Below are 50,751 nucleotides of genomic sequence, written 5' to 3'. Positions count from 1 at the left end.
TCACAGAGGGTCAGTGCAACCCAACCTTGGAAAGACTTTAGAACGAACTACAAGATGAGGCCGTCAGACGATTTACAGATAGAGATGCACTAGTTTTATGCGAGAGTGGCGTGCAAATATCTTTGAACAAATTGTAGATGATATTAACCAACTTGGTTGTGATTTGGTGCAGCTTGATCTGAAACCCGATGAGCGAGTTTATCTGTATGGGTGATAAATACGAGTGAATGCTAATGAATTCAGCGGCTATTAGAGCTGAACTAATCACAATTGAATTATTAGAATTGCAATCAGCCGATCGTGTGCGATACATAATAAATCAAACAGAGTGTTCAGTTTTGTTTGTCGGTATCAGCCAGTATGATCAATTTAAGAAATTAAAACAAGTTACTCCAGATATACAATCTGGCACATCGACATTATCACATGTACCATTATTACGAAGCATCGTAATACTCGATGATGACTGCCTTCTACTTAGACGCAGCATCGTGATGTATGCATTGTATTTATGCCTCGTCCATTTTGCCTAGAAACTTTACGAGCTAAGGCTGAAATATGGGTTAATACTACCTTAGTTTTTGAACATGAAGGTAACATGTAAATCGCATTTGTGAGGCCGTTAATTCTATAACAATTCCTCCAGATGGCGCATCTTATACAATTAAATATTGTGTTTGCGTACCATTATTCGTATATTAACAAATTCATGACAAAGTCTGTGCAAAATCATCATTCCACAATCTAAATAACCCATGTTGATTCATATTTCGGTTGTTGGTTTTGAGTTGAACAAATCTTGCTCAGATCATTTCAGTCGTCAAATTCACTAGTTATTTTGTTTGCGGGAGAAACAGGGGAAAAAACGAGAACACAATTTATCTGTAATGACACATTTTCTAAAAGTTACTTAGCGTGATACAAATATACAAATACGATAGTGCCTATGCTGTATCAATGTATGTCCAAATGATTACAGTTAATTTCGCTATAATATGCTTTGAGTATTCCGAATATTGACTATTTTAAATGAGGGAATACTTATTGTAAACGTGTGAGATGGTTGACCTAAATGATCATAAAGAATCTAAAAATGAAATAGTGTCAGGTACAGTTTTTGAAAGTATAAATTACTTATTTCCTTTTTAAATTCGCAGATACCAATACAAAAATACAGAAAAGCTACTATCATAGAGCGTTAACCCAGCAGCTGCTTGGAAAGACTTTTCACGAATTGCAAAATTAAATATTAGACGTTTTCCAGAGAGAGATGTATTGTGTTCTGTGAGAGTAGTGTGCGAATATCTTTTAAGCAATTTGCAGATGTAACAAACCAGCTTGCTTGTGATTTGGTGAAGCTTGGTCTGAAAACTGGTGAGCGAGTTTGTCTCTGGATGGGTGATGGATACGTGTGGATGCTTCTGAATTTAACTGCTATTACAGCTGGACTCATTAAATTGAATTAGAAGAATTACAATCATCCGATCGTTTGAGGGTGTGACGGAGACGAAGAAAATCAGTTTATCCAAACTTTGAAAAACAAAGTAACTGCCGATGATCCTTATATAATAACCTTCACTTCTGGCAGAGCCAACATTGAAAATGTGTATGCTTCAAAATGCAATGTTGCAGCCAATGATCGAAGCATAATAACAGTTCTAAAGTTAGCAGGCCTTGGTTCATATTGTCTTATATACCAAACCATGCTTCTAATCTGGGGTGCTACTCTGGTTTGGCGAGATTTCGCTGGTTCATTAGAAGCCATCGAAGAAAAAAATTGTAATTGTGTGGTGTTGTTGTTGGTGTGGTCCTCAGTTTTTATCACAAGCTGCCAACCAGCAAAACATTTCTAGGTATGATCTTTCATCCTTGAAGGGATGTTGGTGAAAGGGAATGTATTTTCAGAAGGCAACATTCTGAAAGCTATTAAATTGCTATGCCCTAATACTGTTGTCTTGTATGGATCAAATAAAGCCCAGGATAAACCCATGTAATTCAGAAGTGTGAAGTGAGGATCATGAATACACATCGAACCATTGTGCCTGTCAATACAAAGGGTGAAATATGCGTACGTGGGCCGTATCTATTCCAGTGTTAATGTGTTAACAGAGAAAAATAAATATGCAAGTGGTTGGTATTATACTAGGGATATCGTTCAGATGGATGAAGACGGTCTGTTGATTATATTAGACAGGAAAGATGACATGATTATTATAGGAACACTCAATGTATATCCAGCAGAAATCACGAATCATCTAGGAGACCACCCAGAATTTAAAGACGCCCAAGTAGTCTCTGTCCCTGATGAGAAACTCGTGAACGAAATCTGTCTTTGTCTTGTGCTCAAAGAAAATTCCACTTGTACCGTGAATGAAATGCTGGAATTCCTAGCAAATTTTCTTACAATGGGTTTGAAAGTAAATCGGAAAGCTATTATAAAAGTAGTGGTCGCACGCCTTGTACTGTAACTGTTTGAAATGTATAATATACCAAATTTGCAGCCTTTGAATCTATGCTTTGTACTTTCGTTACCGTCCTGTGAGTCAAGCCTATGAATTATAGTCAATACACAGACCGTACTTGGGTCTGGCTATTCATATATTTTTCTTCCCTGACGAGTGTAACGCGAGTTTTTAACTGCATTGCAATACCAAGATCTGGGAGCTTTTTATCTTTATTTACTCTGGTTTTGGTCTGGTACATTTTGACAGATATAATGTTTAGCGTAAAATATGTAAAATATATATATTGTGTTAAATAATTGGTTTTACCTGGGAGAGCTGAACATTACACACGATTTTCAAGCCATGCATTCGTGCAGGCATGTACCTGTAATTACAATTTTCATTCAGATCGCATTATATAATAATGTGACAATATTTTTTGCATGAGTTCAATTATATATATATCATTTCTATATATATATATCTATCTATCTATATATATATATATCTATCTATATATATATATATCTATCTATCTATATATATATATATCTATATATATATAGATATATAGATATATATATAGATTCTTTGTAATTGTATACAGTGATTGCTTATTTCTGCTTACTCTTCTCAATGTCTAAGACAATTTTCCGTGTCTTAATTTAGTGATATGCATTAAACTGTTTTTTCTATTTTAATTTTATGAGCACTGCTGTGTCTATATATTTCTAAGTGGGATATTCTTTCCAACATTGAGTCTAGTCAAAATCAAGACATATAAAAAGTGTTCGTAATCGCTCACAAGTGCATGTAGATTATTGTGTAAGGGATGCTGAATCAAACTGCACAGGTTCGTACATGTACAAATAGACAAAATAAAGTGATGAGACATAATGTGCACTATTAGGAAAATTAGGCAGATAATCTTTCAAGTAAATGCTAATGTTGCATGGTACATGTGACACAATAGTGTTATAATTATTATCTCTTGTTGTTTGACATGCATGTGTCAAAGTGATATTGACTCTATCAGGTATTGTTTGGACACTCGTGTTTGTTTAACATCGTATATCCTATAATGTTGATTTGTACTTTGATTTGTAGATATTGCATGTATATTTGACATGGCGTAACTTTTTTATTGTTATTTATTGGTCTTATTATTACATTGTTATACAAAAATTACCATGTATATCGCCTTTGTGCTGCACATTGAGTAATTTGTCAAAATGGCGCACCCTATACAAACAAGTTTCGTGTTTGATTAATTGACAAAATTCTTTTATGTTAACTCATGAAAAACTCTGTGCAACGTCAGCATTCAGAATTCCATAATCTGCTTAGCCCATGCTGATTTATGTTTCAGTCGTGAAAATCAACACAAATCTTGCTCGGATAATTTATAGTGCTTTCTTATTCAAATTTACTAGATATTTTGTTTGAAGGGAGCAACAATGACAAAAACCGAGAGCAAAATTTATCTGTGATTCAGACATTTTCTAAAAGATACTAAGCGCGACACCTATTAGCAAATGCGATAGTGCATATATATGCAATATCAATGTATGTTAGAAGGTTGCCCAACGTACAATTACATATATACAATTAAAAAGTACGTTTGTCTTCAATTGAACAATTGACAAAAACGCCTCCAAAACATGATGTCCCGATAAGTTAAGGTACGTTGTCTTGAATTGAATGAAACACAAACAAACGAAGCTACTGACATGATTGTGTATGGCTGCTTATCCCTAACACCTATCATATATCTTTGCTTGCTTGTTTACAGGTTTTTCAAGTTATCACATTCTGTTTTATTATATGCTTTGTCTCAACTGGAGAAAAAACTCATACACTATTAGAAACTGGGTATAGAAATCGATATACATGTGTTGGTGTCACTTGGCTCAATCCCAACATTTTTAGATAGCTTGTTATTTCATAACCTATTTATATGACCTATTTAATTCGAGACAAACGTACTTTTTAAATTGTCCTTGCAATGATTTACTGCGATATGAAATCTGTTTTATTTCACTGTTATTAGATTGAGCTTTAACAATTACATTTTCCCGGCACTATATATAATATAAATTGCAAGATTACGTCAAGCCTTGCATGAAAACTGCCTTTGTGTGGCCCGTTGATTCTATAACAATTTGTCCAGATGTTGCATGCTATACAAATAATTTGTTGGTGTCACTTGGCGCAATCCCAACATTTTTAGACAGCTTGTCATTTCATAACCTATTTATATGACCTATTTAATTCGAGACAAACGTACTTTTTAAATTGTCCTTGCAATGATTTACTGCGATATGAAATCTGTTTTATTTCACTGTTATTAGATTGAGCTTTAACAATTACATTTTCCCGGCACTATATATATAATACAAGGTTTTTTTTATTTCAATTTCTCCTGAAGTCAAATAGAATATAATGGTGAAAGGATGTTTTGAGGGTGTAGTTTACATTGTGTATGGAGTGGTAGGGTTGGGTTTCGTATAATGTGTTCATTTCCAACTCTCATTTCATTTCATTTCAACTTTATTTTCGATGAAAAGTTTTCAAGCATTACGTGTGAATCCAATTTTCACTGTGCTGTTCCAAGTCTCGATAGAGTATGAGGGACATTTTCACTGGAATTTATTTTAGCGGAAAAATGTTTACATTAAAAATGTATTCCACATTATTACATAAGAAATAAACAATATTTAGAAGTACGATATTTTACCCTTGGGAACATGAATATACTTGCCGAGTGAAATGAAATTTGAACAACAGTAATGGAACTTCTAGGAGTCACGTATTTTGACTAAAACTAATTTGCATATCACCAATGCAATAATGTTTTTTGGTATTTTCACGGTCAATATGCAAATGAACATGCTATTGGCGATCCGCTCCACTACAATTGTTTTGACGTATAAATTCGTCTGTGTTTTTTTGGCTTGGCCGATATCGCTCAAACTTGGCAGGTAGGTCACACCTTCATCCTAGTTATCAGGAAAAATCAGAAAATAATTTCACCCACCGTTGCCACAGCAACAGCCCCAAAATCTGATTTTGGATAGCTTCGCGCTAAATGTATCTCCTGCTACAAATTTAGGATACAACACCTCAGACATAGCTACTTCTACTCAGCTTGAGTGTGGGCACAAAAGTTACTATTTGTAAAATCTGAAAACAAATTCTGACCACCGTTTCCATGGCAACAGCCAAAAACTGGTTTGTTGAATACCTTCACGCCAAATGTATCACACCCTACATTTATATGATTAAATAGCACGGGCGTAGCTCATTCTACTCAGTATGCAACAATTTACTGTTTTTTATGTCTATTTTTATTACCGAGAAAATGGACCTCAACCACAGGGAGCTCAGGAACTATGATCAACTGTACGCATATGATCGGGGGGGGGGGGTATCGGCTGGTATCTAGTTTCCTTGAATAGCAGAGAGAGAGTAGGCCCAGACCTACAGAAGATGTCTGCGGTGCATTAGAAGCCATCGAGCAAGAAAACGTAATTTGGTAATGTTGTTTCCTCAGTTTTTATCTAAAGCTGTCACCCAGCAAAATATGATTGGCTTTGATCTTTCATCCTGGAAGCGATGTTGGTTCACAGGAAACGTTTCTTAAGAAGGCAACATTCTGAATGCTATTAAATTGCTATGTCCTAATACTGTTGTCGTGTATGGATCAAATGAAGCCCAGAATATCAGCATAGGGGATATAATGGATACAGTGGGAGATAGAATTCGTGGGAAAACTCAAGTAATTCATAACTGTGAAGTGACGATTACGGACGAAGATTGAATAATTGTGTCTGTCAATACTATAGTTGAAATATGGGTTCGTAGACCGTATCTATTACAGTGTTACTATGGTGATAGGGAACGCACAGAGAAAGTTAAAGATGCATGTGGGTAGTATTATGCTGGGGATGTCGGTCAAATGGATGAAGATGGTCGGTTGGTTATTGTCGGAGATTCATAATATATATTTGTATTCGTTTTCATATTGCTAATATTATTATTACATGTCATTTCGCTATAGTTAATTCGTTTTACCTTTCGCATGAAGGATTCCTCTGAGTAATTCTCGACCAATTAGAATCATTTAATTTCAGCCAATCATTTTACTCTGTATTGTATCTTTTTCTTCCGCGTACTTCATTTTGTATTTCCCGCTTACGTGTTTTCTCTCACGTTCGATTCGCACCTATATAAAGGGCTAGTTTCGGAGTTTCGGGGCTCCTTATTCATGTGCTACATGTTTCTATGCCAGTTTATCCAGCAATAAACCATACCGTGTTTTGCATCCACATTGACTGTTTTATTCTGCCATCAAGTTCAACTGAAGCGTATTATTATACCCCACAGTTATATTGGCCAGGAAAGATGACATTATTATAAAAGGAGCACTCAATGTATATCCGGCAAAAATCACGAATTATCTAGGAGACCATCCAAAATTAAAAATGCCCAAGTAGTCCCTGTTCCTGGTCAGAAACTCGTGGACGAAATCTGCCTTTGTGTTGTGCTTAAAGAAAGATCCACTTGTACCATGGATGAAATGCTGGAATTCCTGGCTGGGAAGGTATCTCCATTGAGTATTCCACGTTACATTCTTTTTTGTTCAAAAATTTTCATACAATGGGTTTGAAAGTAAATCGAAAAGCTATTATAAAAGAAGCGGTCGTACGCCTCGGACTGTAACTATTTGAAAAATATATAATGGCAAATATTGCTGCCCTCAATGTTTCATCAGTATCTATGCTGTGTACTTTCGATTGCGTCCTGCGAGTCAATGAGATATAAAAAAAAATGCAGGGGTAGTAGCAGAGTTTGGCTATTCATATAGTTTTTGCCTCTGATAAGCTATAAATGTTTTGGGACTCGGCGGCTCGGTATATTTTGTCAGAGGTAGTGTATATCAAAATATTGAGATGTGTTTGTTGTTTCCAATTATTTGTTTTCACTGAGAGAACTAAAGCTTACACAAGATTTTTGAGCTATACATTCATCCAGGATAGTACATGTAATTAGAATGTTCAATCAGATCACATTGAATAATGATTTTAATAATTTTCTGACTTCACTTAGATAATTATGTTGTATTAAGTACTGATGTGTTACGTATTTCCAGTTAGAATGAGAAGAACGCTGTATATTCTATGTTTTCCAACATTGATCAAAATTAATACAACTGGCACATAGAAATATGAGTAAGTGCTCATAATCTCTCTCAAATTCATGTACATTATATTGTTTTGTCAGTGATTTACCGTCTTAGGGATGCTGAATCAAGCATAATAGGTCAGCTTATGTGCACATGGACAAGGTTACTATAATGAATTAGTGAGGCATAATGTGTTTTATTGGGGAAGATGAACAAATCATCGTTCTTTTAATGCTATATAAGATATAAGACATGTGTTTGTTGCCTTTAGTATTTGCAATTATAGATTAATACAATGAATGTCAAACATTAAAATATGTGTTTTGGAAAGTGTTTTGTGTTCAATCGCCAGTATTATTTACGTCTGTTTTTATTTTAGTTTGTATTTTTATTTTTCACAATTTCCTGCATGCAACTTTCTATGTTTCATATATGTCCTTGTGATTATAAAATTAACCCACTATCCATGCTAATAGGTCGGTCATTTCCTGTTCACTCCTTTTCACGTGGAATAAATTGCGTTGTTTAAAATATACTTACATAGTATGTACTTGTGTTTTATGTCACATATCCATTATACAATTGTTGGATGATTCGAAATGTCAAAGTACTCATTTTACAAGGGTGTTAATGGTGTTGTTTTTCTGGCTTAATTTAATTTTTTATACACCTAATAGCACTTTGTAAGAATCAATCAAATTAGATTTGAAAACTTAATCGTAATTCGGGAAATGGTTGATTTGTGGTAAAAGGTGATGGGACAACTTAATCTTAACGACGACGGTCAATTCCGACTCATTATACTTTGCGGAAAAGGAAAACGGGGAAATTAAAAACGGGAAGCGAAATACTAAAACGGGCAAAACGAGACGAAAAAATCCAAAGGACCAATAAATACCAGATCAACCCAAACGAACTCAAAACTGTCCATACATCATAAATGCTTAATATTAAACTATTATATAATCAAAATAATTCATAACAAATATGAATACTCGTAGATATTAAATAAATACATTTGTAATTGACTGTCACAGGCCTGCTTATTGATGTAGAGAGGGATACCAACAGGACTCGCCCTGGACAGGGGGTTCTTTCACTGCTAGAATAGGGTGGACAAGACAATAGTACTGTAAATGAAATACACATACACCAAAATATCAAGTTAAAGCTCCTGGCTCTAATATTTCTCAATGTAATTACAAGAAAAAGGGCACAGAATAATACAATTCATAAATTCACTAAAATAGGGAATTGCTTAGGGATGTGTGCGTTGGTGGTGACCCACAGTTCCAGGATGTAGAAAATGATGACAGTCAATGGCTTCTGCAACACAACAGGTACGGGAGTCTTGCTTGCAGATAAACGCTGTTATTCTGGAGGGCTGCGCTGATAGCTGAAGATCGCCGAGCAGTTCATACAAGACTCGCAGAATGATGATTGAAATCCAAATTTTAGACGGCTTAGTTATCTTTTCTCATGTCGGAAATATATGTGTTATTATTGATTCAATATAATCGTCTTCCATTCATTGTACAACTCAGAATTCACACTTGAACTCCATACTAAGTTTGCTGTCGGGTATAGGTTCTTATACAGAGTCAGACACCAAGCCCGTTACTTGGAGTTGAAAGGATTACTACTTTAAGACGAGGTCTAAACCATACTGACCCATGTCAGCCTTGACTCACACATATTCTGGCGGGAAATCTCAAATTACATTAACGTGAAGGCTATGAACTACAGTAACGAAATGCAAGAATATAATACGGTATCAACAAATATACAAAGCACGAAAATCTGTTCCTAACATTGTTGTTGACCATTACAGTGCAGTATTTTGTATCTAATTATTATAGTCGTTCTTAGGTATTCGTCCTATTAAATAAGCGTTAAAAGCAATTTTTGTTTTGTTTCACAAGTATTAATTGATTGTCAATTAAGTTATCAGCTTTTTTACCGAAATGAAAATATTTTCCTTGAGAAAAACGTGCAAGAATTGGTCTTTATGGTAAAAGACTATCTAGCGGTAAGATGGACAATAATAATCATATCTAATATTTTTCATATAAATAAAAACACAAACGGATTCCGTAGACTGGGTTCAAATGAAATATTGTGTGTTTCCTTCATTCATGTTCACAATAATTGTCCGTTTATCGCTATAAACTTGCCAGACAACTTGGCATTGTGTATTAGTGTTGTTTGTCCTGCAAGCAGGCGCCATTATACTGTAATGTCCGCGAGATTTGAAATTAAATAAAGGTATTTTGTGATAATGGGAGTGACCAGTTCCCATCCAATCAGCTCAGTGTTCTAGGCTATGAAAGATGAAATATAATGAAATGTCATATTCGAACTTATGTGTAGGCAGTAAACGATCTTCCCAAGACATGCAGTGTAATTTGTAAACTTGAAGTTATAAGTGACTACACAAGAGTACCGTGATACCATTTGTCAACTGGGGTCGCTATTGAATTGAGGAACAATATTTCGTTCGACTGCTAGTAGGCATAGAGAAACATCATGCAAGTTAAAGTAAACGTCCATGCACTCGCGTACTTGTACCACATCTTCCCATAATACATGGACTTTTACAATATGTCAAATAGAGGCATTGCTATTCTAAAAAGGCATTTTTTTTTAATTATTCGCCTGACTCCCTCAAAATACATCTACATCTATATATCGATTTTTTGTTTTTGTTTTTTTTTGCTGCTAAACGGTAAGTTGGATAAAACCCTCCCTTATACTTTGGAAATACAGAACACCACATCGTTTATTATCGCATGATGATGAGGGCAAGGTTTGGATGTTCCCAATAATGAACGAGTAGTGTTGAGCAAGCTTCTCTGTCTGAGCTCTTTTATACAATTGTTAAACATGTGAAAGTTAGCACGCATTTAAAGAAAACCGTGTGATACGCCTGAATCGAAGAGGTTCTGGCAGGTTAATTAGGTTTATATTTCTAGTGATTAAAAAAAGTGTAAACAATAAGCTAATAAGATTTAGACACCGAAGTTTGATTATGCAATGAATCATGATAATTTTGATAATTTTTAATTTTCAGTGATAATACAATTCAGTAGCCTAAGGATTAACATCTTATTCACTAGCGATTTCTTTCTCTAAAATCAGTGAATATTATTAATGTTATTTTGGAATTCGGTCTGATTGCTTTGACAATTAAACGCTAACAAATTTGTTAATTTTAAAATGACAAATGATCTATGTTTAGTAAATAATTTTCCTGAATTCAAAAAATATTTGTTTACCTTTTTCAAAGCAGATAATCCACTACCTTCAAGCAATATTTGGCTAATAGAGCTTATATTGTTGTCTGGTGAATCCGATTAATTGATTAATTTATTTTCTGATAATTTATCTATCTAGATATGTTTTAATATTTACTAAACTATGGGTCGGGTTGTTTTTGAGTATACGGTTTAGAGTAAGCTTTCTATCAACTCACAAATTCGGAAATGACCTCCGCTTTTAACAACAAATGTACAAAAACTGTCCACTAAATGATACGCACTACACATACATTTCAGAATATTGACAAAAAAATAATGTTAAAATTATGAAAAGTTTGAAATCGCATTTTAATTCAAAATACAAATGTAAGTTTTTCTGAAATGTCTGTACTTCCAGTATTATGAAACAGTTGCTATTCTAAAGTAGTACACAGAGATGTATCGCAACATAAAATGCTGGCAGCAAAAATAGAAAGTGATTTGTACATTTAATATATGGCACATATTGAAAGCATATTTGATATGGCTTATTTTGGTATTATTGATCTTTTTATTACGTTGGATTATTTCGGATTTTGTTCTAGCGGTTTATTTACAAAGCTTAGAGAAGAAACGTTACTGATCCTCTTACCGATGGGTCATTTCTATGAAGAGAACACCGGCTATTAATTAAGTCGCAACCTAGCAATTGCCAAAAATAAGGCATGGTTTTATATCTTAGAGAGTATTGTATTGCGTTAACAACTACGTCTAATGATCGTGACCCGAGGTTGTAACCAAGATGCGATAAAACCGGGTTCTCCACAGTGTAATTTTAATGACAATAGCTCACTCAATTCGAGTGGCAGGTAATTTTGTCGTTCATGAAACTCAATACAGTATCTCCCGAAAGTATCAATCTCCAAAGTTTGCTGCATGTTTCGATTCCCAACATCAAAGTAGACCTTTAATAAGATCTCGTTGCCCAAGATCTCGTTGAGAAAGAGAGAGCCTTTGAAATAGCGTTGCCTTTTCTCTCGTCAACGCGTACTCTGTTTTCGTGTAATATGTAGCCACGGTATTTTGAATTGTGGTCGTCATGGCAGGAGATAATGGAACGGACACTATTTGATAGCCGACAACAAGTTCTTCGGTCTCGGCGGCCACTTACGACAGAGGTATATTATATTTGTTTACACAGCTTTGATAAACATTGTCTATTAAAACATTATTATATTACAATTTCCGTGCAACATACATATTTGATTTGCAAATTGAAACTGTTAACTTTCATTTGAAAAACAGAAGCACATTGCATAATAGCCTGCGATGGCACCATTCCGATGTTGGATACTAGTTATGGAAGGCTGCCAAACACGTATATTGATATGGTAACCTTAGTAAGTATTTATGTTCAAGAGTCCATCGATCATAATTCATTTATAAACTTTCAAGACCTTGAAATGGAATGCACTAGTTTATTTATAATCGTTCATCAACAGGTGATAAAAACACTGGACGCGCTTTGTTTGATCCGCAAGAGGTCAGGGGTCACAAACTGTTGACATACCTTCATTGTTGTTGGTGGTGTGGGTACAAATATTGTTGGATCCGAAAGAATTAAATCGATCGACAAATGATCCCTCATGAAACAAATAATCGATCAGAACACTGCGACTCATCGTGACGTGCGCCAGTGGAAATTTTACTTTTTAATATCAGTGAATTAAAGCAATAAATTATAGTTAAGTTTTTTTTTTATTGTAGCAATTTACACACCAGCGAACAATGGCCTTAGAGTTAATATTGACATACTGTATTTGTACTGTATCAACCCAAAACAAATATATATGGCACATATAAACGGCACATATATGATATGGAACTATCGATTGGCGAATGATTCGTTAATTCCCGGTAATAAACACTGGATTCTAAAGTTTATCCAGTAATGTACTAAATGACCTACATAGTTATATACAGTAGTCGTCGCACAGCGCGTGCTCAAAGTTTATACAAATAAACAATGTATTTTACACGCGTTGTATACGTCGCTATGAGTCCCATATCGAACAGAACGCGGCACCACGACCACCGCCCTTTAATGTATTTGACTCGACGTATGTACATTTATATTAGTGCCCATGCTGCATTTCGGGGTGGAAGAATAAAATAATGCACGGGTTCAGCTGACATGGGTATATTTAAAAAAAAATGTTCCAGCTTGTCAAATTCACAATTTGATCACGTGTCAGCCAAATTATTAAAACAGCCAACATATTGAAAATTTAAAGATTAAGCATATATTTCATATGTGTTTGTGTGTCAATGTTTAATAAAGATTTTTGACGACTGTAGTGCAAACATACATTCCTCGCAAACCTGAAGACAATTTGACGGAGCGTCCAGTCGAATAATAACCAGCGAGAGGTACCACTATACAGGGCACAGCACTTTAAACATCGAGACGGGACGCAATTAAGAGAACGAGCACAAACTAATAATGGTCATACAAACAAAAACAGTACATCAAACTGGCGGGAAATTTGATGAGCGAGTATTTAACAACATTATAATTCATGGTGCTAAGCAAATGAACAAACTATTTTTACGGTGAATGTATGCGTTGGAATTCAATTGCTTCGCTGTATAAGAGCGAATTCAGTAAGCACGTTTACTAACAATGTACACATCGAACCCTGCAATTAAGTTCTCATTCGTCGATCTATGAGTTTACCAAACTATGGTAGAAAAGTAAATACATTGGTTGCAGTAGCACTTAACTCTGCATTGCCGACAACGTACGTTCTGCATGATTAATTGCATTCATTGCTACAGCATCTGACCTTATAAAGCTGAACTTCCCTACATCGCCACGTGATACTAATATAAATCAGTAAGTTAATTATCGAGCCCCTGATTCCGGTTCATGCCCGGCGTTAAGGCAGAAAATCTTAGCACGTAGCGAGTTTCGGAGTTTCGCTCCCGACTTTCTGTTTTGAGGACGAATTCTGTAGCGTGAACGCCACTAATATCACAAATTGTCATTGCCTCAAACTTTTTGTCTGAAATGTTCGCACATCCTTCTTATTTATAATCACCAATATATTGGAAGGGAATAAATAAATAATATATTTAAACATGTTTAAATTGATACTTCGAATAATTACTATTGAAAAACGACAAACAAATATATTTTATCCTGAAAAACTGTCTGTGTTGACTTCGATATGCATTACTAACTTCATATTTTGTTGAGTTGAATTTAAATTTTTTGAAGTGAAAAAAAACATGTTTTTACTGAAACAATTGTTTTTTTCCGAGGCGAGCGAAGTGAAGTAACTCGTACGCCGTGATATACCTTTTCCACAAGTAAAATGACGAATAACAATGGAAGAAATAAGTATTGACGATAAACACAGTCAGGACTACCAGACTACCCCCACAGTGCAATGATTAACTGTTTTAGTGCTGTTTGTTTTCCCTGTGATTTAGTTAGTTTGCTATTGAACCATAAATTGTACAAAATTATTGCCTTCATGGCTTCCAAATAAGTAACACCATTTTCCCTGCTCTAGAAAATGGCGTGAGTATTTCTTATTAATCACCAATACGTACAATGTTGAACTCTGTCTTTATGTATCAAACTAGTTCTCAGGGTGGAATTTATTCATTCCAACACTGTTGAACTTTGCAAATACGCACAAGTAGGTTTTTTTATGGCGTGTTTTTGATCTCGCCCACTTGATATGTTTGTTTTTTTTGTTTGTTTTTTTTTAGCTGATAAAAACGGCATAAATTAACTTTGTTATTTTCATGTGAAGTGTTTTCTCATTTTGTAAATTGAATCTGTGTCTCAAAACAGTTTTCTATAAATTGTGACAGCAACCTTCTATTCTCGCAAATGTAACAAAAAGAAAAAAACAATCAAAATGTCATTCGTAATCGTATGGAAACTAGTCTGAGAATGAGGATAAGTAAGAATGCGACTGAAATGTCATAGAGACGATGTAAAATTAGTACGTTTAGTCTGATGTAGTATAGAGTACGTCGTGAAACAGTACACGATGAACCGAACATAATGTACACATATACCGACAGGTCAAAATGCTGTAAAAAATATATTTTATTTTATAGCAATTCATTTTAATATAAAAATTACTGATTCTGAAGCAAAATCGTTACAATTGAAAGTTTTTCAAATTCAATATTATAATCATTTATCATATCATTACAAGGGCTGGTTCAATCTATTTACCGGACACTGGCGTCGAATAGTTTCTTAAAACATTTGTGTTAGTATTTCGTTATTTCCATATTAATTTAATATTCTGGAAAGCCGCAAAAAATAGAAATAGTCAATAGAACACATGGTAGTCGAGTAAACAGACCAAGCAAGATAACGTGTGTGGATATAACGGTATTTTTGTCTCAACTGTGTTAATTTGCCCTGACTTAGGGTGATTGGGAATTTATTTATTGCCCAACTAGGTGCATGAAAATGATTTCAACACCACATAATTTATCAGGTGTTGGTACGAGTAATGATCGTGATTAATGACTGCACTCGGTAGAATGTAGGCATACTTCCAAAATCAATCAAAATGTATTTGTCGGCTTGACCCCTACTTGTGATTTCTATCAGAAGAGCGCATTGGATTGTGGGAAATAAATGTTTATCAACACAAATGTCGAACCTGCGCGGCGCGACGACCACCGCCCTATAACGTTGTTTTAATGAACACCCAATCCGTTGAGATCCAGTAAAAAGTCGGTTGCTAGGTAAAAACCTCGTGGCTTTAATTAGATTAGCATGCGCTAATATGATTGAATACTATAACTAACAAAGACTTGTCTCGGGATGGGATGATAACTGTTTTATTTATTTACCGATATAATCAATTTTTAAGTTTAATAGTGTAATACAATTTCACATGTACTTATCTATTATATTCACTTGTGGTATTTATTTATTCACATAAATTGTAAAACAAAGGAAACAAACAAAACAAAGGAGGCAGAAAGATTCGGTTTTCACGTGATAAGCTTGCGTATCATGCTTACAAAACACTATAATAACAGACTACTGTTTGAGAGGTTAAAGGTCATATAATGATTACCTGACTGGTACGACACGCATCCTTTAGACTATTAATCGTCACAGACCACCTACATTTATTGATCGGCTCCATATTCATAGCAGCAAAGTAGCGATTATTCCCATTCGAAACGTTGAAATCCGCTGAAAATGAGTAAGTTTCATTTATTTATTTATAAAGTTTAGCCTTGAAGCTTACAAAAAAAATGTCGACAGTACAGCCTATTTACAACTAACAAAAATCTTTCCTTCCTTGGGCAATGGTTTGCGGCGTTTAAATAACATGTTGGTTATATTATACTAAAAAATCTGCACCAATAGATTGTCAACGTAAGTCAGTGTCATGCTTTACTCAGCCACATAAACTAGCTGAGACTATATGACGGGACAGCATGGCCATTATATCGTCAAATGAATATGTTGCCCCGTTGTCAAACAGGCACGATGTAAAACATCTTATTGTTCCCCCAAAGGAACATGACTCCCGGTCAGGGTCCTTGGACTACCTCGCTTCAATATCGAGTCTGTGGTACACTCCCCCGGGGTACATGGGTGCATTTTGATGTTCAACATAAACCTTGAAATTAGATTAGATTAGGAAATGGTCACGATGAAGATATGGACGATGGGTAACAACAAACGCTGATCACGGGTATTGATCACCTGATTATTTCAAGTGAGAGTTTCTTGGAAATTAGATTAATTATTTTAATTAATTAATCATCTTTTGTTGAGTAAGTAAGCATTTGTTGAGTAAGTAAGCAACCTATATACTACATCATTTCCCCATCTGGTATTTATGGAAACAATACAGGATATGTTGTCGTCGCAATAGTCAGGCTTGCTGGCAAACGTGGAAATACCCGCCCGTCTCCACTCAGGAAATATTATCGGTCAAACTATACGAGCCGGGAAGTCCCCTTATTCCCTCCCCCAGTGGGCGATGTTTTCGTTCGATATCGCCCAATGGTTGAAAAAAGGGGAAATCCCGGTTCGTACTTTTGAGTTCGCGGTATTTACCCTCGAATCACAATTCGTGTGATGTCCGTATAGACTAGTGGGTGTTACGAATAAATCCTGGTTTGCGTGCGATAAACGACCGCGTCATGTTCTCATTGAAGTGGAATGTTTTATAATACTTTTGCAATAACTTGATATTCAAAAACTCCGTAAGGGTATTTTGTTTCGAAATACTTTCAGAACAGGGTATTTTTGCAACTACTTAAGATTTTCGGCGTTTTTTCAGCTCCTCGTGGTGATACAAAGCGCCTAGTTGGAAATTAAAAGACCTACAAGCGATTTTCGAGTCACTAGTCGCAGATACGTTTTATTGACACCTGGAAATGTACGTGTGTGTTTAATTTACTAGTAAATCTAAAGAAAATACACTTGCTGGGTTAAAATGTCAATAAAACGGGGTCATATTAATAAATCAACAACATAATGTTGTGATGTGATTATACGCTGCGACCCGAGGGATTGATTTTCCTCCGCCATGGAAATGTTGGTGTGAATGGGGGCTGGTAATTTGTTATGACCGATTATCTAAAGCGGAATTCACGACGTGTGGCAACCTGTGTATTTGTAATCTGGTGATATTTGGCGTAGTGTCAAAAACTCGCGTTCACTGAATCGTGCAATATAGCGTGTAACCGTAGACCCTCTTTTAGAGGGTCTATGGTTTAATCAATGTTTGCGCTTGCAATTGAATTCCGGCGTTGAGCGGTATCGTCGAACTTTGGAACATTCAAAAGAAAGGTTTTTGACAAATACTACGACTGATTATACATTAACTGTAGTTTGATCAACGTTTTTGGAGACGTTTTCGCTTCATTTCGCCAAATAATGATTTTTTCCTGCGATTAGATATATAACTTTTCACACAAAAAAAGTATTTTTGTATGCGTGATTTTTGGGAAAGATTTTGACTGAGAAACACTATAGTCAGACATACAACAAGAAGACCGGCTGCTCCGAGACTAGAGGTAACGATAGTAGCAGAACAAGCTACGACTACGACTACCACGTACATAGAAATGCCCGCTTACTCGTTGTGATAGTTTATAAACACTGAAAACACATGGGCCCTACAGTGTCATTCCATTCCTTCTTTGATCGATCGATCAAATATGGGTTTCTAAATGGCAGAATGTACTTATTGAAGTACTAAATAGGCTGTAAACCCAGGAGTCGAACTCTCCATCCCACGGGGCTGGCCGGGTGTCACGCAGCCGTTCAAATATGTTACTGCCCGGACACCGTAGCTTTTATTGCCGTAATTAGGTAGCGCCCTCAATGTTCAGTATATGCAAAATGAATCACCTGCGTTCTGTCATATTGTGGAGCATAAACATAATTGTACAGTTTTTATTGAAATTTATGTCACTGTTTTTCAAATTTATACCTGCCACAAATAATGACTGTTCATAGCCAAAGGGAACACATACATGTATCCACCTAATCAACATCCAAGCACAAGTTATTCATTTACTATTTGCTCCAAAGCCAAATGTTTTCTAGTCAACTGTTATTATATGAAAGCAATTTAAATTTTTCAGTCTGATCATTGACAGCACACGTGCAGACTTTTGCCGTTGTATCACCTGTCCAATCGTTGGAAAGGAATTACACCTGTGCAAATGAAGCACATGTCACTATAGCAACCAGGCAAAACAAATTCTCAAAGTCATGCTGGTGTGGATTTTTCAACTTTTGATTTTCACTGTATTTTAAATGTTACTCTTATTTCCTTATTTCAGTTAACAAAATAATTTATCAAAATTAGATATATAAAATAATATCAAATTCTAATGTTTTGTGTTTGTGAATGATTGTGATCAAATACATTGCTGTACTATCAGGGGGAAAATCTTCTCTTCTAGGGTCTCCACACGTGTCAGGGGGGAATATCGTCTTGTTCCTCTATCGCGTCCCTTGAGGTATGGGATCGGGAAAGTCACTTAAGCTTTACAGTCAAATAGACGCACACAACAAAATACGTTTCAACTCTCGTCTTAGTCGGTCAGTCGAGCACTCTATAAGACACAGCACCCTGGGGAAAAGTCCCCAAGACTATCCCAAGGCTGACCCAAGACTCTCTCTAGACTACGTCAAGACTCGCCCCAAGACTCTCTAAGACTGGACTGCGTCTGTCGTGGTGTACTTGCCAAGACCAACTAAAACAACTTTATTCATATTCAAAACCTTGACCAATTACAAACTTGAAGAAGTAAAAAGACTCTAGGGCGTAACCTTCAATCATAAAGCCAATCACACTAAGTACTGAACACGTCATATCTTTTGATTAATCATTCACTACATTAATAACTGCGAATATCAAACTGTCAGAAATAGTAGTCCGGATGGTGACGGTTATCTCGTAATTAGTTCCAAATCACTGAGTCGAGTTCCGTCCAGAACCTCAAATGGGCCGAAACGATGACAGACATAACATAGCCATTTGCTAGTAATCAGCTAATTAAGTCGATTAACAGATACGTGCAAATAATTCCATCATAGTACTATATTTGTTTACGCGAAGATATGAAATACAGAATAAAGTAACCTTAGATGCGAAATACAGTGACACTCAAAAGTTGAAAAATATGCGCCACAAGAGCATGACTTGGGAAAGCTCAGGATATATTTGGTTACATGGTTGCCTTGGTAACATAAGAGATTAAATTAGTTAAGCGGCAATTACACAACCACTGACGAGTTTTTGGCTTTGGAGCAAATACTAAAAAATAACATGTTTTTATTTAACAACTTTTCCCTAATTAGATTTCGATACATTTAGTGGTAAGTTCAGCACGAATTGTAAATAAAATAACTTTTGTGATACCAGATGAACAGAGATATAATATGCTAATGAATTTTATCAATATCTGGACATCTACAAAAAAAGAAGATACAGTTTGCATGCAAAAATCATAACTACACGTCGCGTGACTTGACATATCACCATGTGTCACTCGGTCGCATCAACATCCGGGTGTATTGGGCTCAGTATTACCTCAGGCGGAAATTGAATGGCCGTCGATGTCTCCCGTCATAACGTCGATTATTCCTCGGATCTGTGTAACTAAACCATGACATTGGAACTGTGAATTTGATAACGGGGGGGGGGGAGAATGAATCCACAGAGACCTGACGATCTAATTGTGTGGAACCACTGTGTCCCAGTACCGTATCCTTATCCTAGAATTATAGAATTAAAACCATGTAATGTGAAGCAAGCATATGTCATTAAACCCCAAACCCCCCAAATTAATAATACTTGCTTCCGGTCGGTCTGCCTGCACGATACTACACCCAAGGGAGGAAACAAAACATCAGGCTGCACAAATGTTTTTAGCTGCCGAAAATCATACCTCAAAATAGAAAATTTGTTGTCCAACCCAGTTACGAATGCTGATAAAACACTGGGCTATTGGAAATTGTCGACCGAGAAAATATAAATCATATATTTTCCCAAGTTTCCACGCATTTTTTAGGAAACTTGACCATTTCTATTCTTCGTTATACCAGACTTCAAGTTACTAGTATGTAAAGCCCTCAAACGACAGGAATGCAAATGTTTTCGGTGTGAGGGCGCTCTACGCGTGCGCAGTTTGGTATATGCAGGAAGAAAAGAAATGATCATATTTCGTCATAAATGCGTCTAAGGTATATTGTCATGTATTGCAGTCCCTTTAAATTACATTTTTTTTATTATCTGCAGGTGTAACGCAGCAGCAGACGTCCGACGGTATGGCCCACAGTAAGGTAAAAGCTGTATTCAATCAATTCGACTTAGACGGTGATGGCGTTATCACAATTAAGGAACTAACTGAAGGATTGAAAAGGATGAACATCGCGTCAACGCCTGAAGAGGTTTATATGTTTATGAGGGAGGTGGATCTTGACGGCGATGGAAAGATAGATTTCAACGAGTTCACTATATATTACGTTGGTAAGCAACAGCAGAAACTGAAACAACAGACAGCGACCGAGTGTTTGTTTGGGAAGGAAGGGGGAAAATGTAAGTATTCCGTCTTCAAACTTGAGTCACGTAGTCGCAGTGCCTGTAATCGTATGCGTCTGTAACCAGAAAAAAATAATGGATCTACAAGTACACGCAACGAAACGTATTAATATGCAAATATAATATGTGCCGGCTTGTGGTGACCTGGAAATAGTATGAGGTTATTACGAGAATACCGCAAAGTATGCACGGAGGCAATACGGTGACCGTATTGATTGACGCGTGGCGGAGGTTGATGCGTCCCCGTACTGCCTCAGTGCATACTTTGCAATAACTCGTGATAACCTTATTATTATACATCTTGCGTTGTACGAACGTTTGAGTTCAGTTACAGGATTCTATTTATATTCGATTTGTGTCGAGAGCCACGATGAGTTAATGTTTGAGTTAACCGTTGAGAACGCTTTCCACTCAACGAATTGCATTTACTTAGTTATGCCATTGTTCTAGGTCCGTCCGTTACTGAGCTCCGTACTCGATTTGCTGAGCTAGACGCAGACGGAAACGGATTCATTACCCTAGATGAACTCAAAGCGGCGCTAATCAATAAGAAGGGGAGCTGCACTGACGAGGAAGTGTACAAGTTGATGAGGGAGGCGGACGAGGACGGCGATGGCAAAATCAGCTTTGACGAGTATGTCGTGACAATGGCCAAAACACACTGGAACTGATTGTTACCACTAATTCTTGAACTGATTTTGATTGCATAGTTTAGTTTAGTTTAGTTTAGTCTAGTCTAGTCTAATCTAGTTTAGTCTAGTCTAGTCTAGTCTAGTCTAGTCTAGTCTAGTCTAGTCTAGTCTAGTCTAGTCTAGTCTAGTCTAGTCTAGTCTAGTCTAGTCTAGTTTAGTTTACTTTAGTTTACTTTAGTTTACTTTAGTTTACTTTAGTTTACTTTAGTTTACTTTAGTTTACTTTAGTTTACTTTAGTTTGGATAAGAAATGAATTTCAAAATTAAAAAATAATAATGTGCATTGGCATGTCCTATTCAGCTTCAAACTTATCGGTTTTAACACTTCACAATATTGTTTTGTTTTATCGCACGCGACTTAGCTTATTATGATTCGCGCCCTCTAGCGACATGGTGTTTCGGTGAGGTAAAATGACGCAGATGATGACGTCTACGTAATGCGATTCAAATAGACATCTCTGGGTATGAAGTCGTTTTATGTTCTTTATTGATGAACGACATCATACAAACTAAACAATATCGACTCCGTCCGTGAACGGCGTTCAGTACACTCAATTAGGTCACAGCTTTGCGTCCCTTTAAGGGTACGACTTATACAAATAGTGCTTACCGTAGTGCATACAATATTGCTTCATGTAATATTTTATAACGTCGTCAAGCTCTAGTAAGACCACGCCGTATTACAGTTCATTAATCATACCCTTTTACGACATATTAAACCTTTTTACAAAACAAAATACTGAATACTGTTGTCACTACATATACTTGTATAATTTCTTTTTTCTGTATTACTTTTGTTAAGTTTTTGAAGCAAAAACACATTCTATTTTAAATTACTAAAAATATGTATTCATTCACACGCCAGATAGATATAAATCGTTTTCCATGAATAGATCTGCGTGTTTATGTTCAGTGTTAGAACGCTCCCGCAGGTGTCGCCCGGATACAATGACGCCAGCCATGTCTGGGAGAATGTACCTTGATGTACCTTGTAAATACATGTCTACAGTTCAACGTAAAACAAAGGAAACAAACAAAACAAAGGAGGCAGAAAGATTCGGTTTTCACGTGATAAGCTTGCGTATCATGCTTACAAAACACTATAATAACAGACTACTGTTTGAGAGGTTAAAGGTCATATAATGATTACCTGACTGGTACGACACGCATCCTTTAGACTATTAATCGTCACCGACCACCTACATTTATTGATCGGCTCAATATTCATAGCAGCAAAGTAGCGATTATTCCCATTCGAAACGTTGAAATCCGCTGAAAATGAGTAAGTTTCATTTATTTATTTATATATTCATATTTTAACATCGGTGTTTATAATAATGTCTCAGTCGGGAACCTATTGTAGACGTGTTATAGATGCGTCAGAAGAGAACAAAAGGGTAGTCAAAGCGACTGTCACGCGTACGGTGGCACGTTGTTCTGGATTTGTGTTTCACCGAACGCCGCTAGTATCGATGATTTAGGGTGCACCACCACTAACAAGTCAGGGACAGTCCACTATATATATATATATATATATATATATATATATATATATATATATATATATATATATATATATATATATATATATATATATATATAATATTTCTGTGCTTCTGTTTAATGTGCGGGTCACCTGCAATGTATTTGACACTAGTTGTATACGTCGCTATGGCACACGGCATATCGAACATATTAAATCAAAGTTCCCCGCAGTGATGAGGTATTCGTTAGCTCACCAAAGATAAGGATGATCCTGTTAGAGTCTATAGAGCAGGTTTTGAACTTTGGTCTACCAGTCATGATAAGACCGTTGCTACAACGACTACACTGCCAGTGACTGATACATAATAATCTATAGCTTTTCCGTAAAACCAAACGCCTGTAAAGTTTAGCCTTGAAGCTTACAAAAAAAAAATGTCGACAGTACAGCTTATTTACAACTAACAAAAATCTTTCCTTATTTGGGCAATGGTTTGCGGCATTTAAATAACATGTTGGTTATATTATACTAAAAAATCTGCACCAATAGATTGTCAACGTAAGTCAGTGCCATGCTTTACTCAGCCACATAAACTAGCTGAGACTATATGACGGGACAGCATGGCCATTATATCGTCAAATGAATATGTTGCCCCGTTGTCAAACAGGCACGATGTAAAACATCTGATTGTTCCCCCAAAGGAACATGACTCCCGGTCAGGGTCCTTGGACTACCTCGCTTCAATATCGAGTCTGTGGTACACTCCCCCGGGGTACATGGGTGCATTTTGATGTAAAACATAAACCTTGAAATTAGATTAGGAAATGGTCACGATGAAGATATGGACGATGGGTAACAACAAACGGTGATCACGGGTATTGATCACCTGATTATTTCAAGTGGGAGTTTCTTGGATATTAGATTAATTATTTTAATTAATTAATTAATTAATTAATCATCTTTTGTTGAGTAAGTAAGCATTTGTTGAGTAAGTAAGCAACCTATATACTACATCATTTCCCCATCTGGTATTTATGGAAACAATACAGGATATGTTGTCGTCGCAATAGTCGGGCTTGCTGGCAAACGTGGAAATACCCGCCCGTCTCCACTCAGGAAATATTATCGGTCAAACTATACGAGCCGGGAAGTCCCCTTATTCCCTCCCCCAGTGGGCGATGTATTCGTTCGATATCGCCCAATGGTTGAAAAAAGGGGAAATCCCGGTTCGCACTTTTGAGTTCGCGGTATTTACCCTCGAATCACAATTCGTGTGATGTCCGTATAGACTAGTGGGTGTTACGAATAAATCCTGGTTTGCGTGCGATAAACGACCGCGTCATGTTCTCATTGAAGTGGAATGTTTTATAATACTTTTGCAATAACTTGATATTCAAAAACTCCGTAAGGGTATTTTGTTTCGAAATACTTTCAGAACAGGGTATTTTTGCAACTACTTAAGATTTTCGGCGTTTTTTCAGCTCCTCGTGGTGATACAAAGCGCCTAGTTGGAAATTAAAAGACCTACAAGCGATGTTCGAGTCACTAGTCGCAGATACGTTTTATTGACACCTGGAAATGTACGTGTGTGTTTAATTTACTAGTAAATCTAAAAAAATACACTTGCTGGGTTAAAATGTCAATAAAACGGGGTCATATTAATAAATCAACAACATAATGTTGTAATGTGATTATACGCTGCGACCCGAGGGATTGATTTTCCTCCGCCATGGAAATGTTGGTGTGAATGGGGGCTGGTAATTTGTTATGACCGATTATCTAAAGCGGAATTCACGACGTGTGGCAACCTGTGTATTTGTAATCTGGTGATATTTGGCGTAGTGCCGAAAGCTCGCGTTCACTGAATCGTGCAATATAGCGTGTAACCGTAGACCCTATTTTAGAGGGTCTATGGTTTAATCAATGTTTGCGCTTGCAATTGAATTCCGGCGTTGAGCGGTATCGTCGAACTTTGGAACATTCAAAAGAAAGGTTTTTGACAAAGACTACGACTGATTATACATTAACTGTAGTGTGATCAAGTTTTTTGGAGACGTTTTCGCTTCATTTCGCCAAATAATGATTTTTTCCTGCGATTAGATATATAACTTTTCACACAAAAAAAAATATTTTTGTATGCGTGATTTTTGGGAAAGATTTTGACTGAGAAACACTATAGTCAGACATACAACAAGAAGACCGGCTGCTCCGAGACTAGAGGTAACGATAGTAGCAGAACAAGCTACGACTACGACTACCACGTACATAGAAATGCCCGCTTACTCGTTGTGATAGTTTATAAACACTGAAAACACATGGGCCCTACAGTGTCATTCCATTCCTTCTTTGATCGATCGATCAAATATGGGTTTCTAAATGGCAGAATGTACTTATTGAAGTACTAAATAGGCTGTAAACCCAGGAGTCGAACTCTCCATCCCACGGGGCTGGCCGGGTGTCACGCAGCCGTTCAAATATGTTACTGCCCGGACACCGTAGCTTTTATTGCCGTAATTAGGTAGCGCCCTCAATGTTCAGTATATGCAAAATGAATCACCTGCGTTCTGTCATATTGTGGAGCATAAACATAATTGTACAGTTTTTATTGAAATTTATGTCACTGTTTTTCAAATTTATACCTGCCACAAATAATGACTGTTCATAGCCAAAGGGAACACATACATGTATCCACCTAATCAACATCCAAGCACAAGTTATTCATTCACTATTTGCTCCAAAGCCAAATGTTTTCTAGTCAACTGTTATTATATGAAAGCAATTTAAATTTTTCAGTCTGATCAATGACAGCACACGTGCAGACTTTTGCCGTTGTATCACCTGTCCAATCGTTGGAAAGGAATTACACCTGTGCAAATGAAGCACATGTCACTATAGCAACCAGGCAAAACAAATTCTCAAAGTCATGCTGGTGTGGATTTTTCAACTTTTGATTTTCACTGTATTTTAAACGTTACTCTTATTTCCTTATTTCAGTTAACAATATAATTTATCAAAATTAGATATATAAAAAAATATCAAATTCTAATGTTTTGTGTTTGTGAATGATTGTGATCAAATACATTGCTGTACTATCAGGGGGGAAATCTTCTCCTCCAGGGTCTCCACACGTGTCAGGGGGGAATATCGTCTTGTTTATCTATCGCGTCCCTTGAGGTATGGGATCGGGAAAGTCACTTAAGCTTTACAGTCAAATAGACGCACACAACAAAATACGTTTCAACTCTCGTCTTAGTCGGTCAGTCGAGCACTCTATAAGACACAGCGCCCTGGGGAAAAGTCCCCAAGACTATCCCAAGGCTGACCCAAGACTCTCTCTAGACTACGTCAAGACTCGCCCCAAGACTCTCTAAGACTGGACTGCGTCTGTCGGGGTGTACTTGCCAAGACCAACTAAAACAACTTTATTCATATTCAAAACCTTGACCAATTACAAACTTGAAAAAGTAAAAAGACTCTAGGGCGTAACCTTCAATCATAAAGCCAATAACACTGAGTACTGAACACGTCATATTTTTTGATTAATCGTTCACTACATTAATAACTGCGAATATCAAACTGTCAGAAATAGTAGTCCGGATGGCGACGGTTATCTCGTAATTAGTTCCAAATCACTGAGTCGAGTTCCGTCCAGAACCTCAAATGGGCCGAAACGATGACAGACATAACATAGCCATTTGCTAGTAATCAGCTAATTAAGTCGATTAACAGATACGTGCAAATAATTCCATCATAGTACTATCAGGGGGAAAATCTTCTCTCTCGGGGTCTCCACACTTGCCAGGGGGGAATCTCGTCTCGTCTCGTCTCTCTATCTCGTCCCCTTGAGGTACGGGATCGGGAAAGTCACTTTAACTTTACAGTCAAATAAGACACACACAACGAAATACGTTTCAGCTCTCGTTTTAGTCGATCTTTTGGAGCACTCTATAAGACACAGCGCCCTGGGGAAAAGTCCCCAAGACTCTCATAAGGCTGAACCAAGACTCGCCCAAGACTGGACTGCCTCAAGGCTCGCCCCTGGACTGGACTCTCGACTGCACTGTCTCTCTACTGCGTCTATCGTGCTGTGTTTGTCAAGACCAACTCAAACTCTCTTTATTCATTTTCAAAACTCTAACCAATTACAAAACAGTAAAAAGACTCTAGGGCGTAACCTTCAATCATAAAGCCAATCATACTAAGTACTGAATACGTCATATCTTTTGATTAATCGTTCACTACATTAATAACTATGGATGTAAACTGTCAGAATGAGTAGTCTAAAAAGCGGTGGTTATCTGATAATTAGTTCCAAATCACTGAGCCAAGTTCCGTCCAAAACTTCAAATAGACCTAAACGATGACAGACATAACACAGCAATTCGCTCGTAATCAACTAATTAAGTCGGTCAAGAGATACGCGAAAACAAATTCATGACAGTACTATATTTGTTTACGCGAAGATATGAAATACAGAATAAAGTAACCTTTAGATGCGAAATACAGTGACACTCAAAAGTTGAAAAATATGCGCCACAAGAGCATGACTTGGGAAAGCTCAGGATATATTTGGTTACATGGTTGCCTTGGTAACATAAGAGATTAAATTAGTTAAGCGGCAATTACACAACCACTGACGAGTTTTTGGCTTTGGAGCAAATACTAAAAAATAACATGTTTTTATTTAACAACTTTTCCCTAATTAGATTTCGATACATTTAGTGGTAAGTTCAGCACGAATTGTAAATAAAATAACTTTTGTGATACCAGATGAACAGAGATATAATATGCTAATGAATTTTATCAACATCTGGACATCTACAAAAAAAGAAGATACAGTTTGCATGCAAAAATCATAACTACACGTCGCGTGACTTGACATATCACCATGTGTCACTCGGTCGCATCAACATCCGGGTGTATTGGGCTCAGTATTACTTCAGGCGGAAATTGAATGGCCGTCGAGGTCTCCCGTCATAACGTCGATTATTCCTCGGATCTGTGTAACTAAACCATGACATTGGAACTGTGAATTTGATAACGGGGGGGGGGAGAATGAATCCACAGAGACCTGACGATCTAATTGTGTGGAACCACTGTGTCCCAGTACCGTATCCTTATCCTAGAATTATAGAATTAAAACCATCTAATGTGAAGCAAGCATATGTCATTAAACCCCAAACCCCCCAAATCAATAATACTTGCTTCCGGTCGGTCTGCCAGCACGATACTACTCCCAAGGGAGGAAACAAAACATCAGGCTGCACAAATGTTTTTAGCTGCCGAAAATCATACCTCAAAATAGAAAATTTGTTGTCCAACCCAGTTACGAATGCTGATAAAACACTGGGCTATTGGAAATTGTCGACCGAGAACATATAAATCATATATTTTCCCAAGTTTCCACGCATTTTTGAGGAAACTTGACCATTTCTATTCTTCGTTATACCAGACTTCAAGTTACTAGTATGTAAAGCCCTCAAACGACAGGAATGCAAATGTTTTCTGTGTGAGGGCGCTCTACGCGTGCGCAGTTTGGTATATGCAGGAAGAAAAGAAATGATCATATTTCGTCATAAATGCGTCTAAGGTATATTGTCATATATTGCAGTCCCTTTAAATGACATTTTTTTTTTATTATCTGCAGGTGTAACGCAGCAGCAGACGTCCGACGGTATGGCCCACAGTAAGGTAAAAGCTGTATTCAATCAATTCGACTTAGACGGTGATGGCGTTATCACAATCAAGGAACTAACAGAAGGATTGAAAAGGATGAACATCGCGTCAACGCCTGAAGAGGTTTATATGTTTATGAGGGAGGTGGATCTTGACGGCGATGGAAAGATAGATTTCAACGAGTTCACTATATACTACGTTGGTAAGCAACAGCAGAAACTGAAACAACAGACAGCGACCGATTGTTTGTTTGGGAAGGAAGGGGGAAAATGTAAGTATTCCGTCTTCAAACTTGAGTCACGTAGTCGCAGTGCCTGTAATCGTATGCGTCTGTAACCAGAAAAAAATAATGGATCTACAAGTACACGCGACGAAACGTATTAATATGCAAATATAATATGTGCCGGCTTGTGGTGACCTGGAAATAGTATGAGGTTATTACGAGAATACCGCAAAGTATGCACAGAGGCAATACGGTGACCGTATTGATTGACGCGTGGCGGAGGTTGATGCGTCCCCGTACTGCCTCAGTGCATACTTTGCAATAACTCGTGATAACCTTATTATTATACATCTTGCGTTGTACGAACGTTTGCGTTCAGTTACAGGATTCTATTTATATTCGATTTGTGTCGAGAGCCACGATGAGTTAATGTTTGAGTTAACCGTTGAGAACGCTTTCCACTCAACGAATTGCATTTACTTAGTTATGCCATTGTTCTAGGTCCGTCCGTTACTGAGCTCCGTACTCGATTTGCTGAGCTAGACGCAGACGGAAACGGATTCATTACCCTAGATGAACTCAAAGCGGCGCTAATCAATAAGAAGGGGAGCTGCACTGACGAGGAAGTGTACAAGTTGATGAGGGAGGCGGACGAGGACGGCGATGGCAAAATCAGCTTTGACGAGTATGTCGTGACGATGGCCAAAACACACTGGAACTGACTTTTACCACTAATTCTTGAACAATTCGTTAATTAGACATCCGTCCGCCGAGTAATTGATTTTGATTACATAGTTTAGTTTAGTTTAGTTTAGTTTAGTTTAGTTTAGTTTAGTTTAGTTTAGTTTAGTTTAGTTTAGTTTAGTTTAGTTTAGTTTAGTTTAGTTTAGTTTAGTTTAGTTTAGTTAACTTTACTTTACTTTACCTTACTTTAGTTTGGATAAGAAATGAATTTCAAAATATAAAAATAACAAGTAACCTGTAGAATGCTGTGTAGGTAATATTTTTATATTGATTTTTGCTGCATTTGCAGCAAATAGTTACCAAACAATGAGAAATCTATTGGATTGAATATACCTCTCAGGTGGCTTCACATGCATAGTTCAAGCCTGCCTAACCGGTGCTTATACCAGGATTTAGTTACAGCTTCATGTTCCCAGTAATCGCAAGAAATTGACATGACAATAGAAATTCATGAAAGACTGGCACTCCCATGCAATTAACAGCGAGTTAAATTCTTGGGATTGAAACATATATTTTGAAGTCACTGGTGTAGGCAATGAATAACTTAAAGTTGACATAAAGACGAGGTAGTTTATGATTTAATCAGTGCTCAACTAGAGGCTGAAATTATAATTAATTTGTTTATTTCAATTTTTCCTGAAGTCAAATAGAATACACTGATGAAACACGATAGTACCCATGGGCGAAAGGATGTTTTGGGGTGTAGTTTACATTGTGTATGGAGTGGTAGGGTCGGGTGTAATTTGTTCATTTCCAAATTTTTATGAAGTCACGTAGAATTGCTGACATGTTTTCAAGCATTACATGTGAATCCAATTTTCACTGTGCTGTGTCTCAATAGAGTGTGAGGGAAATGGCATTTTCACTGGAATTTATTTCAGGGGGAAAATGTTTTCAGTGATAATGAAGTATTATGACAGAACCCCATACCCTCCCCGTGGCTTTCATTGCGTATGGAAGTTATTTTCACGAGTGATGCGGTGTATCCTGCTGCCGTACTTTCACGAGCGAAGCCACTGGGAGGGTATGGGGTTCTGTTATTATTACATATGTCCCATATTTGATTATTTCATATTAAAGAAAGAACGTGCAACAAATCGGGATAGAAATTTAGGTCGGGGAACCCAATTGCCCATTAATATGCTTCAAGACAGTGCTACGACCTAGCAACGCGTGGCAGTGTAGAACGCGTGTCACTGTACGTGTGAAAATAAAATAATCAGACGTCTAAACTTGAGTCATTGTCCGAATAAATACTGCTCAAATTGACTAAGTGTTCAAAACGTCATAAAAAAGACGCCGCCGACGATGCGCGTCGCACAATCTTTTTGCTAGCTGTCAAACAACTTGTCAAGTCAAAACATCTACGCGCCAAAGTGAAAAGGCTGATTTTACTGCGGGTCCAGGCTGCGGGTGGATGTTCAGAGAGCCCTTCAAGATTGATAAAACTCAGTTTCCAGGTGGTCAACATACATTAAGTTCTCCCAATCCTAGTATTCTATGTGATGTACATCTAACATGCCAAAAATGAACGATTGGTGAACGATTTGAACCTGACAAAAATAGCAGACGGAAATGTGTTTACAAAATAAAAATAGTGATTACTTGATTTAGATACCAGGAAGGGGATGGGGTAAAAGAAAAGTTATATAACATTTTATTATTCAATAATTTATTAAAATACATAAGTTTGTCCAATTCCCTGTGATACAACACCTCAGACATAGCTCATTGTACTCGGTTTGAGTGTGGGTACAAAGTTACTATTTGAATTTTTTATACCTTTTTTCATTAATGAGAAATTTGACCCCAAAGTTAGAGTAACCGTTCACCAGGAATGGCTTTTTAACTCTTCTGTGATTTTTTTTGGCTTGGCTGATTTTGTTCAAACTTGATAGGCAGATCGTACCATCACTAATTGGAAAAACAATCCTGACCCACCGCTACCATGGCAACAGCCAAAATCTGTTTTTTTAATACTTTCGCCCCAAATGTATTACCTACCAGTCTTGTAATAGCAGTGGCCAAATGATAAAGCCTTTTATTTTGGCTACGTTGCGCACTGGTAAGAGATCACTGGCGCCGACATTGTTACCACTGTCAACGTAATCCCAATTGAACTTTGAATAAAATCTAAATGTTGCCTCCAATCTAGAAAATACTATCGCAAAACGGTTGGAAATAATTAACGGCTGAATACGTCCTAGCAATAAAATAAAGTGACTTCTAAAGACTGAATGTTATTTTGCGAACCTCGTATAAGGTGCCTGGTTTTAGTTATAAACCGACGTTAGCTTCACGTTCATGTCCTACCATGGTAACAGCCGAAAACATATTGCTTGTTTTTTTACCGGCTTGTTTTCATTGGCAACCGAAGTATTTTTATTTTGTAAATAAATGTTCGTCTGCTATTTTTATCCAGTTTAGCAAAAATTTTTGCATATTAGGTGTACATCACATGGAATACGACGATTGACAGAACTTGGTGTATGTTGACTGAGTTTTATCAAAGTACGAAGTACCAGGAGGTTTCTGCTGGCGACGTTGCGGCGTTACCCAGTTCCAAATAAAGATTACCAACGCCAAATGAGCAACATTTTAACCGGTAATCAAGATTCATTCAATCCACGGCTAGCAAGCAACATCAGAAGCGAAGTTGTAGCATGCAGTACTAGTAAGTCATCCCGTCAGTGGAGTACCACAGTAGCACGGCATGCTTGCCTTCAGCATTGTATTCAAATGAATCACGTGGTGTGTCGTTCTCGTTCAAACCCGGAATTCGATCAATAGGGGAGTTTCAGTAAAAAATACACATTGCAAATCATGCAAGTTCAACATTTTCAAACCAATGTACTAAAACAGGAATGCTCAGAGTGCAAAAGTATGATAGTTATTACTTTCCAGTATACACATCTCTGTTAATACTATCCCTCACATATTCTACTCCCAATTACTCCTGCGTATAATGGACTGGCCTCTTTTCATGTTGACATTCAGACTAAAATCATGTGACAGGCTGTTAAAATTGGCTGTTGCATACTCTTTCGCCGGTCTGGGAAATGTGTTTAATTAGCTCTCATTCAAGCAACAATGCAGATTTCCCAGTGGGAGTGAAACTATTCGACTCTGCCATTAAAAAATAGGGGTGTTTTCAGCAAAAAACGAATAACCCTGGAATGCACACAAAATACTGAATTTCGGAACAAATCGTGCATTACTTACAGCAGCAGAATACCACAGAAATATCAGACAAAACATGAAAACACTATATATTGTATTTCGGCCTGAACCCTCTATATTGCAATTCTAGGAATTAACCCCTTATGTGCATACATTTCCCACCTTGGTATCACCCACCCCTGAAAACAAACCACGCTGAAGCGTTTGGTAATAATAGTTGTGTTCACATTACACGACGTACGAAGTACGAGCTAAGATTTAAGCTGATTTAGGCTTATCTAGCATTTTTGCATTTCGGCTAGACCCAATTGCGTCCACGCACAGGGAGGGCCGGTCGTTAGCACGGGCTAAGGGGTGCCATTAGTCGGTGACCTTTGGTAAGCCGCTATTTACGAACGAAAAATGGATGACATGCGCGAGGTTCTATTTCTGCTGCTCGCATGTTTCGTTCCCGGGTTTCGTTCTAATTTTGAAGCGACGTGCACAGGAACACGAGAGGAGACGGACCCAACTTATTTGGATGCACATATACAGTATACAACGGGCGTAACAGAATACAGAGTTTTATTAATGCATGTCATAGACAGCGAACCAAATTTATTTTGTCTACGATTGGAGCTGCTGCATGCTGTACGCTCTACTACAGTGACCCGATTAGTGTGGAAGCGAGCGCGGAGTAATGACTGGTGGAATAGTGTCGTTATACGAACATGGGACAATTTTTACACCCAAAGGTCGCCGCAGAGGGCGCTTAGCCCTGGGCTAAGCGTTCGCGCATACTTCGTTAGCCCGTGCTAAGGTCTAGACCGCGTCTTAAATTCGGGTCAGATTTAACCCGTACTTAGCATTCCTTAGCCCGTGCTAAGCGTTTTCTTAGCACGGGCTAAGGAATTTGACCTCTTAGCCCGTGCTAAGGAGCTGTGCGTGAACGCAACTAATGTGCATGGGCATGTCCTATTCAGCTTCAAACTTATCGGTTTTAACACTTCACAGAATTGTTTTGTTTTATCGCACGCGACTTAGCTTATTATGATTCGCGCCCTCTAGCGACATGGTGTTTCGGTGAGGTAAAATGACGCAGATGATGACGTCTACGTAATGCGATTCAAATAGACATCTCTGGGTATGAAGGCGTTTTATGTTCTTTATTGATGGACGACATCATACAAACTAAACAATATCGACTCCGTCCGTGAACGGCGTTCAGTACACTCAATTAGGTCACAGCGTTGCGTCCCTTTAATGGTACGACTTATACAATTAGTGCTTACCGTAGTGCATCCAATATTGCTTCATGTAATATTTTATAACGTCGTCAAGCTCTAGTAAGACCAAGCCGTATTACAGTTCATTAATCATACCCTTTTACGACATATTAAACCTTTTCACACAACAAAATACTGAATACAGTTGTCACTACATATACTTGTATAATTTCTTTTTTCTGTATCACTTTTTTTAAGTTTCTGAAGCAAATTACTAAAAATATGTATTCATTCACACGCCAGATAGATATAAATCATTTTCCATGAATAGATCTGCGTGTTTATGTTCAGTGTTAGGACGCACCCGCAGGTGTCGCCCGGATATAATGACGCCAGCCATGTCTGGGAGAATGTACCTTGATGTACCTTGTAAATACATGTCTACAGTTTAACGTAATGAAATCCCGGGCATATACATATACACTGAAATGACAACAACAAAGTATACACCCCTGAGAGGCACGTCAGCCATCTTGGAATTCACTTGTCCGCAATCATGATGGCCACCTTGAGCACAAAACCGCGATTTTAAATTAAATTACACTCCTGTATTCGAATATATTTTAATTTCAACTCTGTCAATGTTTGCGTTTTAATTGGGTAGAATTAACACCATACAAATTGTAGCTTGGTTTATAATGATTTGCTTACCGTAGGGGTAGGAAAAATGTAAGGTAAGGTAGATAATTTTATTGACTGCAAGTTCGTTCGTTTCGTTCGCACCTGCTTTAAAACCTAAAATACAGATGTATAAACGACATATTTGCAAAAAAAATGCTCACCAGTAATTCATTGTGCCCGAAATGTTGTCGTTCTAGAAAGTGGGTGTCACGGAGGGGGGGGGGGCAGCAGTGAATGGGAATGATATTGGCTAGTGAATCAATATCATAGCTAGACAATAATTGGCTAGGCAATAATTGTATCAACTTGAATAAACCGTGTAAATATCTCATGTTCAAGTTACGCAGCCCTTCCAAACGGGAAACCCCATCGGTGTTTTTAGGGTTATTCAAAATTCAAAACAGCTTCTACGATTCTCACAAGTATAAATGATACGCGCAATAAAAAAAAATAATGAGGGGGGTGGGGGTATTTCGTATGAATCATAGAAGCCGATATACAATCGGCCCAAGACAACTTTGCACAATCGACTCTAAGCATAACTAGTATCGTCTGTGAAATTATGGAATGGGGTAGAGCATGAATAATACACAAGCCAGTTATTCACGAGTAAACGAACTGTCTTTACTCTGAAAACACATCGTCCTCGAGCAACTTTCATTGGGCAGATATAGGACTGGTATAACGTGAAGAGTTTAACGATTTTCACCACTCAACAGTAAAGTATATTGCATAGAGACATTCTGTTGGGACTTACAATGAGCTTCCTATCCATCTCCATCTCGTACCCGTTTTGGAGAGTTCATGTTCCGGTTTCGTGAAAGAATAACTTTGTTGGATTACTTCAATTCTCAGTAGCACCGGACTCGACATTAATAACCTTTGCAACACCAGACTTTTTCGACCTTTTTTTTCTGCACATTTTCTTATATTCTTCATTATTTATGAACCCTAATTTTAGAGCCAACAGGCAAAATATGAGTCAGTTTTTATAAAAAAAAATGAAAATGTTTGTCCCAAACTTCTGAAGAAAAGTGCCGATTATAAACGGGACTATTTTGTGAATTTGTGATGAAAAGAAGAAACTGGTGGCGAAAAGGTTAAATTGTCAATTTTGAAACATTTGATAGGCTATCGTTTGATATTCTATCTAGGTGTGTGTGTATTAAGCTGTCATCTCAACTGAGTTCAATAGTTCAGTGCACGAGCCACAGTTTTAAACTGGTGGATGCCTGTGATGCGAGGGAGCGCACCTGACACAAGGTTATGCCATTTTTACTGAAGGGGTTTCAACTAGTATATTCTGAGGGATCACGCCTGTGTGTGAGATTTAACAAATAATTTGTCATAATATATCCCTTGGTCTATTGACCCCAAAGTACATTAGTTGACGGTGTTTCTGAGTCCCACGTAGATCAAATGATCCAAAATGATTGCTGTACATTACAAGTTGTCAAGGCAACAGTTTCAACAACGCACTTATACGTGCACGTATACTCAGTTTATGCAAAGCAGGCGAATATACGTGACAACGCGATAGAGCATCAGCTCCCTGCAACTTATAACGGCAATTATTGGTTGTCAGTGGATATCTAAGTTCGCGCCGCGAGCACTGATACTACATAGTTGTGTATTGGATTAAACAAGTAAACATCACGTTACCATGGCGTCAAGTGCGATACATTTCAACGTGTGTAGCTGCCTACACAGTAATTGTAAAGAACTCCGATTTACAGCAAGTGCGACGAACTAATACAAGGCTTCACTGGCATCATCGCAACAAGACCATGGGGTGTGGGTCGAGCACAAGTACCGGGACAGAAAACAACCAAAGTAAGTGATAACAAATCGGTGATAATTGTTGATTTTTTTTTCAACTCAGACGCGATCGCAGTATGCGTAATATGCGCACTACAGTTATCGGTCCCCAGTAGCGGGTGCCGACGCGATTCACCTTGACCGCCTTTATCGGGTTTCACCAGGCACACCGGTGTCGACGTGCACGGCTAGACGTATACCAAACTTCACGTTGCGTCGAGCTGCTACCACATCGCGCACCACTCATTTACGTCTGTATTACATACGCGCGTTATAACACTCTGCCAATGCACTCAGTGCTCGCCAGATACAAAATACAAATTACGCCTGGCCAGGCCAAGTATTGCGCAAAGGTTATACTTGGCAAAAACAGGTTGAATACAATTATTAAATATGAAAAATGTACATTAATGACAGTTATTTTTAACATTTTCTTATACAATAGTTATGATCATGAACAATGTCAAATATTAAGCTTCCGTCTTTGTTGTTGGAGTATTTAATTCACATTTACTAAATCCCAGGTCAATGTTGGCTAAAGGCGAAGTTCTGACTAAGCTCAAATTCAAAATACCATGTGTTCGTCAGATTCTCATCGTGTTTCCTCTCGTCGTCTAATTTGTATTATAAAATTATTTAGCAAGAATTTGATCTGAATGAGTTTCAGTCTATTTGTGACATAAGCATTGTGATTGTCAGCGACGTGCAAGAATATACGGTTTCTTTCAAGTGTGATTATAGTGTAACCATATATACGTAACAACCATGGTGTCAAGTGTTGGTCCGGAACTTAACGTGGTCACGTGACGTGTCGCCTCATAAAAATACTGGAGCTGGTTTTGCGTTGGAATTTCTCGAGATAGTATCGTCACCACGCATGCATTGAATGAATACGGCGTAACCAACGTTACGATTTATTTGTATCATTTGCTAAAATAAAAAACAAACAAATAAACAAATGAACCAAACGATGTCAATGGCGGGCTGGGGGGGGGGGGTGCAACAATTTAGCATTCGATTCACACATTCACAAATCGCTTCAGTACTTGTGGTGCCTGAGTTTGTGTTTCGCACTCTGACCTGGAATATGAAAGGTAACTAGGGCCAGCAAGATTAATACGGTCAGAGGCTGCAAAGTGATTACACATATATACAAGTTCGATATTCAAATTGTTAAACCAAATTCACACAAAATTATATTTAATCAGATGTACATGATAATTACATTTTAAGCATAAATGCGCGGCGGTTGAATTATCTTGTTATTATTCTTAATTATGAATCTTACTAATTTAATCGCTGCGATCAAATACGATATTATGCAAATTAAAATAAGTATCAACTATTTGTGAACACGAAAAATGAGTAATACACTCGTATTCCAAAGCTGTTAATTACTGTGACATACCCTTGTATGTTCCGTGTGTTTGTTTTCGTGTCATTGTGTATGTCTGTCTGTCTATTTGTTTGTTTATTAGTTTGTTTGTTTATTTGTTTTTGTCAAGCATTTTCACATCTCATGACTGGACGTGTTATCAATGTTCAAGCATTGTTTTAGATACATTTAGATACAGCAAGTGGTTTCGATAAAACCAACAAATACTGGCGAATTGAGACGTGTTGTTTATCTCCACATGTTGACTTAGAATAGATGTCTTGGTACTAGCAGCACACACCATTCATATTGACAGGGTATTACCTCTGAGTTTACTTTTTCTGGTTCAGAGTTGATAGGCTTATTTTACATGACTTTTAAAAACATTTGCATGGCTGACAAAAAGATGCATAATTTATATAAATTGTGCCCTCTAGCGACAAATCACTTAATGTTCGACACGAATGCCGTGCAATACGTCGATATGGTTTTGATAAATATGCGTTCATTAGTAAATATTATGTGTTTGAGAGATTTTAATATTTTCTGCATGACATGACTTTTAAAAACATTTGCATGGCTGATAAAAAATGCAGAATTCATAGAAATTGCGCCCTCTAGCGACAAATCACTAAATGTGCGACACGAATGCGTTCATCAATGAATAATATGTGTTTGAGAAATTTTACTATTTTCTACATAACTATCGACTCAAACAAATATACTAGTAGTCGAAGTCACAGAAGCCTCCTCCATCAGTAGAGGGCGCACTTATATGAATGGCGTATTGGTATGGATGTTGGCGTTCATTGTAGGTTTCTTCAGAACACGCATACTGAATATATGCTATGATCTTAAGTGTAGAATCGCTCCCAATATGCAGCAATGAACATACACATGAAAACTGTGCCGCCACCCCCCTAAATAAGAAGCGCATTGAATGAACTCTGCACACGTGATATGTAATACCGTTAGCTGTACTTTCAGTCAATTCATTGCAATGCCATGTACAATGAGCCGCCGTATTTGTAGCGATATTTGAGTCGGCGACGCCCCAGTGACAGTGTGTAGTGTAGATTATTGAAACACGCGCGTGAAATGAAACCGCTGTTGTTTTCAACGGAGCTACCATTCACATGTTGTTGTTATTTCCACTCTTAGTAAGCTGAGTACTAATATATTTTAAACATCGCGTCGACCTGCGCAGACGTAGTATGTTTTTAAAACCGCCTCGCCGGTAAATTAGCATGTACTCTAGCTAGAATATATAGGCTAAAATGAATAAATATTTTCAATATTTGACATTAAAATAATTTGAAATGAGGGAGTATTAATTTGCTTTAAGTTAAGGATGGCACATTTTTGGTATTCCCACTCAAGTTTAACTACTGATTTAATAATTTACCATTTTTTTTTAAATTTAATGCCAAACATTATTATAAACAAGTGTGTAATATTGTTTTTTACGACAATTAGAGGAAATCTTAGGCACATTTAAAGAATGGTTGTCGTCATGTCGCGTCGTTTTCGACAGGGCTCCCCTACTACGTATACAACACATTTACAATACAGCGGGTGGTTGCATGGGAAATTCAATGACTAATTAATTCGGTAAGGCGAATTTCAATGGCGTTGAGGAAACAATACAATAAACAACAAACAATCAAACGACTCACGGCAATTATTACAATACAGAGTAAACTTTACTTTAAAGATCAAGTTACGGCACGAATTATCAAAGCTAGGAGAATGCATATATATGCACTGCGATTCAAATCACGTTGTAATAGAAATGAAAATATAATAGAAACTTCGTCAGTAGTAATGAACCAATAAACCGTATAAACTTATATTTTTTAGACAAGGAAATTTTATTGACAATATATATTTGGAACAAGGGAAATATAAATAGACTAATTCCAATATAATAATAAATGAATATATGATCAAATTTAGTGCGCAAATAAGTTTACGACAATATATAATAATAGAAAAAACCTCAATGGCATTTTAATGACAGTCAACATTCACATAGTTACCTTAACAAATATTGAACACAGAGCAGCTATTTCACGTCAGAACTTATTCCAAAACAACTGCACACTATGGTTAAAATAAACCATAACTTTCAAACAATACCAGGCAATAAACCGAAGTTATTTTAAACATTGTGAGAGAAAAGGGGTTCTAGAAAATAGTAGCCTCTCCAATAAATTATAATAATAAAGAATCTGCAGTGTTCTTAGTAATAGTAATACTACAGATATTGAAAAACATGTGATTAAGAAAGGAAAGATAAATATCAACGTAAACAAAGAGAGTTGAAAATCTTCTACTTGAAGAATCTTGCTGAACACACACACGTACAATATACAATGTTTCTGCAATTATACAGCGGTCAAATGATTGGCAGTGCGAGTAGCCAATCAGCGACCATGTAGCAATTGATGATTCCTTGTCTTAAAAAGTCGTGGTGTTGCTGGCCATAATTCCCCACTGAAAACTTATAAGCAGCTTTTTCTGGCCATGGTGTGTTGATTTTTGATCGATTTTTATTTTTTAATGTCACAAATTTTTAATAATCACGAAAATACGACTTTTTAGATTAAAAGATAAGCGCATTGCTTAAGTCTCTGTTATGATAGCATTACATACCATGGTACACTTATCTCCTTTTCTATTAATTCGGAATTAGAGATATATTAATATCCAAACAGGTGACTAATAAAACATGTGTTTCTTACGGTTTAATATGATAGTATGTGAGACTTCTGAAATGAATTATCTTATGATGAAACAATATCACAAAAATGGAATTGATTGAGCATTAATTCGCGAAAATATCATAAGTTATCAACAGAATGAGCTGCCTATTTCCCTGTTAAGACACTTAACGTCGACAATGTATTGATCCGTATCTTAACAATTACTCGGAATGTAGTTCATATTTTCTTTATGCAGTATGATAATTTATAAGGGTTGTAAAAACAAAATTTGAACTAATCACTTCGAAAATGTGTCGATAAATTCAATAAACTCATAACATGAAATTTACCACGTATTTCAGATGTATTGAAAATTAATGAATCTAAGTCAAATCGGGCCTATACTTCGATATCTATATAATTTCGTGGATTAGCCTACGATATAATCCTCTCTATTATATTGCAGTGGATTATATATACTTTTCAGGTACATCGTAACACATGTATATATTATCATTACAAACTTGATTGTTACTTGAACGGTAGTGATATATAGAATAATGTCAATATCTGGAGAACTATCAAAGTTATACAAAATCACAACCTGATTTAACAGTTCACAACAAATCCAAAATTAGGATTACTTCAAAGTTGAGTTTGTGCTGTTTTCTCGATTTTTAGCTGTTTTCATCATGATCGTCTCTTTGACCGGCGTTTCACAGCAGCTCGCGCAGAGCCCGGGCCCGTAGAAATACATGGTAGAGAGTGGTGCGCGTTTTAGCAACGTAGAACGTTCTGTGTCGTAGCTCCTCTAGTCCGTCACAAGCATGCACGTGTAAGACGGGCGTAAAACCCTGGTTTTTATGTTCCACTTGTTATGACTTAATCACACAGATATTGGCAAACCCTAACCATTAAGTACTTACATACTGTGGAAAATAAAAACATTATGTTTTTTGGAAAAACCTAAAAATGAAATGTGGTAGCGTCTGCTTCAAACCAACTAGGAAGATTTTGTTTCCTCGCCGGTGAATATTTTTTTTTCCAATGGTAGTGAAAATTGTCATGTGCCGTAAATAAATAAACTAGATTATTTCAATACTTCATAGTACAAGTTTCAATTACAACTGGAGCAGCTCAGAAAACCAGAATTTGACCTGTGATATCGCACACAATGGTCTTCTTTTATGGGATGATGTAAGACCTATTAGATTAGAATATTTCTCATATGACATCATGCCGTTAGAAGCCCCCAGAGACAACAGACAAGTTGTGCGATGAATTTGTTTCATACATCATTATCATCTTGTGACGGTTTATGTTTGGTTGGGTAGTCGTTCGTCATCTGGAAAATAGTAATATCTCTCAAAAATCATAATTTCCATTGATAAACGACTACAGATCAAAATGCTATCGACGCTCTGAGCGGCCTTCGTGTCACCCATCTACGTCATAGAAAAACGTGATCAATAGAGGGCGCGATGTATACAAAAAGTCAAGGTGTATTAGATTACTCGTAGACTTTATCCAGGATGACGCTGTTGTATTTTTGCCATCACAAATCAAACGCATGTTTATTTGCATTTTATTAATATTTTTACTGTAATGTCATGTGTTCTTTCAAAGTTTTTTAGTGAAAATTTCTTTCTCCAAATTCACAGAATTTATAATGGCTATCACCCCTTCTCAATGTACTAAGATACACACTAAATTTAATTCTATTTCCTGACTAGAAATTTCTCGGCACAGTATAGAGGGTAATCGTATGACGTCGGAATATATCAAATCAACCTTTGACGAGTTTGACGGAGATTGTGATGGTTTTATCACATTGGAGGAATTGAAGCAAGGATTCAATAAAATGGGCATTGAATATAATATCGAAAAAGTCGACAGATTTATGAAGAATCTCAACGATGATGCCGACAATAAAATCAACAGTCAGGAGTTTGCGACGTTTTGGGTCAAAGAACAGTCAAGACCTGCTCGTACGTATAGGGACCATGATCGGTGCTGACTCGGAATTCTTTCAGCATTGATATGTTGTCGCTAATACTTTAACAAAACGATTGGATTTCCCCGACTTTTCAAAATGATTTTATTCTATGTTGTTGTTCACAAGTCTGAAATAACACAAATATTTGGTCATTAAACTACTTTTCGCACAAAAAATCCAAGAAAATTATGTTTTTTTATAGTCATTTATCACGTTCTTACCATTCATAATTTACTTTTTCTTACCATTCATAATTTCCTTTCGTTATATATAAGGAAAATTAAAAGTTGTTACTATAAGATGTGTACATTTGGTTGTCAAAAATTATTCGGAAATTCTGATGATTACTATTCATTTTTTTTATGAAATAAGACTTTAACATGGATCCTATGGAAATTGTTTCATTTTGCATTGTTAAGGTAGTTTTTCTTTGAAAAAAAAATTAATTAATTATGTGAAAGTTATTACATAAATCTGTCATAAGAAGAGATTTTTGAGAGACAGTGGACAAACTGCAAAAGAGCACTATGGTGAAAGCAAGCCACAAATTCAAAATGGCGAATCTTGGCAACCGGTCAAGTTTAGATACTGGCCATTATACATTTTAGGAGCATGAGGGTATGGCAAATGTGCAAGTTGTGTCAAGTATTTCCTATCTCTAGATTTCATATCGGTAAACTTATTAGTAGTGACATATTTTCTTGTTTGCACTCGAAAGTAACATAGTGCATAGTTTCTCACTTTCAATGGACAACGAGATCTCGTCTGAGAATGAGACTACTGTGAGACTTGCTTGTCTCCATTGTGGTTCATTCTTTACTGATATTGCGTTTATTGTTCTCTGTACTCTATAACGAGATGCTAAATTGTTCGCGTAACGAACATCGAGTTACAAAAACATCGAATTACAAAAATGACCACGCCCATATTTCAGAAACCGCGCCCACTTTTGCGAAATCACGTCCAAATTGTAACTTGATAACTAATTTACAGTTAACAAAACTTCGAGTTACGGGAAACCTATATTTAAGTTTTTTTTGAACGTCCACATTTAGTAACTCGAACTTTAATTAACAGTTAACCGAACTTCGAGTTACGAGCAACATAGAATGTTTGTTTTGTTTAACGTTGTAACGTCGGTTATCTGATATTAAAAATTCGAGTTATGCTAAACAAAACAAAAAATCTATGTTGCTCGTAACTTGAAATTTTTGTAACTCGATGTTCGTAACTCGATGTCCGTAACTCGAACAATTCAGCATCTCCTCTATAACCCCAGTCTGCCTGTTGCTTGGTGACAGTCAAGAATGGAACCCTCTGTGAAAACAAAATCTCGTGGCTCTATTGTTCTCAGCGAGAACTCAGCGGCCATTTGTGAATAAAGTCTATTGATTTCGATATAATAATAGAACGATACATGTTGTCTTTCCATGATTAATAAATCAAAACGACCAGTTTTACGAAATTACTTCCTATTTATAATTTTCTTCTTTTTTTCCGAACACAGCTCCGACAATGGACGAACTTATCCACTCATTCAGAGCACTGGATTCGGACGGTTCTGGTTCCGTCACGACGGGTGAGATCAAGAAAATGTTGGTACAGACAAAAGGTTACTATACAAAAGACGAGGTGTCCGCCATCATGAAGGACGCGGACGTCGACGAAAATGACCGAGTCAGTTTCTCCGAATATATCCGAATTATTGCAAAAATGTTTGCTGCTACCTCGGCGTGACAAATGGATGGCTCCTAAAAAATGTTGACTTTCGGTGTAGTACACAATTTTGGCGGACGAGAACGCTAACTGGAATGTCAAGGTGATGATGTACAGAGTCGATTTTATTAAACTTTCTAGTTTCATGTAAAAAAATAAATAAAATATTTTAGACGTATTAAGTTTATTATTAAACACGAAAAGATGAGTATAACAGATTTCTAAAAACATGTAACCAATCAAGATCTCTGTAACATTCTTCAAATAAATGAGCACGAGATTGACAAGGACCAATGAGCGTTAACGTAGCATCTGCAAAACTGTCAAATATGATTCGTGTGGTTTGCTATTTTTCGTGGTCAATTAGCAATGACGTCATCCGTTCCTCAAATCTTCATTAATCGTGGATGTTAGACTCGTAACATTAACGTTTTGTGATCTTAAGTCTTCTGAAGAAATTAATATGCAAGACCACAGTGCCAAGTCAAATCACTCTCACACCACTATTTAGCTTTAACATACTAGTATACATTGATATAAATAAATGCCTTTGTTATAAATAAATTATTTATCACAATCGTCGTAAAATTGGCCTATTTGCGGCACCAAGTAGTTACCACAAGAAAACCGTGAGAACCCTTCCCGTTAAAGCGAACCAATCGATCTACTTTTAGCAGCAGACGACTGTTACCTTCGTTCTTTAAATCAAACGCTGATTGATCTGCTTTCTCACGTCCAGAAGCGAATATTCGAATCATAGCTCTTTTCAGGTAGAGGCCTACTCATAATTCTTGAGAAAGTTGGCTTAAATTGTACGATAATATTCATGCACTTGATTTCTTATGTACAATCGTGGAGCTAACGTCTTATTGTACAATGAAATAACACTTTGTTATAGTGTGTGTTACGGTGACGGTTTTTTAGAATATTGCCATAATATTTTTCAAAAACCACTATTTTTTGAACTCCATGAAACACGGTGTTAAAAAGACCCAGATTTGTTAAATAGTTCGGGAAAAAAAAAAGATCCTATTATCTACAATACATATATTTTTTCAGCCTATGTCACCAGGCTACAGTTTGAGATATGGCATAATATCTCTGCCATAGGAACCTATGGTTAAAGCGTTGTAATACTGACAAAATGACCTATATCCACTAAAATTGAACCATACTAATTTGCACAAAAAATTAGGCTGGTAACTCCCAACTTTTTAAAGTCAATATCCCTGAGCACAATTATTTACAGAAATAATAAAATCTGGGTATTTTCATTTATGAGTAGTTTTCTAACTTAAGGCACAGTTCTGTCGAGTCGTCGATGTATTTTGCCAAAGTACTTTCAAAGATGAAGTAGAAGAATACTTTGGCGAGCGAGAATAATAATTACTAGAATTTGGTAAAAAGGTATAACAATATAGTCAACTGTAATGACAAGTATGACAACTCTTGGTTAATAATGACAAAAACAATGGCGGGAGAATTTGGTAATCGTCATCATGAAGTCAAATGGCGATTATCGATCGGTAGAGGGCGACATTGACGCAAGATACAGTCGATGCCAGTTTTGCAATCGACGGTAGCCGAAATCTGTTTTGTTGGATAATTGTTATTATGACATTTGATTTATTAATTTTGGTAATTTTATGCATATTTCAGTAACGGTAACGTAAATACCGAAAAAAAAACAAACAAACTTGTATATAATTTCGCACTGTGGAATTCCTGCTGACTCGTTTAACGACATGTGCGCATGTCTTATAATTGAATGTTATGCGGTATCCGCGTGAGAGTTCTCACTGTCATAAGCGTCATCACGGACGATATTTTTAGGAGTGAAATTTCTAAATGACATCCGAGATGTTGTTTAAGTTATTTTTATTATTTGTTGTCATGGTTATGCGTCGTACAATCATATTCACGGTATACTTTATGTTTCAACATTACATGGAACACGTATTGGTGATGTCACTGTATGTAGAACATTGATATTTGTATCTCGTTACAGCAATCTTACCGGAACTGACAATATCATTGGGAATTGACCATTTTCCGTTCACTGCGAGAATCACGCGTTATGCGTGAAATCGAACGTAAAAACAGGACAAACAAAGGTCATAGCGTCGTAGTCGCGTCAAACATCGCGTAGGATTCGACAAACGCGAAAGTATTTCGGGGACATTTCCATGCTTAATAATGTGCTGTTCACATTTGATGATAGGCAATTTCGATTAAGTAAGGGTATTCGGAAGCAATATTCCTCTGTCGAAGATCGGCCGGTCAATGTAAGCTGCGAAATAAAGAAATTCTAGTTTAAAATCAAATCGTTCGATTTTTGCGGCAGACGTTCGACGCGCGTCTTTCATGCATCTCGCGAGATCTCGCAATTGTACGGAAAATCACCTATTAAGGACTATACTAGTATATAGAAGAGCAAACCCCATACTTTATATACGAAGTGTTGGATGTAAGTCAAATTCACGGATAACTAAAGTTTATGACTGTGGCATGAAAACGTTCCTATGGCAACGAATGATGGAATGATATTATTATATTCTCGTAGTCTGGTGAATTTGTTGAATTTAAGGACGGTACACTAAATAAATAAATAAATAAATAAATAAATAAATAAATAAATAAATAAATAAATAAATAAATAAATAAATAAATAAATAAATAAATAAATAAATAAATAAATAAATAAATAAATAAATAAATAAATAAATAAATAAATAAATAAATAAATAAATAAATAAATAAATTGCCAAGTGTTGGTTTGATAGCTTGGACTCTGTCTGCTTAAATGTGTTTTCACTTAACACACGATTCCTCACGTTTATCAGTGACAAAGGCATGTACTTCAGTGCGAGCAAAAAAAAAGAATGCCTTTGACGGTAATAAAAAAACTATTCAATCTAAAAACGATTTTCCACATTAAACATGTACCGAGAACGTCTGGGAAACACAAATTGCTCATTACCACGGAGCTCAGACTCATTAGGGTCGAATTTATTGACCGAAAAATGATGAAAATTAGAAATCGTTCGTAAAAATCAGGCTACATCATATTCTATTGAAATGCAATTTCCTCGTTCCTCGTGATCAGAACAGTCAATGACGTCACTTCCTGTCACCTCAGTAAACCCACTGACCTATGTAACATGATATCCGGAAAGTGGTCATAATGACGGTACAGAACACGATTCGGGGAGAGGGGGCAAAAACAAGTAGCGGGAATCTCAATGAGATCTCCGTCGGTGTGCATTTGCACATAAGGACTATTGAGGGCGCTGCACACTATAATGATAATGAATTTCCTGTATATTTGTTCCTTCTTTGAATTTACTGTATGGAAAATGATAGTAGCTAAACTTAGTCTCCAATATAACCAGAATTGAAAGTAAAGGCCCTTCATCGGTGTAACATTGCTGAATATCAACTATCATATTAGATTTTTTCTTGAAAACAGATACCAATGCCTTGAGTAGAATCCTATCAGATTGTTTAGTTATTGGATATTCATCGTTAATAACAACACATGCATTACAATGCATCAGAAGTGGAGTCTGATTTTGTCTATGCAGTAGGGATATCATTGCAAGTTGCAAGCGAAATGAGAAGATACAACCTGTCTATCTTAGGGATAAGCGAATGTAGATGGCTAGGTGCTGGTCAGATTAAATTGTCCACTGGAGAGCTACTTTTGTATTCGGGACACATAGAGGATGAAGCCACACATACGCAGGGAGTTGCACTAATGTTGTTGTGACAAGCCCATGGAGCACTTATTGGTTGGGAAGCCCATGGTCCAAGGATCATTGTGGCATCCTTCAGAACGGATAGGCAGAGAATTAATATGGATGTGATCCAATGCTATGCTCCTACGAATGATGGGACAGATGAAGACAAGGAAAGCTTCTACAATCAACTTCACACAATAGTGCAGAATAGAAAGAGAAGAAACATTACAATTCTGATGGGGGATTTCAATGCCAAGATTGGCCTCCAGTGGTGCTGCCATAGAGTCATGGAGGGCAGCTAACAGATGCATTCAATGTGAAGACAGGAGTAAGACAAGGGTGTCTCCTCTCACCCTTTCTCTTCTTATTGGCCATTGACTGGATTATGAAGTCCTCCACCACTCACAAGAGGAATGGAATCCAGTGGACTCTATGGCAGCAACTGGAGAGGGTCAGAAGAAAAGATGGGCAGAACATTTCGAGGAACTACTGAATAGGCCAGATTCACATGACCCACCAGACATACACCCAGCTAACCATGATTTGGACATTGATTGTAGTGTACCTTCCAAAGCAGAGATTCGAAGGGCCATAAATCAGCTGAAAATGGAAAATCTGCTGGACCAGATGGCATTCCAGCAGAAGCACTGAAGGCCAACTTGGTAGCCAGTTTGGACATGCTATATCTTTTATTTGAGAGTATTTGGAAGGAGGAAAGCATCCCGTCAGACTGGAAAGAGGGATATCTAGTTAAGCTACCTAAGAAGGGGGACTTAAGTCAGTGTTCAAACTACAGAGGAATAACTTTACTGTCAACGCCTGGGAAGGTTTTCAACAGAATACTTCTCAACAGGATGAAGGACGCTGTTGACCCACACCTGAGAGACGAACAAGCAGGATTTCGATCAGGTAGTTCATGTGCTGATCAAATTGCCAGTCTGCGCATAATCCTGGAGCAGTCACTGGAATGGAACTCTTCCCTTTATGTTAATTTCATTGATTATGAAAAGGCGTTTGATAGCGTTAACCGACCAACACTGTGGAAGCTTATGAAATATTATGGGATACCACACAAAATTACCAATCTTGTAAGGAATTCATACGAGGGATTGTCATGCAGGGTAATTCATGGAGGGCAGCTAACAGATGCATTCAATGTGAAGACAGGAGTAAGACAAGGGTGTCTCCTCTCACCCTTTCTCTTCTTATTGGCCATTGACTGGATTATGAAGTCCTCCACCACTCACAAGAGGAATGGAATCCAGTGGACTCTATGGCAGCAACTGGATGATCTTGATTTTGCAGATGGCATCGCCTTGCTCTCACACACTCACAAGCAGATGCAAGATAAAACTTACATCATTAGAGATAAGTCAGGTCGCCTTGAACTAAATGTTAACCAAACAAAGTGCAAGATTTTAAGAATCAATTTCTCAAATCAATCTGCCATCAGGTTGGAAGATAAATCACTGGAAGAGGTTGAAAGCTTTACATATCTGGGAAGTAAAGTAAATAAACAAGGTGGGACAGATGCAGATGTAAGAATAAGGATAGGGAAAGCAAGGAGAGCATTCCATCAGCTAAATAACATATGGCGATCTACAAAACTACCAAGGAATATTAAAATACGCATCTTCAACACAGTTGTCAAGCCGGTCCTCCTATATGGTGCAGAAACATGGAGAACTACTGTTGCCATTATTAGGAAAATACAGACATTCATCAATACTTGTCTTAGGCGTATCCTCAGAATTTTCGGGCCTGAGGTAATTAGTAACCAAGACTTGTGGAAGATTGCTCATCAGCAACCCATGGAGGCAGAGCTCTTGCAGAGACGATGTCGGTGGATTGGCCACACCCTACGGAAACCAATGCCTAACATTACTAGACAGGCATTGACTTGGAATCCTCAAGGAAAAAGGAAGAGGGGAAGGCCTCGTAACTCATGGCGCAGAGACATGGAGGCAGATGTTTAGAAGATGGGCCGCACATGGAAAGAACTGGAGACGCTGGCTCAGGACCGCTCTGCCTGGAGGAACCTGGTTGACGGCCTATGTCCCAGGAGGGGCGATAGGCGTAAATAAAAAAATAAATAAAAAAATTGTAGTAAAGAATATTTTAAAGGGTAGCCTAGGAATAAAATACGCCAAAGATGGTTGAAGATCAGTGACTCACATGTGCTTCTACATATAATTTCTTCTGTTCTTGACACACTGATTACGGCTTTTCCTTGATACAGATATAAATTTCACAGTATTTGCTTGTGACAGAATAAGTTCACGAACTTGAAGTTGCTCTATTATTATTCATTTTTTGGTATTGTTTTCCCAATAAAATAAAATTCAATGGCGTGTGTAAATGTCGAAACCCGAGCTACTGCGAAATAAACGAAACATTATTTTGCGGTAACCCGACATTCACTATTTATACACTCCCATATTTTATTTCATTTTATTAAAAAAAAAATAATAATAATAAACAAGAAACTGTATGCAAGTCTAGTAATGTCGGGCGAGACGATGACGGAA

At 37.0% G+C, this 50,751-nt stretch overlaps 2 protein-coding genes and 1 pseudogene across 2 annotated transcripts; all 3 read left to right on the top strand.

Annotated features, from left to right (window-relative positions):
- The first annotated feature begins 16,045 nt into the window (after positions 1 to 16,045).
- On the top strand, positions 16,046 to 21,690 carry LOC102804667 (neo-calmodulin-like). Its single transcript, XM_085493195.1, has 3 exons — positions 16,046 to 16,117; positions 20,687 to 20,986; positions 21,440 to 21,690. The coding sequence occupies exons 1-3, from the start codon at positions 16,114 to 16,116 to the stop codon at positions 21,658 to 21,660; spliced, it is 525 nt and encodes a 174-aa protein (XP_085349321.1). The 5' UTR covers positions 16,046 to 16,113; the 3' UTR covers positions 21,661 to 21,690.
- Positions 21,691 to 27,707: 6,017 nt separating this feature from the next.
- Positions 27,708 to 30,019, top strand: LOC146731614 (neo-calmodulin pseudogene; annotated as a pseudogene).
- A 6,438-nt stretch (positions 30,020 to 36,457) lies between these two features.
- Positions 36,458 to 44,659, top strand: LOC144347826 (calcium-binding protein SPEC 2C-like). Its single transcript, XM_085493099.1, has 3 exons — positions 36,458 to 36,706; positions 42,505 to 42,759; positions 44,275 to 44,659. The coding sequence occupies exons 1-3, from the start codon at positions 36,661 to 36,663 to the stop codon at positions 44,502 to 44,504; spliced, it is 531 nt and encodes a 176-aa protein (XP_085349225.1). The 5' UTR covers positions 36,458 to 36,660; the 3' UTR covers positions 44,505 to 44,659.
- Positions 44,660 to 50,751: the final 6,092 nt, after the last annotated feature.

Source organism: Saccoglossus kowalevskii, chromosome 18 (assembly GCF_978046115.1).
Source record: "Saccoglossus kowalevskii chromosome 18, keSacKowa6.1, whole genome shotgun sequence".
Lineage (NCBI taxonomy): Eukaryota > Metazoa > Hemichordata > Enteropneusta > Harrimaniidae > Saccoglossus > Saccoglossus kowalevskii.
The sequence above is the reverse complement of the archived record's forward strand: the minus strand, read 5'-3'. Positions and strand labels throughout refer to the sequence as shown.

Coding starts and splice junctions, on each gene's coding strand:
- LOC102804667 (XM_085493195.1), top strand. Junction 20,987..21,439: donor TGGGAAGGAAGGGGGAAAAT/GTAAGTATTCCG, acceptor CCATTGTTCTAG/GTCCGTCCGTTACTGAGCTC.
- LOC144347826 (XM_085493099.1), top strand. CDS start 36,661: ATGGGGTGTGGGTCGAGCACAAGTACCGGGACAGAAAACAACCAAA. Junction 36,707..42,504: donor CGGGACAGAAAACAACCAAA/GTAAGTGATAAC, acceptor TTTCCTGACTAG/AAATTTCTCGGCACAGTATA. Junction 42,760..44,274: donor AGAACAGTCAAGACCTGCTC/GTACGTATAGGG, acceptor TTCCGAACACAG/CTCCGACAATGGACGAACTT.